We start from the raw sequence: 71,664 nt of genomic DNA, 5'->3' as shown, positions 1-71,664 counted from the left end.
TCTTCTTCTTCTTCTTCTGCTGCTGCTGCTGCTGCTGGTGCGGTTGATGCTGATGGATGGTGGTGGTGATGATGAAGATGGAAATAATAGCACCTGACAAATACCTAACACTATTCTTCACAGGCATTAACTATATATTATATACAGTATATTAACTCATATAAGCTCCACTATAATCCTATAATTTGGGGCTATTATCATGCCCATTTTATAGAGAAGTACACTGAGGCCCATATAAGTCCATGTTAGTGTCCATGTTCACCTGACACCCTACTCTGATGACCAGTCATCTATTGGGCACTCTCTGAGGTGGTCATCTATTGGGCACTCCCTGAGGTGTGGCCCTATTTTTCCCCATCCTACCTAGAAATATTACTTATATATTCTGTGACGATTAACTTCCCATTTATTTCTGCCTGTTCCCTCACTTTGGCTCTTTGTTTCCTGTCCACTCCTGCATCTGCCACTACACCATGTGGGTGTTTCCTCCACAAAGTGTTCAAAGAAATTAAGGAGAGCAATCAGGGCTTTGGGAGCTGAGGTTGACAATTGTTTGGATATACAGCTCCAGGAGCCCTTCCAGAATTCAGAAGATGAGTGATTTGGGGATGCATGAGGAGAAGGCAAGCACAGGGTAAAGAGAGTTTAGGTACTTCTGGGGTTGGAGTGGCATGATGACATCAGCTCTGAAACTTTACCACCAGAAAGAAGATCTCCCTCTTTCAGAAGTGGAGTCTCCTCCCACCCTGCTAACCTTCCTGGGTCCTTTCGGACACATAAATAGTATTTGTTTTTATACTGAGTCATGGCCCAGGGAAGTTATTGTGAAATACTTTAGTGTCTCATCCCCTGGGGACACCAGGACTTCAGAGAGAGACAGAGAAAAATCATTTATTTTCCCTTCCTAAATGCCATGGGCAGCTTTTTATGCCAAGGCGACAGGATGTGTCTAGTTAAGCATCACAATGCTGAGGGAATGAGGGATGCTGGGCCTGGAGAAGATGGGGGTGGTGGTGGGGGATGTTCTCCAGGGATGCTAGTCACAGCCTCACCATGATTGTAGGTAAAAATCACTTGAAACCAGAGGGACAGACAAAACACTCATTTTTTATTTATTCACATGCACTTAAGAGGCACTTATTACATATCAGACACTGTTCCCAGGACTTGGTGACATTAACTTGCTTACTATCCTATAATCCTATGTGGTAGACATGAATGCTACTTCCATATTTCAGAACAAGAAACTGGGCCCAGAAAAGCCACATAACTCCCTGAGCCCTTGATAGGGGCACAGCTGGGTTTGCCTCCAGCATCTGGGGAGTTAGCTCCAGAGTCTGGGTGCTACCCACTACTCTGGTTGCCTAACACACATTTCACTTATTTCTAATATGCTTCAAACTTATTCTTTTAACTCAAGGCATATAGGTAGGAGAAGACATTGAAATGCAATGAAAGGACCAGAGAAATGTACGGCTAATGTCAGGCCCCCAAAGATGGGGGGCCCACTGTTTTGTGGGAGCCATGGCTACACCATGAGGCAGGGGGAGTGGTGGGGCTTCCTTTTAGAGATGAAGACATGGGTCAGGGAGTTTGTTTAGGCAGGACAAGTGGGTAGGGCCAATGGGGTCTACTTTGGAGGACCCCTGCTCTTCATCTGATGAACTCAACACAGAAGATGGCCCTCCTTAATGTAGGTGGCATCACCCAGTCCACTGTGGGTCCAAAGGAAGGATAAAGTCACCCCTTCTTCCTGATTGTCTGATCTGGGATATCAATCTTCTCCTGCCCTTGGAGCTCCTGGTTTTCAGGGCTTTAGACACAGATTGGAGTCTATACCAACAGCTCTCCTGGTTCTTAGGCCTCTGGACTCAGACTATTTGATACCACCAGCCATCCTAGGTCTCAAGCTTGCAGACTGTAGAACCTGGACTACTCAGCCTTGCTGGTCACCTGAGCCAATCCCTATAATAAATCTCATCCCCACTCTCTCTTTCCATACATTTATATCCTGTTTCTATATATTTCATTTTTCTGGGGAACCCTAACATGGTGGGTGCAGTGGGTTGAACAGTGTACTCCCCCAAATTTATGTCTGCCTACAACTTTGGGCCTTCTCTGAAAGTAGGGTCTTTGCAGATATGATGAAGATAAGGGTTGAGATATTGGATTAGGGTGGTTTCCCAAAATCCACTGAGAGTGTCCTTGTAAGAGACAGAGGAGGACACAGAAGAGAATGTCATGTGAGATCTGCGTGACACATTTACAAGCCAAGGAACACCAAGGAATGTCGGCAGCCAGGCAGAGAGACCTGAGACAAACTCTTCCTCAGAACCCACAGCAGGAACCAACCCTGCCCACACCTTAGTTTCGGGCTTCTGGCTTCCTGGATTGTGAGAGAATACATTTCTATTATTTTAAGCCATCTGATGTCATAGCAGCCTCAGGAACTAACACAAGGTCACTGGTCATCTTTGAGAAAGGGTGGTTGGGGTTTAGAGGCAAGGTATTCAGTGAGAGCATGAGGAATACCTGAGGACCTGAGGAGAGGAAGTGAAGGCAGTAGGTGTCGATGAATATTTCAAGGACTTTGGTGGGTGCAGTGAGGGAGGAGCCAACAGAACCAGAAGGAAGGTATCAAGGGCCTGTCTTTGAAGAGTGGCCTCAGGGAGAAAGAGGAGAGACAAGCTTCCTGCTGGGCTTGCTGGCATGTGGGCTGTGTCTGGTGGGCTCTTGTGGCCCTGATGCTGGCACTGGGCCCCCACATACTGAAGGTGGCCTGTGGGGTAGGACAGTAGGAGGTCAAGAGGTGGAGACAGAGGTGAATGGGATGCACCTGTGTCCTACTCAGTTGTTACTGAGTCCTGCATACCATATGCACTGTGCTGAGCATCAGCATTGGAAATGTGTCCCACCTGGGGTCCACCACTTCCTAGCTGTGGGCCCTGAGACAAGAAAAAGTCTAATCAACCCTTCTTTACTTGGGTTCTTGTCTTTCCAATGGAGCTCAAAGGTTAAACAGAATTGTCACATAATATGCTCAGCATGCACTCAAGCTCATGCACTTTGCAAGAGCTCTTCATAGCTTGTGACTTAGGTGGTATCTCTCTGGTTTGACTTCTACTTGAGGCTCAAGTAGGGGACCTGGAAATACCCGGGAGGTTCCTCCCCTGCTCCCCAGTGCTGGCTGCTTCTCCTTGGGATGGCAAACATATTTCATGGGTTGGCTCTGCCTGAGGTCCCATTAGCTAAGTTTGGGGTCTAAGGACCACCTATGCCTCCAACACATGGCTGAGTGGCTGGTGGAAAGGTGCAGAGTACAGGATATGCACCCAGGAAATGATTTGGTACCTTTACTGAACAGGTGGCCTTGGGACCAATGGGATAAAAAACACCCCCACTTCTTGCCTTTCCAGGTTTGGAGTGAATTGAGGATTCTAATACAAGAGATCCACTCCAGAGGAGACTGCAGATGGAGATAAAACACCAGCTTCCACCCTGAGAGCTTGATGCCAAGGCAGAGCTTTAGTTTCAGGCTCAAAGGGTCTGCAGTTTCTCCCTCCAAAGGTTAGAACTGGGAGTGACCCACTTAGAGAAAATTTTGGACAGCAGAGCAGACCCTTTCCTGCTTGCAATGAGTGGGAAAGATGAAGAGAACGCCCAGTGCCAGAGCTTTTCAATAGATTAGCTCCAAGCACATGAGAATCTGAAGCCATGGCCGGCTGATCACTCCCTGGGCTGTGGTGAGTGAGCAGGGGGTTTAATGTCCATCTGGTATTCCTCAGGAGGTCTTCAGGGGAGAAGAAGAATGCAGGGCACCAGCTGGGGGTATCAGGAGGAGTTTGCAGGGGCAGGTGAAACCATTTTACCTGTAAGGGCCCCAGGAGACCCAGAGCAGTGTGCTTGAAAGGAGGAGCTTCTCTTCTGCTCAAAATACCTGGATGGGCCATAGGGCTGTGGGAGAACCACCTCTGAGACTACAGAGACAGCAGTGGGGGGTGAGCAGGACACCTCTTTCTCTTGCCCACCTCTCCCAAAGACCCCACATTTCCAACAGTGCCCTGTTTGTCCATCAGCTCTGTGCAGCTGTCAATCAGAGCAATCATCCCCATGACGTGGCTCTTAGGACATAAAATGTCAACTTAGGCTGAGGAGCAGCTTGTTTCTTCCCTTCTGGTTCTTCATGACTTCTTGAAATGGGCTGGAGTGCATCCACCAATCCCAAATTCACATGTTGGAGTCCTAGCCCTTGGGACCTTGGAATGTGACTATATTGGGAGATGGGGTCTTCACAGAGGAGATTAAGGAAACAGAGTCAGCCCTAATCCAATCTGGCTAATTCTTTATAAGAAGTGTTCAGGACACAGACTCCTACAGAGGGACAACTGTGTGATGACATAGGGCGAGGATGGCCATCTACACGCCAAAGAGAGAGGCCTCAGGAGGAACCCACCCTGCCCACACCTGGATCTCCAACTTCCAGCTTCCAGGACATAAATTTCTGTTTAGGTCCCCTGCCTTGGGGGTGGGGGTGGGGGCGACAGCCTCAGAGAACTAGTACATGTCCCCTTGAGGCAGTGAGGGGGGTGTAGAGGCCCCAGCTCCCACTCCCAGCTGAAATGAGCACGGGGATATTCTGGAAGTCCCTGGAACCAAGTCAGGACCCAGCACTTGGGGGAGGGAGGGCCGGGAAGCTTTGGGCAGTGCTGCCCACCATCCCCCTACCCCCATTCCGTCCACATTGGTTGGGCCAGTGGCTCTCAGACTCTGGACTACACCAGGATCATTTTGAGGGCTTGTTTAAGATGGAGACTCCTGGGCCCTGCCCTCAGAGATCCTGACACATAGAACTCAGATGGGAGATGCCCCCAGGGGATGACACAGACACATTTAGCTGTCCTTGCTGCCGTGTGACTGTAAGGTCCGCTGACACGGGTGTTCTTCCTTGGAATGGCCCATCTCGACATTGTTGCTGGCTTCCAGAATCTCGCTCTCAAATCTGTGAGGCCCTGTGACTTTAAAAGCTCCTCCTGCATGTTTTTCTGGATGGTGCTGTGTGAGAGCAGAGGATGTCTGCGTGGGGTGCTCTGGCCATCAGGGCGATCAGGTGGAGGGTGCAGGTCACAGAGTGACCATCTCTCCTTCTCAAAACTGAAAATGTGGAGAGGGGCAGAGAGGCCATGGTGGGGGCGCAAGCTTGGAGGGTCAGCAGGGAAGGCCGGCTGTAATCTAAGACCTCTGACAAAGGCATTTTTCTTTCTGGGAGCTCTCCAGTGCAGAGACCTGTATTTAATAACATACCCTCCCGTAGAAGAAAGGAAGATTTGGACAGCTCGTCTGTTGGGGAGCTGTCTAATCCTGATAAATGGAACAGAATCCTACCCACTGTGAAAAGTCCCAGTGTTAGATTAAACATATCAATCCTGTTTGTTACCTTCTCTTATCCTCCAGCTGGTCTCTGGGGATCTGTCTTCGATGGCCTTTCGTGGGAAATGACACGGTTCAGCACCAGACACCGTGGTAATTGCTGTGCGGTGCTCCCAGCCCGGGGAAGCAGCCACAGAGAGCTGGATATTGTGCTGAGACAAGGCTGGGCAGGCCCTGTGATTGGTTTGTGATCACAGTCCCCTGGGAATCCTGTAAGAAGCTGGTAGAAAATGCTTGTTTCTGTAGTAGATGCCCCATCAGGCTGGTACCCCAGCCCCAAGTTGTCCCCTGCTCTGGAGAATAGTTCTTGATGGATGGAGCCACCTTGCCTGGCAGGTCACACTCCCTGTCCCAGAGTTTATGCCCCATCCTGGGGGACTGCCCTCAGCCAAGGCAGGCATGGGGGAGGTACATGGATGGCCTCTCACCTGAAAGCAAAATCAGTACAGGTGCAATCCCCAATCCAATGCTCCTGTGGAGTCAGATGGAAGCTGTTTTAGCCCAGGCAACTTCTTGCTCATCTCTCTGCCCTCTTTGCTCTCCTTGCTCCGTTCCCTGAGAGCTGGTCCTTAGTCACAGACCCTGAGCCTCACCTTAGGCTCTGCTTCTGAGGAACCAAGAGGAGCCCCAGCCTCAGGACCCAACCTCAGGGGAAGAACTCCCAGGAACAGCCTCTCTAGGGCTGCATTCCTGGCTTGAGAGTTTCCTCTGCTAGAGGCAGGGACCCAGTGAGGAAGCAGATTGACCCCAAGATGGGTGGGAAGTATAGGGAAATGCAACTGATCAACTGGAAGCTTCGGGCTCCCTGAATCCTCTTGGCTTGTGGGAGTGGCATGTCCCTCCTTAGAAGATGAAGCCTCCTTCCCTGCCTGAAAACTATACTGAAGTTGTAGAGGAGCAGGTACATGCAGTGGGACGATGAGGCTGCTGGTGCAGGGATAGGGCTATAGTGCAGGGGGATGATGGAGAGGGTGGTGCAGGCTGGGGATGTGGTGTAGAGGGATGATGGAGAGCGTGGTGCAGGGATGGGGACATGATGCAGGGGGATGATGGAGAGGGTGGTGCAGGGCTGAGGAAGTGGTGCAGAAAGATGATGGAGAGGGTGCTGCAAGGCTGAGGAGATGGTGCAGGGGGATAAGGGATCCCAGAACAACAGAGTCCAGATGGCAGCACTCATCACTTAGGAGCAAGTTACCTAGTAGGCAACAAGCCCAGAATGGTGGTTGATCCACTGAAATCTAGGTCAGGGATGAATGGAACGTGGTACTCCAGGACATGGTGATGATGTGTGGCCAGCAAGAGAATATGGGAAGCCTTTGATCAAACAGGGTCAAGGATGGGAGGAGTTTGAGATCCGTTGCCCTATTTGCACATGACCTCCTGCTGTATTTCCAAAGCCAAGCTAGTTCTTGGACCCAGACCCATGGGGTGCAGGAGAAGCCCAGTTCCCTGAGGAAGGACATGGCAGTAGTGCTATATACAGTCTTCCCCAATGATACTCATGGGCATTTGTTTGGATGACTGTCCCTGGTGCAAAGGGAGCTGGCGGGGACAGAGTTCCTCCTGACTCTGGGGATCTCTGTGCTCACCGGCGGGAAGCAGAGTGTTTTCCATTCATGAGGAATGGGCAGCAGTTCCTATGCTTGGTCTTGCTCAGGGCTGCGTCTTTGCTCCCCAGCACTCTCTAGTTCAGGGGGCTGATGAGAAATCCCACCGAGTAGAGCATGGGCCCTCCTGTCATCAATACCACGTTAGTGGACTTTCTGAGCAAGAAATGGCAGGTATGTTGAAGGCCTTGATGACCATACACACTCCCAAGGTAGGAGCCAGACTCTAGTTGAGTCTAGAGTTGGGCATATCAGTGACTGGCTTAGGGGTCCAGCAAAGGCTTCTCATGGTCTGGAGTATACCAGGACACCTTCCCCAAATAAAGGATAGGTTATGGCTCCGTGAGCCTCTCATTGCTGGGAAAAATGCACAAACCTTGGATGGCCCCTTTGGATTTTGGAGGCAGCATATTCCATACTTGGAAAGATTGTTCTGAACTATTTATCAGGACAAGGATCTGATGATTTTGAGTAGAGCTCAGACCAGGGAAGGGTTCTATAGCAGCACCAGGGCCCGGTATCAATGTTGAAACTTTCCTGAACCCCATGATCCTGGTGAACAGTGACTATTAAAGAGACCCCCCCACCCTCCTGTGCTCCTAAACCTACCTTCTCGTTGGGTCCCCATGGTTACCTAGGGTGAAGCCGGGCATAGATCTCCAAATTCTCATCCTTTGCCTCATCAATGCTTAGCTCAACTGTTTTGTCCTTCCTGATCAATAGGAACAAAATGCTTGTTGGTAACACTCGGTTAAGATTCTCTCCTTGCCCCAGGCCCCTCGACCTCGGCCCCCTCAGCCTGAAGCAGCAGATGGCCCCTCTCGACTCCAGGGCTAGACATTCTCTGGTCTGTGGTCCCATCATGCTGCCCACACCCTTTATTTGAGGTCTACATGTCCTGCTCTGTCTAGTCTGTTTGCTCTTCTCCAAAGGAAAAGGCCCTTTCAGCCTGGCCTTTGTGATGTCTGTGACCTCATGATTGGAGGTACCCTGATTGCAACCTCTCCCCTCCTCCTGTTGCCATAGCCCCCTCCTCAACTGCAGCAGACCACCCCCTCATGGCATAGCCCCTCCCCCCATAGCAATAGGCACTTTTCCTCTCTTGCAATAATCCTTTAGAATCAGGTCTCTCCTTACCGGAGTTTAGAGTGTGTTTTTATTTGACACTGGATATGCACCAGAGAGAGCTCTGAGGGAGACCCTGGCCGCCCATGTACTTGGGGGATGGGGCATCTTTGGGAGCTCGGGGCACCTCTCCTTTAGCAAGTCCTGATCTACCTGTGGAGTTCCAGGTTAGAGGTTGGGTGATGGGACCGAGGGGGAGGCAGTGATTGGGATGAGGGGGAGGGGAAGGAGCCATAGGATTCTCTTCACTGAAGTCGTGGGAATCTGGAACCTCCCCTGATGTCTGTGATGTCAATCCCAAACATGAACACACTGGGTCTCCCCCACCCCCAAAAAACACACACCGACAGGTACCTTGTTCATCACAGAAACTCTGAGTCCTGACCAAACACACTCAGAACATTCTGCCTTCTTGAACTGGGCCCCTCTGTTCAGGGTCCTGGTAAAGGCCCATTTAGGGGAACTTCATTCTTAAAACCCCAGCATGCCTGTTTTCAGCAGCTCCCATCCCCCCGGATGAGTTCCCTGTGGTCTCTGACTCCCTGACTTCAGGCAGAAAATCCAGCCTACATGGGTTCGATTGTGGATCTTGGGAAGGTTTACTGCTCTGTCTCCCAGCCCCATGGGGAGCATCCCTGCAGGCTGACAGGGATGACCTCTGAAGACCCAGGGAAGCTGAGAGATGCTCACCTGAACCTGAGGTGCGTGTGGGAGGACACTGCAGAGGCTGCCTCACCTGTGACCAAATTGCCTGGTGTCTGTCACACCCAAACTCTGCATCCAGACTCCCGTGAGCCTTCACATCTTCCCAGGTGGAGACCATGAACTTGACGGCCAGATGGGGCCTGTTATCTGCTGGCAGCTGATGAAATTTCCAGATTGAGGCTGATGAAATTTCCAGATTGAGGATCCTCCCTTTTAGATAGAAGTCTTTGAAGGTGTCAGGGAAATGAGATGTGGTTCACTTTTCCTTGGTTTCATCCTCTGGAGGAACCAGGTAAAGTCCTTCCTTCCAGGAAGCCTCCTGGCCACTCAGCCCAACCTCAGGTTTCTTCTCCACATGCCTGTGGCAGAAAAAACCTGCACAAAAATAAGGGAATGTAAAAAAAAAAAAATAAGGGAACGTGTACTAGCTTGTCCTTAGGCTCTGGTCCTGCCATCTTATCTCTGAGGGCAGACACAGAAATGGGTTCCTTCGTGTGACAGCCCCTGCCTTGGTCCACAATATGGCACTGTCTGAATTTGTGATGAGTATTGATTGGTGACTTAGCAAAACCTGTTAATTGACATTGGTGGTCAATATTGTCAGGCATTTAGGGGAGGATTTGTTTGAAGGGGCTTAGAAAATGGGGCTCAGACCACAGCCCATCTTTAATAATCCAATCCCTGCCCCACTGCACCCATACACATCTTCCTTTCCGGAATCTTCACTCTGAGCATGCCCATGGCAGTCAGAGGGGAGCTCTCCTATTTTTTATTATCATCATTTTCTGCAGATGGACTAGACACTCCGTAAATGTTAACAATGACAAATCGCCGGCCCCGGCAACACCACAATCACATAATGATAGTCATTACACTATGGGTGTTTGACGGGCTGAGCGGCAGGAGCCAAGGACCCAGTTCAGCCAGAGACAGACGCCTGGGAAGCAGACGAGATGCAGCAGAGGGCCTGGGGGCCCCTTGACGCCAGCCTTGCCTGGGCTGTGGCCACACCTGAGGATGGCTTTCCCTCTGAGAGATCAGGGCCAGGTGTGCAGGTGGCAAAATGGCAACTCAAGGTCACTGTGCTGACATATTGGGGTTGCCATACCCAGTCACCACTAACTGGGAAGCTTCAAAGTAGAAACCGATCTTCTCATGGTTCTGGAGACCAGAAGTCCCAAAATGAGGAATGGCAGTGTTAGTTCCCTATGAGGGCTCCGAGGGGAAATCTGTTTCAGGCCTCTCCCAGCTCGAGCGCTACTTGGGGTCTTTAGTATTCTGTAGGTTGCAGACCTATCACCAGGACCTCTGCCTCTATTGTCACATGGCCACCTTCTCTGTCCCTCCACATGGTCCCCTGCTTATATGGATGCCAGTCATTGGGCCTAAGGCCCATCCTATCTAGTATGACCACATCTTAACTGCATCTGCAAAGACCCCATTTCCAAATAACCTACATTTGTAGGTTCTGAGTAGATGTGACTTTGGGGGGGGGTGGGTTACTGTTCAACCCAGTGTACTTGCTGAGCTAAGATTGATCTATGACCTGTAGACTGTGGGCCTCCTTGCCACTCATTCTGTCCGCATTGTGCCTGCATTGGCCAGATGAACATAGCACTCTGTCCCACATGCCCCCACCAGGTGGACCTGGCTGAGGAAAGGCTCTGTGGAGGTCCTGCTCTCTTGCTCTTCTATGAGATCCTCTGGCTTTGGAGGAGGGACAGATGGCACGATCTATTTCCTATCAAGACATTTTGTGGCACATCAAGCCACACAGGGCCACCTTAGAGCCATGTCTGCACACAACCAAGATGTCCAAACCACAGAATGATCCATCACCCCTATCTTGAGCAGCGTGAGTGGCCACGACTGCTTACCCATGACGACTTCTACTTCTCTCTGTCATTAGATATTCAATCATGGAATTTCCCACACTTGCTGTTCACACAAAACAGCATCTGATCCAAAGCAAAGCCCCAAATCCCTCTCCCAAATCACCTGATACAAGCCCAAACTAGAATAAGTGCTTCCTAACACTCTCTCCCTGAGACACTCTGGCTCCCCAAGTGTACGAGCTTCCTCATTGCAATGAGACAACAAGTGCGTTGTGTGCCTTCCTGGTGGTCTTTGGTGGCAGTACATTAGCCCCAGGGAAATAATCATAGTTAGCAGTGTGGGCATTACTTTGTGCCAAGCACTGAGCTAAGTAACTTTGTATTATCTCATGTAACACTCATGTCGAACCTTGGGGTAGTTGCTGTAAGGTAGGAGATTGAGGCATGGAGGAGACGTTTGTGGTTGTGCATGTCTGTACCCATGCGTGCATTTATATCTGCATGTGGTATTTGTGTTTTTGTATCTGCACCTACACCCAAGTCTCTATCTGTCCACGTCATCTGTATCTTTCTCTACCTGTGTCTCTGGTGCATATTTGTGTCTATGTGTGTGTCTATATCTGTGCATGTATTTTCAATTTTATCAGCACTTACAGATGAGGAAACCAACGTTCAAAAACATTCCATGACCCATGCAAGGTCCCCCAAGCAGTGAGCTGTGCATCTACACAGTCTGGCCCTGGAGCCTGTGCTCTGGGAGGGCTGCTCTGCAGCACAGATGATTCATTCATTCAGACCTATGTCCCCTGCCCAGAGTTGTGTCCACACTTGATAGGTGTTCAATAAATATCTGTTGAATGAATGAATTAAGTACACGAACGCGCGAGAGGATTTGCTGCCCTTGGGAGTATAAATTGTTACAACCCTTAGGACAGTGATTTGATAATATAAAGTAACACTGAAAATACTCATAATCTACAGCCCATGACATCCCTGCTAGGGATACCGCTGAGGGAACTTTCACACACATGCACGGAGACATGTAAGAAAATACTCAAAATATGTTTTGGGTATTGTTGTATCTGTCTTTGCTCCTGTGAAGTGGACTAGACCTGCACATCTGTGAATAAGGAGTGTGGATAAATACATGATGGCACTTCCTGCCGTAGGGTATCATGCCACCATAAAAATGCATAAATTACATCAATATTTATCAACATGGATAGATCTCAAAGTCATACTATTAAAAAATAGGCAAGTTGCAAAAAAGACTTGTATGATATTATGTTATTTATATAGACATGTAAAGTATTCCTAATAATATCATATAAACATATATATGTGTATATATGTATGTGTATGTATTTATATTTAGATATATTTATTTATATATATTGAGAGAGAAAAAGATGCAGAAAGAGGAGAGGAGTTAAGAAAAAGAAAGGGAAGGACAGAGAAAATACAAATGGACAGAAGCCAAAACTTCTGGTGGGATGGAGGGTTGGGGCACAGGGACCTTGGGGACCTCCGACTCCATTGGCAACAAATAATTTTTGAAAAGACCCAAAATACATATAGTAAAACGTGGACATGGCTTACACACAGGGGGCAGGTGCAGTAGTGTCTGTTAGACTGATTTGTTTTTCTTCCTGTTTTGAGACTTTTCCTAACAGAACACGCGAGAGGGGATGTCCTTGCAGGCACAGACTGCTCCTGCTTTGGTGGCCACACGGGCCGGTAGGGCAGCGGGAGAGGAGGGGGCAGGTGGCAGGGAGGCCACTCAGGCACCTGGAACCAGGGTTAAGAGTTTATACTTCTGTACTCAGTGAAATGGGAAGCCACTGAAAGTTTTTGAGCAGAGCAGTAAATGGGGAGATTGAAAGTTTGCTCCCCCTGCCAAGTGGTGCTCAGGTTGTAGACTGTATTCATTTCTCAGGGCTGCCATGACAAATTAACACAAACTGGGTGGCTTGAAGCAAGAGAATTGTACTCTCTCATGGTCTGGGGACCAGAAGTCCAAGATCAAGGTGTCTGCAGGGCCACCCTCCCTCAGGAGGCTCTTGGGAGGATCCTTCCTTTCTCTTCCAGCTTCTGGTGGTTCCTGGTGCCCCATGGCTGGCAGACATAGGGCTCCAGCCTCTGCTTTGTGGTCACATGGTTGTCTCCCTGTGTCTTCACGTGGCCCGAGGACAACGTCATTGGGTTTAGGGCCCACTCTAGTCCACTATGGCCTCTCCTCACCTTAACTTATTACATCTGGAATGATCTTGTTTCCATATAAGGTCACAATGTGAGGTCTCAGGTGGACATGAATTTGGGGAGGGCACTGTTCATCCTGGGACCCCGGGGCCAGAAGGGAAGTGGGAGGTCATTCATGAGGCCGCCATGGTCCAGGGGCTGATGGCAGCTCAGCTCAGTATGGTGGCGTGGTCGTGGGAGGTGGAGGTTCCAGAAGTCCTGGGTGGCTGTGTGGTTAGGCCTTGGATGTGAGGGAAGGGGGGCACCCAGGATGACTCAGAATTGCTGAGATTTGAGGGGGCTAGGTCACAGGCAGCACCTGCTCTTCTGGGATGGGTTCCATGTTCTGCAGGGAGTCAGGTAAGACCCACCTGGAAGGCCTGCTGCACGGGGGGGGGGGGGGGGGGGGGGGCCTCTGGACCGCTCCCTCTGACCTGCACCTCCCAGCAGCCAGCTCTCTGCTCAGTCTGAGGTCTGAGGGGGGGCTCCACTGCTTCTTTTTCTAAAACATTTTTGCGGCAAATATCATAGGGCGCAGTGAAGCTGGTTTCCCTTAGCTGGATTGGAAAATCGAGGTTTCTGTCAGCTGGCAGGGCTGGGAGTCACAATGAGCCCACACACCCACCCCGGGTAGCTGGAGAAGCGGTGGGTGGGGCCTGAACATGGCAGCAGGAGCCTGGAAGTCAAGACACAAGTGACACAAATGAGCAGCTTCTCCCAGGACGTGCAGGAGCAGCTGAGGCCACAGCGGAAGGCAAATCGTCCCTGGAGGCTTGGCTGTGTCAACCTTCAGCCCAGAAGACAGTGAAACAGCACTTACTGTGAACACAGGTGGGGATGCCAGGCATGCAGGTCACCCCGGCTGCCCGTCCCAAGGGGGATCATTCTCATGAATCCCAAGAGGTGGGCCAGGTGCTCTGGGCTGCTGTGCACGCTCACCTGGCTGAATGCTGAGCCAGAAAGGGGATGCGTCGAGTCATCTGTGCAGGCATCTAGACGTCCAGTGTGCCTGGTTGGATTTGGGATCCAACCAAGATGTCCTTGGGCCAGGATCCCCTCTCGATGGCTTCCTCTGCTGACCACCTCTCCTGGCAGCTGGCCAGTTTCAGGCTTGCCCACGTCCTGCATCTTAGCAGTCCTGCCGGCCACAGTTCTAGCAGCATGTGGAGCACATGGGTCACTGAAACAATATGCACATTAGCCAGGGCTGGGTCGGGTGGAGAAGGCTGAGCTGGGGCTGAGTGGGGCCAGGAGTCACTTCTCTGACCTAAAGAGAGTAGGGGTGGGCCAGGATCCAGAGGAAGCCTGGGTGAGAAAACTGGGCTGCTGGTGCTGGGTGGACACACGTGAGAGCTGTCTTCTCCAGCAAGCACATCTATGAGGCAGTGCAGACCCATCTTGAGGTGGGCGCCACCCGACGGTGCAGGGTCTGGGGTGTGGAACACTACACACTGGATCCAAGTCCCCTTGCAGCAGGATTGCTGGATGAGGACTGGTCACCGGTGAGGCTGAGTGGAGGGGCCTCTTTATCCCGAGCATGGATGTTCCCCGTGCTCAGAGTCCCCAGGAGAAGCGGAGGGAGAAGGATCGTGTCTGCAGGGCTGGGTGGGTGGGGAGGTGTGGGGCACAGAGTCTGCTCTGTCACGGCCACCTTCTGCTGCTCGTTTATGGAGGAGGAAACTGAAGCTCAGAGACAGATCCAAGGCTCCAGGGTGTCCGTGGGCTTCTGTGTGCAATGGTGGCACGAATGCCTATGCTCCACTGGCTGGAACATTCCATCCACCAAATCCAGCCCAGAGCTTGGAAGGGAAGGTCTGCAAAGCAGGTGTGTCCTCAGGACATGAGCGCAGCTGGGGTCAGGGAGGTACCCAGGGAGGTGGAGGCCCAAGCCCAGCTTTGCCTCTGCCCCTGCTGCCTCCCCATTTCTGGGGGCCTCACTTCCACACACAAAGATGGGCACCCCGAGATCTGGCACTGGGCATCATACAGACTAACCCTGCATCTCCTCAGCTGCCAGTGTCATTCCTTCTGGTTTCAGGCCCCAACCAGGCTGAGTGTCCTACCTGTCCCCCCCACTTCCTAGGGTGTGAGCTGGTGCTAGCTGGCTGCTGCCCCATAACCTCAGAATCCTCAGGGGGCTTAACCCGATCGGAATTTGTTTCTTACTAATATAAGTCCCTGTTCAAGGGAGCACAGTCATGCAGGGACCTAGGCTGGAGGAGCTGCTGCCATTTCCAGCACGTGGCTTCCCAGGGCAGTGCATTGGTGTCTGGGGTGGCTGTGACAAAGGACCCCAGCTGGGCGCCTTAGAACAACAGGGATTTGCCATCTCAGTTCTGGAGTAGGAGATAGAGATGTTGGCAGAGTTGGTTCTTTCGATGGCTGAGAGGGAGAATCTGTTCCAGATATTTCCTAACTTCTGCCTGTGTGTGTGTGTGTGTGTGTGTGCATGTACACATGGCTATGTGTGTGCACTGTGGTGGGTGTATGTGTGTGTGCATGTAGACATGACTGTGTGTGTGTACCTGTGGTGTGCACCTGTGGTGTGTATGTGTGCATTCATGTGCGTGTGTGCATGTAGGCATGGCTGTGTGGCTGTGTGTGCGCATCTGTGGTGTGCACCTATGGGGAGGTGTGTGTACCTGTGGTGTGCACTGGGGCATGTATGTGTGTGCATATGTGTGTGTGCATGTAGACATGGCTGTGTATGCACATCTGTGAAGTGCACCTGTGGGATGTGTGTGTGCACGCAGGTACACACGCTGTGTGTGTATGTGGACCTGTGGTGTGCATATGTGTACACACGTGTGTACACATGCCTACGTGTGCCTGTACAGACTTCTCCCCCAGTGCTGGGACTTCCATTTCTTACCACTGGCTGCACACAGTTGACAGCAAGCGCAGCCAGCTCTGCAATTAGCACAGACGTCAGTTTGAAGCTGGCACAGAGGGAGGAGTGGGCTCTGCTTCCATTCATTTATTCGCTTTGTGGAGAGGACATTATGCAACCAAGGTTTGCCACTGAATGTCCAGCAGGGCTGTGAGGGCTTGTAATGGTGTCACTGGGCCGGGGGCACTCTACAGGCCAGCTGGGCCATCCTGTTTTCCCTGAAATACCTTGGTGTTTGGAGCAAGACCGAGAGGAAAGCCAATGAGGCAATGACTTTGCAGACTCATGAAGTCATGGGTGTGCCGTAGACTGCACGCTGGGCTGGGGTCATCAGACCCATAGAGAAAGTGCCCCACACACATTCCTCGCATGTGGATTATATGAACGTTTGTTTTTGCATCTGCTGTAACGTAGTGGCATCTGTCATTTTGTTTGGGTTTGCTCCGGGCATTGGTGGAAGCCCCTCCGCCTCCTGCCACGTACTGGTGAGTCGGGATTGAAACCTATGTACCAGGTGAGGGCTCACGCCTGGACATCTCCGTGGGCAGAGCTCCCAGGGAGGCAGGTGGAGGAGGCACTCAAAGTCCACTACTTTTTGGGGAAGTGACACAGCTGTGGAAGGCAGCTGGCACCCCCTGCCCATCAGGCAGACCTGGGAGCCAGACCCTGAGCTGTGTGACTCTGGGCAATGATGTCTCATCTCTGTACTCAGTTTACTCCCTTTGAAATCAGATGCCTACCTCCGGGGGAAGGAACAGGATTCAAGAAGTTAGCAGATGTATCACACTCAGCGCAGTGTCCGATGCATAATGTACTCTATAAATGTTGGCTATTATTCCTAATAGTTGGTATTTATCAAGACTGTGTTATAAGCCAGCACTTAGTGAAGCATTGTATATTCGTTATATCACGTAATCCTCAGAGTGAATCTACGAGGTCCATGCCATTGTGTGTCCAGCCTGAGGGCACACATTTAGCGAGTGGACATGCTGGGACTTTGATTCCTCCTGTGATTTGCAACCCCAGGGCTTGCACTCATCACCTCCACATCACATCATTTGATAACAACATTAAGAGTGCTGCGGACGCTCTGTGACTGTGCACCACGATGACAGCATGTGGAAGGCTGCTGGGACACTCTCAATCCACCAGCATCTTCCGGATGGAGGGACCCGGGTTCAGCAAATGGCAGTGTTGCCCTCGGTTCCAAAGCCAGGAAGTGGCAGGACTGGGGTTTGAACAGTCCTTGGTCTTAACCATGCACAGCATCTTCAACCTGCCCCCACTGCCATGTGTCCCAGGCCGCAGCCACAAGCCGGGAGACTGGGCGGTGGGAAGGAGGCAGGGAAGCAGTTCTGAGACGCAGAGTCAGATTAGTATGCGCGGTGTGGCCCCTGCCAGTTCAGACAGATGAAGAACGCTAGTTTCTTCAATATCATTGCCATTTGAAGGTCTTGGCAAGGGGCATGTACATGCTGTGCTGTGTTAGATTTAGAAATAAAATCTGACCAGAAGGTGTGGAATCCTCCTAAAACGTCCTGAGCGGAATCACTCTGTGAAGCAGCTTGCTCAGTAGAGAGTAGTGTCCGGGGTTTCATGAGGACAGGAATCTGTGTTCGGAGAGAATGTGCCCACAGGCAATGCACAGAGTAAGCGTCTGTGCACAGACCATTAAGGGTCACATCCCTCCTCACGGCAGGCCAGAGAGGGACCAGGGCGAGGACTGGACTTTTAGGAGTTGACGGAGAAAGCAATCACATGGCCACAGGCTGAAATGAGAGGATGTGGATCCTGGTGTGGGCAGGTGCTCCCCAGGGATGAAACAGGAGCTTGCTGTGGGCAGGGGCTCCCCAGGGGTGAAGCTATAGCCAGACATGGGCAGGTGCTCCCCAGGTACGTACTAAGGTATGGACAAAGGTCTGGGGACCTTCTCTTACGCAGCAGAAACTCTCACTTCTGAGACCTGGGAGGACCCCTCAGCCCCCGCCCCGTGGGGTGCAGAGGGGCCCTCACTGCTTGCCTCTCTGGAGGGCGTGGGTCTGGCAGCCACCGTGGGGTACTGGACTATCTTGGGAGCATTTTCTCCCCAATGACGGCTGGTTCTTTCTCTCCTCTGAGTGTCCAGGCCTCTTGGGTTGTAGCTCAGGCTTTTCCATGTGAGTTAATATATGCTCTTGACCCAAATTAAATGTAATTTACCTTGTTTCAGAGCCCAAAGGAGCATGTGGGATACACCTGAAATGTAGCAAAGGCAGTTATCTGACTCAGACATTACAGGAGGATTAAGCGGGCCTGGGAACAGGGGGCTTCGGCGTCTCGGCCCCCTGAGGCCCGCTAGCGCGGCCTGTTCCTTGAAGTATGGCGCCTCTTTGGACAGGAGGCCTGGATTCCCTTCCCTCAGCTTCCCCTGGGCGGCCCAGCTCCGCCCCTCCTGAACCCCGAGGGCTCCCGCTCAGCTCCCCTCACTTGCTCCCTGACAGCCTGGGGGACCCCCCCCCACACACACACAGCCGGCTGCTCCAGGCCCACGTCACACCTCCCGCACGTCCATGGAAACGGCTCCTCCGTCGTGCACCGGGTCTCTAAGACGGGCGAGACTCTCACCAGGTCTTACATGGATGGGGCTCGGCACGGGTTAGTGTCAGAGGAGGAAAAGGGGAAGGTGTGCAGCTACGCCTCTGCCCCTGGGGGGTTTCCACTCGCGATGGGAAGTCAGCATCCGGGGGCAGTTCAGGGGTGTGGGTCTCCGGGTGTGACGGGGTCACACGGAGGTGAGCCCGGTCCGTCTAGGAGGAGTTTAAGATGTGAAGCCAGTGGGCAGGATGGAGAACCTGGCTGCAGCCACCACGGAGCCCTTAGTTTCCCCTGAAATCCCTGCTGCCCCTGTCTGCCCAGGGAGGCCACCCTGCTGCCCCCTCCCCACAGACGCTTTCCCATGACGGCTCCTGTGCACAGTGGCTTCTGCTCCTAGGACAGGACGACCTCTTGCGTGGGGGGCTCAGGGCATTCCAGGTGTGTCCGGCCCGTTCTCTGGGTCCTCCTCCTGATGACCCAGCTCTTGAGAAGGATGGGAGACAGGGAGAGAGAGAGGAGAGAGAGGAATGGAAGTGAGAAGAAACCCCGTGTTTTGTGAGGCTAGAGCCCCAGCCGTCTGAAGAGGAGGACAAGAATGTGAAGCTGCCACCCTGGAGGGCCAGAGCCTGCTCCAGCACTGGCCTGCCAGACTAGGCTCTGCACTGGCCTCTGCCCTGACCTCTGCCCTCGCTCTCCTCAGCCCTGACTGTGGGTCCCAGTACCCCCGCTGACTCTCACCTGGTCTATAAACATTTCCTTGTTGTGTGTTCCACTTACCTGGGGCTCACTTGCACTTGGTGAGGACGGGTCATTAGTGGACCAGTTGTTCATTCAAAACATGCTGGTCAACCTCCCACTAGGTTTCGGGGTCTCGTGTAAGCCATGGACGCAAAGGACCCAGTCCCCTCCCGCTGGAGCTCAGGGTCCAGCATAGGAGACATGTGTGGCTGTGGCAGACAGATGGCACATGTGACAGCAGAGAAGGCTCTGGGAACACCCAGCCTTGGCCAGGACTTGACAGAGAGCCAGTGCCTCAGTTCTCAAGAAATCCAGGAGGAAGATTTGTTCATTCATTTGCTGCTCTATGCCATGCACCTAAGACAGTGCCTGGGGGCACAGTTGCTACTCAAGAAATAGTAGCTGACCGAGTGAATGAGCACAGAAGGAAGGGGATGGAGGGCATGTCAGCTGGTGGGAAATGCTGACAAAAGACGCGGAAGCACGTGTGTTTGGTAGCGGTGCCCGGGGAAGTGGGGATCGCTGATGCTGGGGCCCAGGCAGAGGCTCCAGGGAGCCCTGGGAGGTTACTGAGCAGGAGAGTGGGGAAGATCAGAGCCATTTTGGGGGTGACACAAGAGGTCGGAGCACCTGCCTCTGGGCTGCTGTAATGGTCTGGTTAGAACTAGGGTGGCGGCGGCTGCAGCGATGGAAAAATCAGAACCTCTGCATCCTGCAGCACAGTGCCTACAGCATCTCCCACCTGTTATCTCTGGTTCACCTGACTCTCTACTGAACTCCCACGACAGTGGTGCCCAAGGGGGGTCCACCTGTGTGTCCTGTCAGCCTCGCAATGCAGGGTGGGTACCCACGCTGCTCAGGTGCACCTCTTGCCTTGGAACAAAGAATGGGGGCATCTTGCACTTTTGAAGGAGGGTCAGCTCTGAGACCAGGTGGGGTTGTATTTTCTTGAGAGCTCGTTGTGTTTTAAAACAGGACTTAACTGTTTAAGTGTTCATTGGGCATCAATTTACCCACAGCACTCCATTTAGATTTTGCTGAAGAGAGGTGGGGGAAAAAAATAAAATCTCTCCTCCGTTTCAGCAAGACCCAAATGGCCACCATTTATGTGGCTTTCAGCTTTAATCAGGTGCTTTCTGACACCGGGCACCAGTGGTAAAATACTCCCCAATAATCTCGCCAAGATGAGTTGCTGATATTCATACGTGCACTTACAGTATTATTGCTGCCGGGGAGCGAGGCATCCTACGTCGTTTGTTAGAAGTGCCCCGTAAACCATTTTCCTCCTTGGGCTCCACAGTGACGGAGGCGTCCTATTCCACTCCTCAGAATTTTACTCATTTGGAAAACTTGGTGGCTCTCAAAATTATAGGGTAAAATCCCGTTATAGCACTGCATGCTCAAGCACCCGCCACTCAGATCACATGCCTGGGTTATTTTGGGCTTTCAAACTACACAAGCAGCCACGGTGGCATTTTCTTCAGCGTCTGCCAAGTGTAATTAGGCGTAATTAGGTGGGGCTCTGGTTACTGCTTTTATGGGTAAATCATATTGCATCACCACATGAGAGGCAGTGAGGAGCCTGGGGTGTGTGTGTCCGCGATCGCCGAGGTATGGAAATAATGGTAATAACAATGAATCTAATCTACGTGAAATCCCTAAGCATGCACATGGCAGCCACGATCTCTTTAATCTGTGAAAACAAGGGGGGAGCTCAGGCTGGGCGGGGGGGATCAATGGAGAAGCAGGCGGGCATGAGGAAAAGCCCCTTTGCTTTGTCTTCTCTTTAGTGAATCTATTTTATTTATTTATTTTTAAAGATTTTATTTATTTATTCGTGAGAGACACACACAGAGAGAGGCAGAGACACAGGCGGAGGGACAAGCAGGCTCCATGCAGGGTGCCTGATGTGGGACTTGATCCCAGGACCCCAGGATCACGCCTTGAGTCAAAGGCAGATGCTCAACCCCTGAGCCACCCAGGTGTCCCTCTTTAGTGAATTTAAATCACGATACAGGGTCTCCAGGAATGATGCTCTTACCACAGCATCATGGTGACGAGAACCAGAACTCCCAGGCCCCCTCTCAAGCAGGACTTGGAGCCACTGGCCAGCATCTCCTGGGACAACGCAGCCATTCCGAGGTCTGAGCTCACGGTTTGTGTCCTGTCGTGGCACGGAGAGACCGATCGGCTCCCCTAGACTGCAGTGCCATTCCAGTAAGGGAATATTTAGCATTTTGTATAATAAAAAAAAATGACAAAATCAACTTGCATTATGTAACTACTTTAAAAATAATGATGGTCCATGCCTGCAGAGCTCGCACCAAGTACCAGGCACGTTTCAGAATGCTATTTTACAGAAAAATGACTGTAGTCCAAGGAATAGCGTACCCTGAAAAGATTCATGTCCACTCAAGCCTCGGAATATGACCCTATTTGGAAATTTGCCCTTTGCAGGCATAATTAGCTAAGATGAGGCTGGCCTGGTTTAGTGTGGCCCTCATCCAGCCGTGAGACGGGCTGTGAGAAGACAGGCAGAGACCGGGGCGGGGCAGCTTGGAGCCAAGGCTTGCTGGCACCACCAGAAGCCACAGGAGGCAGGAAGGTCCCACCCCGAGTCTCGGAGGGAACATGGTCATGATGCCCTGATTTCGGATTGCCAGCCTCCAGACCTGAGGGAGACCACACGTCTGAGCCCCCGTCTGTGGCTCTGTGTCACGGCAGCCACAGAAGACCCCTGGGCTAACACAGATCTGCACAACCGCTCTGGGAGGGAGAGCCTGTTACTTCCCCGGGTGTGCTTCCTGTCCTTTATCCACTTGGACGTTTGCAGGTTCTGTGAGTGTGGTCCAGAGCGTCTTTACTACTTCACCTGGAAATGGGCCTGAGCGGGCTCAGAGAGGCTCAGTGCTCAGCTCAGGGTTACACAGCTTGGCCCCAACACGGGGCTGCTGTGACGGAGCTGTTGGGGTCTTCCCGCCATCTGTGTAGACCACTGTTGAGGGCACGTGCGCCGCCCCATTGTCAGAAGACGCAGGCAGGGCGGGACCTGCAGAATGTGTTGGGCTTGGGCCTGGCTTTAAATAGAATCACTCAGGTAGATCAGATCTCACGGTAGCAAATAACAGTTCATATTACGTGGATGTTGGTACAATTTACCCCAGGTGGGTGGGGAGGAATGGGGGTGGGGGGTTGAAGAGTGAGGGGGTTGGAGAGGGGATGGGGGTTAGAGGGGGTTGGGGGGGTTGAGGGGTGAGGGGTAGGAAGGAGGTAGAGGGGTAGGAGGAGGGCTGAGGGGGTAGGAGGGAAGTTGAAGGGTTGGAGGGAGGTAGGGGGTAGGAAGGAGGGGTGGGGGCAGCTGCTTCCCCTCCCCCTTCCCCAAGCATTTAAACAGCACCCACCTCTGCTGGAGTGTGAGCTTTGCTGGGTCCCAGAAAGCCTGTAATTATCATTAAAATAGTATTGTGTATTTGGTAATGAGACCAGGCCCTTGTTCTAATGGGAGCTCTGCAAAGAAAACAATGCAGTTTGCGTAGATTAAGCACGGAGAGGGAAGCGGTTGCTTGAATAATCCTTGAGGCTTCTCCCTCTCTGGAGAAGATGTGTCTGTCCAGAGGTGAACTGAAGCAGGAAGGCTAAGAGGGGAGTACAAAACTTCTCATTCTCAGGGTCAGCAGGAAACCTGCCTGGACATCTTGTCACACAGGGCAGAGGACGACGAAGGCAGAGCTGGGGGGTCTAGCCCGAGGTCCTGGCTCTAAGGGACGCGTTGAGACAAGGCTGGAAGGCTGGGCGGGCTAGCAGACTTCTCTCCGCCTGCAGACCCAACAAGGATTCTCCCGAGCCGTCCTGCCGAGCCAGCCCAGCGGAGACCCACTGCAAGGGATCTCCCCTGGCCCTGCCTGCTCCCTTGGCCCCCGCACGTGTGGCCTAGGGCTTCCACCATTTCCCACATCACCAAATCCTTCGGGGTGACCTCCCATGTAACTGCAAAGCTCTCCTGCCTTCTCCACCTGGAGCACCTGCCTTTCCTCCTCTTGCGGCTCTTACAACAAACCCAAACTCCTCACCACCACCATCTGCAAGCTCTTTGACTATGGTCTTCAGGACAAGGAGCATCAGCTCCCCCAGGGCTTGGAGAAATGCAGTTTCTTAGGCCCCTCCAGAAGTCTGAGCTAGAACCTGAGCTTCCTTGTGGCCCAGGGTGATCCCAGTGGGTGTCTGGGGAGATTGTATGCTCCCCAGGGTGGCTCCTCCAGCCCTGGCCACCCATGCTTTCCTCTGTCAAGCCCCTGACCTTCTGGGAAGCATACCAGCCTTTCTCCTATCTCTGGCTTTTTTATTTGCAGCTCACCCTTCCACCCAGAAGACCCATGTTCCCTCTCCCCGTGCTCCTGCCTCAAGACTCTCTTTCACTCAACAATGTTAGTGGAATGTCTGCCATGGGTGAAGATCAGGTCCAGGCACTGGGGACACAGTAGGATAGATGGACAGAGGGGCTTATGTCTTATTCCTCCTTTACCCCAGTTTCTAGCATAAGAAATGCTTGGTAAATGTTGAGAAGATGATACACTAGTGGGATTCTCCACATCTGTTCTTGGACACACTCTGAAAGCCAAGCACATGGAAGCCCAATCCTCACACTACCATGAGATTGCCAGGGCTGGACACAACTTCCAAGACCTGGGACGAAGCTGCCAGGGCCGTGGCCCTGTCCTTGAGTGACTGTGTGGGCCAGTTTGGTTGGCACCAGGCCACTGGCAGGTTGGGGCAGGCTGGCAGCTGGGCCCCACCTGGAGCACTTTGATCTGCAGGCAGAAGCTTCCTTTCTCTCAGGTCCTAGTTTGGGTTCATTTGATCATTTCACTTAATTGGATTAATCCCGCGGCTTAGGCAGGTCTCTTCAGACTTGCCTTTGTCAGAGCATAGCGTCAATTCTAAGTAATTATATTTCCCTAACTTCATTTCCCATGGAAATTTCAATAGGATTTCCTCATCGGATGCTGGCATCTGTGTGAGGCATCCCCCACAGGGGCTCTACTGGGCCCCACTCTGCTCTGCAAAGGCCCTCCATGGGGTCTCTTCAGGAAGCCTCATGACAGGACACTCCAGGATGAGGCTGGGCCTCTATCTCTCAGAGCTTGCTTTCTCCATCCCTAAATGGGGGTCCCCCAGTTCCTGCCTGCTTTCTCACTCTCCTTCTAGGAAGTAGACCCTGCTCTGAGCCTCTGACTCCTGTCTTGGGACTGGGGCCCCAGCCTGTCCTACACCCCTCAGGTTCTACTCTTAGCTCCATTTGCTGAGCTGTTTTAATTCAGAGACACCATCCTGATGGGGTGCTGCTCCTCGCTATGTAAGGACTAAGTTGTGTCTGCCAAACTCATATGTTGAAGCCTCAACTCCCAACATGACTATTTTAGGAGATAGGGTCTATGGGAAGGTAAAATTAGGTCAGAAATGTGGGCCCTGATCCTATTGGCTCGTGTCCTAATGACAGAGGGCTCTTTCTTCCTACCATGTTAGGACACAGAGAGAAGGTGGTCATTCTCAAGCCAGGAAGAGCGCTCTCACTAGAAACCACACCGGCTGGGAGCTTGCTGTGGGACTTCCAGCCTCCAGATGGTCAGAAATGAATGTCTGTTGGTTAAACCCCTGGTGTATGGTGCCTTGTCAGGCACCACCCCAGGAATTAGAAGCTCTGCCCTGCAGCCAGCCTGGGAAACCCAGAGGAGGGATGCTGTGTAACACCAGCCTTTCTCGCTGTCAGTGGTCTACAGGAGGACTTCTGTTCCAAAGTGAATCTCATGGTACAGGTGAAGGATGTGACACTATCCATCCAAAGCTGCCATTGGCACAGAAGTGGTGCTCGATAACCCTGGATGCCCTGTCCCCCATTCTGGGGGCCTCCTGTGGTTACCTGCAGAGCATCTGTGCTGCTGGCCAGAGTTGCAGACCTGCCTGGGACATTCTGGTTAAATTACCTCTCTTTTCTGTGCCCATGAGGCATCACCTCGAATGCCTACAGACAGAAAGCACATCTTTCTTTCCTTCCGGCATATGGTATTTTGTAAGGCGACAGGTCTGCCAAGACATCACAAATCCCTCCATGAGCGAGGCAGCTTTCCCCGAGACTGGGGATGCCGCTTGCCACTGAGGCCTGTTAACAGATGGCCCAGGGAGAGGCGGACGCTGTGAACCAAGCTCCGGTGCTTGAAGCATAGCCGAGGCCTCATGTTTCTTTTCAAGTTGATACTGATTTGCACAGGACAGGGAGAGCTGCTCAGGCTGTGGTTGCTGCAGTCCAAGTTCTGGAATAATCCTCTATCTAAGGAGAAAGGGCCGTAAGGAGAACTGTGTGGGTGCTGGAGGGGAGGTGTGAATGGTCTCGTGTCTCCATGGGCAGGCGTCTGAAGAGCTCTGCGGGGGAGATTTGACTTTGCAAACATCTCCAGAGCAGGGTTTCTGTGGCTCATTCCAGTTCGAAGCTGAGTGGCAGTTCTTGGCCACATGGCACCAGAGAAGATCAGAAGACTTTCACACCAGGCCAGGGAACACTCTGGTCTGTGGCAGTGCACTGCAGGAAAGGCTCCTGCTCAGGGAGTGGTATCTCCAGGCTCCAATGGCTCTGGTTCTGCCGTGTTGAGATGTAATTTAAGAAGATGAAGCCAGAGACCCTCTGGGCTAAAATCCAGGTGGGAGGTGATGCAAGTCTGAGCTGGGAGAAGATGGATACAGGGAATGAGAGGATTATTTATGAAGCTAACTCGGCAAGTGGTAAGGATGGACATGGGGTGATGAGCAGCGGAGTGACAAGGGCGGTTCCTGGTTTCTGGCGGAGGTCCCTGACGGTGGGATGGGGCCAAGGGATTTGACAGACAGGACAGGGGAAGCTAGCAGGATTGGTCCTGTCTGCCTATGCAGCCCAGACCAGACTTTCTGGTGTCAAAATCCTCCTTCAAGCTGAGGTCAGCTGAGATTGGCTGTCTCCCTCAGGGACCTGTCAGGGGATCTGGGGAGGGCTATGTGTCATCAGGAGAGGACCAAGGTGTCAAAGAATGTATACCTGTCCTTCTAGGGGTTACTCAGGGCTGTTTCAAAGGAGCAAAGAGATGTTATCAGGTGGAAACAGATGTGCCTCTTGGAACACAGGGAAAGCCCCGTGAAAGAATGGGAGTAGATAAAAAGATATACATGGAGGGAGTTCAGGGAAGTCTTCCTGGAGGAAGTGACCCCTCTCCCCCCAGCTCAGTGTTGCTGGGTATGTAAGGATTGGAAGAGAAGGAAGAGAACTTCTTGCAGATGGAAAGTTGTGCGTAGACAGTACGGTGTGTTTGTGGGGGTGGGGAGGCAAAAAGGAGCCACATCTGTTCTGCCCTGTATGCAGCTCTCCGGGCCCTTGTGGAAAGGCTTTCTGAGCATGCCTGAGAGGTCAGCCCCTAGTGGGTTGTGCTTCCCCACCCTAGGTCAAGTACAGATAGCTGAGACCTTCCTTTGGGGGCTGAGACACACCCCATTGTTGGAGACAATCCTCTTTCTCTTTCTTAGCTACTGAAGGCCCCTAACAATATCTGCTTCCATCCCTGTAATCAGAAATGAGCTTTAGGCAACTTTCAGAGTAATTTCTCCAGACTTGGAGACAAGCTAATTTATGGTGGAGCAAATGTCATGGATATACCATGGCCTTTCAGTCTCTACACTTAGAAGGCTGGGCTCAGAGACCCGGAGTTTAAGAGCAGGTGTGTGAATGATAGCAGGTTAATGGGAAGGGATGATTAGGATGGCATTTGGGAGGACAGGGGACAGAGGAGGACTCCTGCCTCATTTTTCCTCTAAAATGATGACAGCAGGTCAGAAAGGAGAGCAGAGAGATTTCTAAAACGTCAAAGTTGTAAAAACAATAGAGCCTAATTCAGGGCTTTTGGTGTTTCTAGAACATTTATAGTAATCAAGAAGGGATGTTACCTGCCACTCTGGAATCCTTTAGAACAAAGAAGCTGGCAGTCACTTTTGGTGCCCACTTGTTCCTTTGTTCAATCATTTTTCCAGCAGGAGGCAGCCTTGTGTGGTGGTGTGAGTTATGGGCTGGCCACTAATCATATGGCTCAGAGAAAAGTACTTAATTCCTTAAAGCTCAAGGTTCCTTAGTTTTTCAAGTGACCTGATGGACTAGTTAGCACCTTTTGGGCACTCACTGCTCACCAAGAACTATGCTAATTTCTTCCCATGGACCATCTCTTGGAATCCTTATAAACAACTGTGAAGTGAACACTATTGTTTACTCCATTTTGCAGGTGAAGTAACTGAGAAACAGTGAGGTTAACTAACTTAACCTTAATGATACAAAGGGGTAATTGGCAGAGCTGAGCAGCCTGATTCTGGATTTTAAGCAGCTAATCTTTCAGCTAATGAGACATTCTAAGATGAGGGCAATAATCAGAGAGATGTGGGTGGATTATAGAAAACAATGTGTGCTAAGTACCCAGAACAGGGCCTTGAATAAAGTTAAAACTCAGTGAATGATGGTGATAATGGTGAAGGTGATGAGGATGATGATGGTGATGGTGATGGTGGTGGTGATGAGGATGATGATGATGTGATGATGATAGTGATGATGGTGGTGAAGATGGTGATAATGACATAGGGATAATGGTGATGGTAATGGTAATGACAATGATAATATACATGAGTAAGTGTCAAATCCTCTGATAGTTGTCAGGGATGCAGAAAAGGAAAATACAACTCCTGATTGTAGGAGTTAAGGCCTAGCAAAAAAGAAAGAAGATCCTGTGTCCAAATGGCCTGGTATAATAACCAGATGAGAGAGTGGCAGTCTGAACCAGGTTGGTGGCTATGGATACGGAGAGAAGTTGTGAGATTGGAGTCTAGATCAGAAGCAAAGCAAATGATGTATGTTAATGGACTAGGTATCTCAAACTTGGCACTATAACATTTTGGGCTGGTCCTTCTTTGTTGGGTGCGAGGGCTATCCTGTGTACTGTAGAGTTTTAGCAGCAACCCTGACCTCTATATATCAGATGCTAGTAGCAGCTCTTTCCAGTATGACAACCAAGTTGTCTCCAGACCTTGCCTAATGTCCCCTGGGGGGAGAAATCACACAGTTAAAAGTCACTGGTGTAGAGAAAGAAATGATGATTGTTTCTAGGCCTTTGGCTTGAGGAACTGGGTACATGGTGCTGCCATTTTCTAGAAGGAACTATTGTCTTTTATTAAGTGTAATGTTTTTAGCACCTAGAACAGTGCCCGCTCATAATGGGCGCTCAGTAGATATTTACCGAACAAATGAATGTTTAAATGGGAATGGTTGGAGAAATCATAGTTTTTGTGTGGTTTTGGTTTTCTTTGTTATTTTTTAAAGGTTATTTGTTTATTTATTCATGAGAGACACACACAGAGAGAGGCACAGACACAGGCAGAGGGAGAAACAGGCTCCATGCAGGGAGCCTGACGTGGGACTTGATCCCAGGTCTCCAGGATCACACCCTGAGCCGAAGGCGGCGCCAAACTGCTGAGCCACCCAGGCTGCCCTCTTTTTTCTTTTTTTTTTTTTTTTTTAATATTTTGTTTATTTATTCATGAGAAACACACAGAGAGAGGCAGAGACATAGGCAGAGGGAGAAGCAGGCTCCCCTCAGAAAGCCTGATGTGAGACTGGATCCCAGGACCCCGGGATCACCACCTGAGCCAAAGACAGATGCTCAACCACTGAGCCACTCGTGTCCCAGCTTTGGTTTTCTTTGTATGTATTTGGGGTTGGGGTAGAAATGAATGGTTTTGTTTTAGGCAAAGAAGTTTGAGATCTATCAGACATCCTAATGCAAATAAGGAGTTGTCAGTTAAATGTACAGGTCTTAAACTTCTGGGATAAGTCAGGAGATAAATGCTGGGAGTCATTAGCACTTCTATGGTATTTAAAGCCATTGGGCTGTCTGAGGTCTCCAAGGGCAAGAGGAAAAACAGAGAAAAGAAGAGACTGTACTAGCTCTGGGTAGTCAAACACTTAGAATTCAGGGGGATAATGAGGGACATGCTTGGGAAACTAAGGAGGATAGAAGAAGAACACAGATAGGGGGTTGTTTCAGGAGTTGAGAATATGTAATGTTGAAAGGCATGAGTGCAACACCATATTGGCCCTTGGAGTTGGTGACATGGAGTCCGTGGTGACTCAGGCAGAAGCCAGCTTAGCAGGACAGGGAAGACAGTTGCAATGTGTTCAAGAGACACCAGGGAGAAGTGCTAGAGAGGGCTTGTGGATTTTGCTATGAAGTTTGTGAAAAGATAGGGTAGTAAATGGAAGAAAATGGTAGGGAGTGGGGAAGAAATTACCCTGACTTTTGTTAAAATGGGAAGGAAGATTTTATTTGAGATGATTGTACCAGGGGAGAGAGATTAGGTTCAACTCTGAATATAACAGGGGTGAGTAGGGTCTTCAGCCAAAGAGCAGCATGAGGGGCCATGAACAGAAAACTGTGAAGAGAGGCTATCAAGGGTGGTTTCTCACTAAACTGGTCCGCATGGATTCTTCTAACAGCAGACCACAGACTTAGATGTCAAGGGTGGAGGGATTCTAACTAAACTGACTTAGCAGGATTCTTGCTACAGGCAAGCCAAGGTCAAGGCCTAGTCTAGAAGAGTGATCAGAGGAGCCTAACTGAAGTTCGGTCAAGGAGGGAGTCTCTGCCAGGTGTCACAGCCAGGTTTCTCAGGGAGACACTGCAGCATGTTGGTATACCATTTGACTCTGGAGAGAGAGCTCTGCCACTGTTGGTACCTGTCCCCAGTGGGCAAGGTGTCCAAGCAGCCCAGAACATGGCTTCAGGCTTTGGACTACTGCTGTGTCCTGTTTTCAAGGTCACAGAGCTCTTGCCTCTGCCACAAGGGAGGCCACAGATGGGCTCTGCTCCCTTTTAATCCCCTAATCATAAATTTGGCTTTTGGGAAAAGCTGCACTAATTACCATATCGCTCTGCCTTGGCTCCCCATGAGCCCAAGGCAGGGCTGTTGAGGGGTTTGCTAATCAGGCACAATAAATTGACCATGAACACCATGGCATAGGCCCAAATAAGAAGACAGGAGTTCCTGTCCCTTGTTAACGTCCTTGCACTCGCCTCTGTCCAACATGGTGGGTTGTATCTGATTTCTCCTCTGGGGTGGTGAGTGGCCCCCAGCTGAGAGACATCTCTTAATTTACCTTCGAGTAAGGAGAGAAGGGCCTTAGGTGACCTTTCTCACAGTCAGATCCTGACACCCGCAGGATCAATAGTCACAAGATTGAATTGACCCAAAGGTTGAGTCATCTCTTTGCCAAAGTTTCTAATAAAAATGTGCATTTGGGAGGCTGCTTCTAATCTGGTGTCTGGGGTGAGATTGAAGCCCTTAGTGAGGTGTCTGGCATGTGACCAGTGCTCAATACACATCTGCTGCTGTTGCTAGTCTTGTTTTTGTTGTTTCTGTGAGTCCATCAGCTGACTCCAATGGTATGAGATGGGTCATTTGTTAGCATGTTTTCCTAATATTTGGCAGCCAATAGCTTCAGTCGTAATGTATCTTTTCCTAGAATTCTAGAAGCCATGGTTAGGACAGTGGTAGGTGAAATGGGGACAGGGCATTGTTGGAAAGGGACCAAATAAGAAGAGGTATTTAAAGGAGGCTAGTGTAATGGTGGAGTTTGGGATGGGTTTACACATGAAGGGAATGAAGCAGGAGACTCATCATCCTTCTGTTCCTGTCTGACCATTTCAGAGAATGACTTGGCTGAGACCTCTGTGTATTTGAGGAGTCCCACTCAAGAGGGCTATATCAAGATGGATGTGCAAAGAGGACATTGCCATGTCCTCTGTGGCACATGCACTTAGATTCACTTCAGTTTCATCACTCCCATCTATTCCTCCATCCACCCACCTATTCGTATATCTACCCCTCCATCTACCATCCCATCCATTTATCTACCCATCCACCCACCCTCTTATCCATCCACCCATCCATCTACCCCTATCTATCCATCCACCTCATATCCACCCATCCACCCATTCCCTTTTATCCACCCACCCTGTATCTATCCACCCACCCCTCCATCTATCCACTTCTCCACCCATTGGTGGATTAGAGTATCCATCCATCCACCCACCCTCCTATCATCCATCCATCCATCCATCCATCCATCCATTCACTTACCCACCCATCTACCCTTCCACTGCCCTTATCTATCTGCCTTCCCACCCATCCATCACTCACTCACCTATCCATCCACCCATTTGGCAATAATTATTGAGTCCATTCTGTGTGCTTATTAGAAACAGAAATGATAAGACATTTCCCTGCTCAGGAAAGGCTGTTTGAAAGGTCTACCAAAAGATCATAGCAATGTACAAAGCACCAAACCAGAAGTATGCCCAATGCATTATACAATGCACAGTGCAGCCCAGAGTGGTGAATGATTCAATGTGAGAAAGTCAATAAAGTCGTCTTGGAGGATACTTAACCCCGAAAGAGTAGCAATTAGCTGGGCAGACATGGTGGTGGGGGAGGAGTGCATGAGCAAAGGGAGGGACATTCATATGTGTACCATGGAGAGAGAGCCCAGCTCATGGGACAGTGGTTGCAGGCGTTTGGCTGGATGGCTAGACTACAGGACTTGTGTGAATTTGTTGGGGGCAATGAGCTGGAAAAACACACACATAAGATCACAGAGGACCATGCTACTGTGTCTGGACTTCATTCTGAAGATTGTGGGGGCCACTGTTGGACTTAATGAAGGGGGTGTCATGATCATTCTTGTGTCATAGAAACAACACCTGGGTGAGTTCTCTGCCATCATCAGGACTAGAGCTGGGAGCCGACAGAAGGAGGATAGGCGATAATCCAGGTAGAAATGGGGATGGGTGGGGACCATTTGAGATCTCAGCCCTTGAGCACTGGTTTCATTCCTGACACCTTCTCAGAGGGAAGCATGTTTATGGCCATGAGCTTTAATTAGTCTTGACTGGAAGATGGACTGAATTCTGAATGGAAGCTGATGGAAAGGGGGCCCCACATTCTTGGCTCATCTGTAGTAGGAATCTGACAGCACATTGATCTGTTTGTGGTTTGTCAGTTTCTTGCCCATTCCTCTGGTCTTTAAGACAAAAAGTCCCTGATGGGGCATATTAGCCCTTATCAAACCAACAGGTTTCTTAGTGGGATGGTTGCCTAGTGTCCCCATCTCTGAGGCTTGTTGGTGCCACACAGGGAGTGTGGGAACCTGCAGCTGCCCCTGGGGGCAGGGTGGAATGTGCCATTACTCCAGAAAACCACTGGGCAGGTTTTGTGAATTCCATGTTCTTCTTGTCTATGATCCAGCTACCCTACTACTAGGCATTTACCCAGGAGAATGAAAACATGCATCCATCCAAAGGTGCGTGTGAATGTTCATAGCAACTGTATTCACAGTTGCTTCAAATGGGGACAACCCAAATGCCCATCAAGCAGGCGAGGGGACAAGCAGATGGTGCACACATGCACGCATGGGATATTCCTCAGCCATAAAAGAACAGCCGACAACTCACACAACGGGAACGAATCGCAAAAGCATGGTGAGCTGAAGAGGCCAGTATAGAAGATTGAATAGCGTGTGATCCCATTTACAGGAAATTCTAGAAGGGAGAAAACTGATTTGTGGTGTCAGAAAGCAGAGCAGTGGTTGTCCACAGCGGGGATGATGAGGTGGTACTGGGTGAAAGGAAAATGTGGGAATTTTCTAGGGTGCTGGCAATGTTCAGTATCTTGATGGGGATGATATTTACATGGTGTGTGTATTTGTCAAGATTTATAAACACTGGTTTTAGATGATTTGCATTTTGAGTTCACTCTATGTAAACTATACTTTGAAGAACAAAACATAAAGGACAAAGGAAACAAAGAGATGAAAAGAAAAGGAAGGGGAAGAGGGAGGGAGGAGCGGGAGGAAATAGACCCAAGTCCACTCTGAATCTCAGGACAGCGCTGGGCCTGTCCTTGGGTCGGTGTGAGATCTGCCTGCCCTCAGCTGAGCCAGGAGTTCCTGGCCATTTCTCCAGGCCTACCTCGGAATCACACTCAGGGGAGGGCCGTTCCTAGTGTCCACAGCTGCTTGGAATAGACAGCCCGGAGGGAGAAGTGGTCTGTCAGAGGGAGACTCCTGTGATCTGATGGTGCGGCCAGGGTGTGGGCTGCAGCCAGTTCTCTGGAGGCCTGTTGTGCTGTAGAGATGTCCTGGGCTGTGTTTATACCCTAAAAAAGCAAGCAGGCACTGCTGCTCTACATTAAGCCCCCTCCCCACTGGACTGTACCTTCTTCATTGCATACATGAGCCAGGTAAGGAGTGAGCCCTCAGTGGGTTGATTCCTTTGCCATCAGGAAGTTAGTGCCCTGGGTGGTCATGTGGAGGGGACAACTGTAGTTTGTGTCTGCTAAGAGCTGCTCTGTGGCATAATTTTGAATGCTTTGTGTGTATTATCTCTTTTGTACCTGAAGGAAAGTCTACGGATCTTTATCCTCTGAGAAGGATGCTGTGGATTCATAAGGTCAGGTGACAACTCAGGGTCACAGAAAGGTCGGGATGTAGATCCAGAGCTCTGGACACCAGGGTCATGGTCTGTAAGACCACTGTGACTCTGGTCCAAGATGTGGGTGGCAGCCATGTGGGTGGTGACAATGCGGAGATCTTGGTGGCTTGGAGTATCCTCCTTACACCCAGAGGTGGCCTCCTTTCCTTTCAGTGATAAGTGGTTGTCCTGCAGGGAACCTGCTCCTCTGAAAGCTCTGATGGAGAGCACAGTAGGGGTCTGGCCAAGCAGAGCCTCCTGATGTCCCACAGCAACTTGGAGCTTTCTGAGCAGGGTCAGGGCTGTTTGTTCAGAAGCACAAACACTGAGTGTTGCCATCCAAGGCCATGGGAGAGTGAGAACTGATTCCCACCATGCACACAGCCAAGGGATAAAGAGAGAAGAGGAAAATAAGGAAGGCATCCACCAAACTAGTTGCTGTGCTGATAATCAAGGTGTTGATTCAGTTACCAACAGAGCCTGGAAACACCTGGGTTCTTCCAGTTTGACTCAGAAACCAAGTACCTTTGCATTCGGAGAACAAACATAAATCTTTCTTTTGATAAAGGAGGAAATTAGCAAGTGCAAAAAGAAAATGTTTTCTCTTATCTTGGATCACCCTTGGAGAGACTCTGAGGAGATAGGAATGAAGCGGCTCCCACATCCAGAGCTATGTCCAGGCAGGAGCTGATGGGGCCCCAAGACAGAAGGCACAGTGGGGACTCTTGAGAAGTAGACCCCAGAGGCAGATCCCTTCTTATGACCTTACGAGGTCATGTTGCCTGTGTTGGAGGCATCGTGATGACATTACTAAGTCTGGCTGTTTATATCATTCCCAGATATAAATGATTATTTCAGAAGCTATTGTGAAATTTTCTCAGCAAAACTGGTTTCACTTTGCTCTAATTTCAGAAATGAGGGCCCTGTGTTTTAGTGGGGCAGGCCTGCCTTGGGTTGCTTGCAGCAAATCCACATGCCTTCCTGCTAAATGGTAAGTGACCCGGGAGCGTGAATCAGGAGCCCAACAGTGTCCACCACGCAGCTACTCCCACTCTGGGGGAAGCTCTACTTTGGAACAATCAGGCACAAAGTTTCAAGCATAAATACGCTAATGGCATTGTTACTTAAAATAAGGAACAAGTGGAGGAACCTCATTCCTATAAATAGAGGAGCATTCATTGTGGCTCATTCACAGGATGGATTGTTGTGGAGCTGCAGAAATGATGTTTGGAGGAATTATTTTTATCACGAGAGAGACATTCTCAGAACATGATTTTTAGTGACAAGACCATACACGGATTGTCTATACTGAGCATCACACCCAAATAGGCTGGCTGTCTTCAGGTGGGTTAATGAGAAATCTTACCTCCATGCCTGCTCTTCACGTTCTTTCCAGGTTCTCTGAGGTCATTGTCTGTTACTTTTATGATCAGAAACACAATGTAGTGAAGACAGATTGGGTCCACCGCATGAGTTCCCCTCTTACTTTGGCCCCTCCTGTCTCCCCCTCAATCCCCTGCTTTGTTGGGGTTGAAAGCCATAGTCACAAATGGCATTTTGGAATTGATGTTGCAAGCCTTCTATACCTGGTGCTCCAAACTATTGATGGGCAGTTTCTCTTCTCGTTCCCACTTGTCCCTTCCTCTGGATGGTCATTCAATCTGGGACATGGTGACTCCATCGCGGGCCTCCCTCTGGGACCTGGCTTCATGGGCTGCCCACGTTCACCTCCAATCATCAGGTATTAGTGAAAATGCAAACACCAGGACTGATTTAGGGGCCCTGACTCGTGATTCCCAATTTCCTAGACCAAGAGGAAGCAAAGCCAGACCACACTGGACAGGGCTTGAGGGCATACAGGTGGAGGTGGTGACTCTGCATTGGATTCCTCTTGCATTCACCTCTCCTGTGTGGTCTCTGTCAGAACTTTTGAGCTCATAGCCTTCTACCTCTGTGGGATGTTTGCCTTGTGTATAGTTTCCCTTCGGATAGTCTTCTGTATACCCATGACACCCACGTGCTAGAGCTGCCATAGCAAGTCCTCCAACTGGGAGCTTAACCAATAGATGTTTGTTTTCCCACTCACAGTTCTGGAGGCTGGAGGTCTGAGATCAAGTTGTTGGCAGGTTGATTTATTCTGAGACCCCTCTCCTTGGCTTGAAAAAAAGCATTTAACTACCATTTGAGACTGACCCCCATTTCACACACATTCATCCGTATATCTATTTAACAGTTTTCAGAACCTGCCCAAATCAGGGACACCAGCAACCAGGCATCCATGCCAACTGTGATAAGGCATGGCCCAACCCCTGAGATTTCAGATTTTCAAATTATTTGTATGTTTCTGTCACTCAGTCTAGACTCACTGAACAGTCTATTAATAAATATTATAGCGTATTTTATTTTGAATCATGTGACTCTATCCATAGAACCTATCCTTGCCCAAATTGCAGGAGGGAATTCTCTGATGGATAAATTTGGGAGCAGGCTCAGCTTTTGTCTTTGCTTCTGCATTTGCCTGCCCACAAAGGGGGTTTGTTGAGATATAATCCATGGAGTGTGAGTTTCCTGAGGCATTTAAGAGGGGTGAATTCAGTCTGGGGAGCTCATTATGGTTGTTGATCGACATTACACATTCTCAATTTCATTAGCAAGCAAAGGCTACTGTTTTGGTCTTTATTCTTCTGACACATATATAATGTTCTTCTCAAACATTCATTCTGAACTAAGGAGGTATTATTAATTGATTAGAGTTCCCTAAAAAATATGTCAGAACCCTATCCACCTCCATACCCCTGAATGTGATCTTATTTGGAAATAGAGTCTGTAGAGGTAGTTAAGTTGAGATGTGGTCATTAATATGGGTACTAACCCAACATGACTAGTACCCTTATAAAGAAGGGAAATTTGGACACAGACATACACACAGGAAGAATGCTATGTGAAGATAAAGCAGAGATTGGGATGGTGCATCTACAAGCCAAGAATGCCTAAAAATGCTGCCAAATCATCAGAAGATAAGAAAGAAGCACGGAATGGATTCTCTCTCAGAGCACCCAGAAGGAAGACATCAAGTCTGCCTCAGCTTGATCTTGGACTTCTGGCCTCCAGAAGTATAAGCAAATATGTTTCTGCTGTTTTATGCCATCCAGTTTGTGGTACTTTGTTACAACATCCCCAGGAAACTACATAGAAGAAAAGAAAAGTGTATGTATCAGCTTCCTAAAGCCTTATCACTAGTCTCATTAGATGAATTCAGGTCTCTTTTGGATAAAGAGTTCTTGTTTCCAAGTTTCTGCCACTTGTTGCTCCTGTCCAAGATGGTGCTTGAAGTGAGAGTGTGGTAGTGGCTCCTTTCATCAGCCTGCTTCTCCCCTTCCACGTCCCCTAGAGTAAAAGTATCATTCAATGCACCACATGACCTGTGCATAACAGACAGCAAGCACATCCCCACGGCTTGGAAGAAGCTCACTGTGAATTTCAGGCTTGTAAGCTAGGTCCTGAGGTGTTCAACAAAGAGATAACATGAAGTATAAATCCTCTTCCTTTGGCAACATCTCGATTTCCCTGCCCTCATTTTGCTAAAGGATTCTCATCGACTTAGTTCCTAGATGCAGTGCTGGCTGATGGGCCCTTTATTCAAGAGTCCTGGTCCCCTGGAACAAGACACCTTCTGAATTGGTCTTGGAGGATCTCAGAGCAGATGCCAATGCATCAGTTTGGTGTCTACAATGTCTTGTCCCCTCACATCAGCCTTCCTTGTGTACATGCATTCTGAGCACCCTCTCTGAACCCATGTAAGGCCCGGCCTACAGACAGCAGCTCACTCATCAGCATTGCTCTGGATGATACACAATCATCGCTCTGTGTATTTTTGCTTTGGGAAGTATGAAACATAGGATGGTTTTGACTGCAAGTAATAGGAGATCTGACCAAGAGAGCGTACACTGTAAGTTGTTGGTTATCCCATAAAACAAGAAGTCACAGGGGTGGGGTGGCTCCAGAGTCTGCTAATGCAGCATCATGGTGACATTGTGCAAGCCCAGAAGCTTTTCATCTTTTACTCTGCCATTAGCAGCATAGCAGGCACGTTGCCCTCCAGGAATGGAGAATGGCCAGAGTGATTCTGAGCCTCACAGGCAGACATGGGACCCCTTGGGGGAAAAATAGAATACGATTCTATTTGTTCTTAAATGCTTATTCCCTCAACCCTACCAGCCATACCTCAGCACCTAAAGCAGTCCTTGACAAGGGAAAGGACCAGGTCAGACCAATTACATTTCAATTCCAGGGTAGAAAAAGCCTCCCTACCTTCCAAACATGTGGCTATAGAGAGCTTTGCTGTAGGAGGAAGTGGCCGTGACCACTGGGAAGGAAACTGCCAGTGTCACCCAAGGAGAAACCCCAGTGTGGTGCCCTGGCCTGTAAACAACATAGAAACAGGTGAACAGGGGGAGCAAAGGCCTTCAGAGTTGAGTTTTTCCTTTAGGATTTGGCTCTGAGATCATGACCTGGGCTTTCATAGGTCTGACACTGGCCGAAGGCTCACCTGTTCCAGAAAGCACATGTAGTAATCAGGTTTGTGTCATCTGCAACCTGATTCCAAAAGGATATCTGCATAGATGTCATTGAGTCCAAGGAGGAGTTTTGGGCTTGTCTCTGGGGGAGTGGGGATTAGAAACAGGGTTGATACCTTTTTGCTTCCTGCTTGCATTCTTCTTGACTTCATTTTCTCCTGTGTGAGATGAGTTTTGTTATGGTCCAAGGAATGAAAGAGTCTGTGGTCCACGAGGCATTCTTCCAGTACCTTCCCCAGATGTAGGAAGTTCTCACTGTTGCTCTGCAGGAGTGTCCTGGAGCTGCTGCGATGACCTCGGAGGAAACTGCGCAACTCAGAGCAACATCATCCCTTCTCCTGCACTCTGGAGGCTGAAGGTTTTGTACCTTCTGAGAACAGTGAGGGAGAAGCCCTCCCAGGCCTCTCTCTCAACCTATGGAGGTTTGCCAGGAGTCTTAGGAATCCATTTGCCTATGGACATATCTCCTGGGTCTTACTTCACCTTCACACAGGACTCTCCCTGTGCATGTCTCTGTCCCGAATTTCCCCTTTTGTTAGGACACCCAGTAGATGGGATTAAGGGTTCACCCTATTCTGATATGACCTCATTGAACTTATTACAACTACAATGACCCCATTTCCAAATAAGGCCACGTTCTGAGGTGTTGCGGGTTAGGACTCCAAAACAGGATTTTGGGGGACAGAGTTTGGCCCATAACACACTCCAATAAGAAAATCTCCCCAAAGAACTCTTACTGGCATTGTGTGCTCACTCTTGTCATCAATGTCTTTAATCAGGGATTGGGGGCAATGTTCAGGGAAAAATAAAATGCCAGATATTGGTGGGAACCTGGAGGCTATGCTCCCATAGAGAGAAACTTTTCCAACCACCTCTGTGAGGGCAGCCAGAATTTCATGTAGACCATTACCCTCGACCTTTACATGGCTGACATACAGAGGGTCACCTCTCTGTCACTCTTGGCAACACCAGGGCTCTGGGCTGGGGTCTCAGCTAGGGTTGGAGATGGAGTCTACAAGCCCACCACATCATTTAACTGGTGACTTCTTAGTATGAGGATGTAAACCCAGGCCGGATGACAGTCTGATCATCCAGCCTCAGGGAAGAGTGGCTCAGCAGGTGATAAGCCAGGAGTGGCTCAGGGTCCCCTCTGAGTAAGATCTATGAGGCTGCTTCACCTGAATTCCTTTTTAAAAAGTACAGATGTTTGGACCTATCTGCAAAGATTTGCACTCAGTACTCGAGGCCCAGGCAATGGTAGTTTTTGAAATCCTCCCAGATGATGCTGGAGCTTGGTCAGGTTAGAGACCTGCTGACATATCAGAACACGCACGGGCTTTGGGGTCAGGAGGTCCAGGGGACATGCACTCTGCCTCTTCCGAGATTTCAGACTTTAGGGAAGTTGCAGCAGCAGGCCAGCAGGATGCCATCTGTGGCTCCTACCATGTGCTGATTCCCTCAAATGCCTTAAGCACTTTACTTCTTCCCAACGATGCAACAGAGAAGGTGTTGTTGACAGGCCGAACCACACAGTGATTGAAAATGTGGTCTGGACTTGCATGCTGGCTTAGTGTGTGACCTTGGGCAAGTTCTCTTAACCCCTGTGCATAGTTTTTCTCGTTTGTAAAATGGGAATCATAATAGTATTTGAAACATTGGGTTATTTTGAAGATTAAATACATATGTATTTCCTTTGGGATAGGGCCTCAGTTAATTTCTGCTATTCCATGTTTACTTACTCTGTGTGTGTGCACATGTGTGTACTCTGTACTCTCCACCTGCCAAGCTCTGTTCCTGGTACAAAAGATAGTCATGAACAAGAAACAAAAATCCCTGCTTTATGGAGTTTATGTTATTTTAAGGGGAGACAGAAGATAAGCACCCTAAAGGAAAAACATACAGTGTTGTAAATGTTATGCACGCTACAGGAAAATCATGTGTGGAGGAGCATGGGGTCTGCGGCACAGGTGGGGTGGGCACAGAGCTGCAAATGCATGGGGTGGGCAGGGGTCAGGTTGTATCTATCAGTCAGGGCAGGGGCAGGGCAGAGTACATTATGCTAAATAACAAGACTCAACACCACAAAGATTTATTTCTTATTTACTTTTATGTGTCCATCCATGTGGGTTCTATTCTGTGTCATTGTCCCCCAAGAGTCAGCATCATGTTGTCTTTCTCTGGAACATTTCTGGAATCATGGCAATGTGAAAAGGAAAGAGCACGCGGCATGCTGGTTTTAAAGCTCCTTCCCAGAAAGGAAAGGAGTTGTAACAGGAATGTTGCTAACCTGGCATTAGAGAGGGCAGGGAAGCCCCCTCGTTGCTCAGGGAGGGGCGGCTTGTCCTCTGGACCATGACATGGTCCACCAGGGATGTTTGAAGAGAGTTCTAAAGGAGGTGGAGGCCTGAGCTATCTTACAATTGTAGAAACTGAGGCATGCTGAGATTGAGGGACTTGGGTCACTTGGCTATGAGTGTTGGTAATCGAACCTCAGTTAGAACCTGTGTCTTCTGCCTCCAGAGCTGAGATGTTAGCTTTCATGGACAACTTCCAAGCCTAGGTGTCCTTATGCATAAGATGGGCTAGCCACGATGACCGTGTAGGGCCGTGGTGAAGCTGGAAGGCATGCTCACACAGGGCCCTGCTTGGGAATTTCCTCTTACTTTTCTAAAGTGTCCCCTTCAACTTGGATCTTGTCTCTGAGAATGTCAGGATTTGATGTGGTTGGCCTAGTTGTCTCCACCTCCTGCCCAGCCACCACATAAGCTACATGGAAGCTTCTCACTCCTCCACACCAGCTGGTCCTTCCTCTGCACCCGGGCTGAGCTGGGTTCTCAGCACAGCCTGCACACGGCATTGATTGACAAGGCCGGCCAGCGGACTGGCTTCCTGGAAGGGGCCACATGGTGCCGACTGTTTGCGTGCCTGCAGAAGTCTGGTGGGCGCCAGGATCCAGGCATGGGGCAGGCAAAATGGAGGAGGTGGAAGTGTCCTCCCCTCCACTCATATTCCCAACATAGCTGCAGCTGTCAAGTGTCCAGGGCAGCTATCCCAGAGCCTGGCTCACTGATGGGTCTCCTGTTCTCACCTTTACACCCTCACACACCCTCCACAATTAAAATTTTCCCGGGAAGCGGTCCATCCTAACTCTCCTTTTCCAGCCTTTTCTGTGGGGCATCAACAAGAACCAAGGATTCCCTGGAGTTAATTGAGAGGGAATCTGCTGTGTGTCTCCTCCTTCTCTTCCCAAAGTGCGTATTTGCAGGGGCATGTACCTGCTCTAGAGAAATGATAGAAGGTGGGGTGCTCAGCTATTTATGAAGTGTCTCATTGAATGCCCCCCTTCAGAAAGGAAGAAATAATCCCGGAAAGTATTGTCACTTGCCAAGGGATGGGAGTGAAGTGTCCCCGATTTGACCCCAGGCTACATGACTCCTGACTTTGTTTCTGGCCACTCTTGCTATGATTCTCAAAGAAAGCTTTTCTGGGGTGCCTCAAGCCATGTTGGCAATTTGATGGGACTCCATGGCCTTTTTTCCCATCCCAATAAAAATCTCATTTTACTGTTCCTAATGATTGGTTTTGCTGTCACATCTTCCTCCATCCCCCACATTTGCTTAATCCCTGAGAATACATATTATGTACAAGCCCAGGGGCTGCAGAGATGGTAGTGAGTGCATTCAGTGGCCTGCCCTGGTAACTTGGTCGACATGTCCATCTTATTACCACATCTCAGCTAGTAGCCTCTGTACCCTGGCTGACCTTCTAAATGAGACTGAAGGTGCTGGTGACTGAGAACAGACAGTGCTCCCTCTTGCTCTTTGCCTGGTATGCTAAACTCTGGCATTCACTCCCTTCCTCCGTTTCTGCATCCACCTCAGAAGTATCAAAAGTTCTTCTGGGGCTGAGCTGCCTGGGCGCACAATAGGAGCTACCTGCCTCTTTCAGCCTTCTGAGAGCCCATCAGTTTTGTCTCCTCTCTGCCTTGCTTAGCACTTCCATGAGCAAAAACCGAGTCTCTTTCCCCTAAAACCATAGGGTCCAAGTTGTATACTTTCTAATTAACCAAAGCACGTCAGATGACTGATCCATCATGCCTCCCTGCACACCCTCTGTGCAGGCTGATGCCTGGTAAGCCACATGTCCCCCTGCACACTCCCCTCTGTGTAGGCCTGGTGCCTGGTAAGTCATACTGTGCCTCCAACAATGCCTATAGGGCCATACTTGCCAGGCGTCCACCTCCACCTCATTGGTGCCTCATGCACAGTTGTCTGTAGAATGTACAGATTCTAGAATTGCTCCAAGATCAGGAACAAGGCAGGAATGTCCTCCCATCACTCCTTTCAACCTTGTACTAGAAGTTCTAGCTAATGTAACAAGACAAGAAAAGGAAATGCAAAGTATATAGATTGAGAAAGAAGAAATAAAACTGTCTTTGTTGGTAGATGACATAATCTTCTATGTAGAAAATGTAAAAGAATGAACAAAAAAACCCTCCTGGAACCAGTAAGTGATCATACTGAGGTTGCACAGCACAAGATTAACACACAAATGCCAATCATTTTCCTATATGCCAATAATGAAATTAAAAACACATGACTATTTCCATTAGCACTCCAAAAATGAGATAGTTAGATATTAATCTATCAAAATTTGTGAAAGATCCACATGAATGAAATCAAAGAATTATGTAAATAAATGGAGAGATTCTCCATGTTCACATATAAAGAGATTCAATATTGTCGAGATGTCAGTTCTTCTCAACGTGATTTATAGATCCAATGTAATCCCAATCTAAATCCCAGCAAATTATTTTGTGGATAGCGACAAAGTGATTCTAAAGTTTACACAGAGAGGCAAAAGACCCAGAATAGCCAAGTCAATACTGAATGACAAGAACAAAGTGAGAGGAACAACACTATCCAACTCCAAGACTTACTATAAAGCTACGGTAATCAAGATAATGTGATATTGTTGAAATGGACAAATAAATCAGTGAAACAGGATAGAAAGCCCAGATATAGACCCATATAAGTATAACAAACTCCATCTTTGACAAAGGAGCAAAGGCAATACAATGGAGCAAAGACAGTCTTTCCAACAAACGGTGTTGGAACAATTAGACATCCACAGGCAAAAGAAAGAAAGAAAGAGAAAAATCTAGACCTATATCTTCACAAAAATCCAGTAAAAATGGGTCCAGATGTAAATGTAAAATGCAAAACTATAAAACCCCTGGAAGATAACACAGGAGAAAACCTAGCTGGCCTTGGGCATAGCGTTACTGCACCAAAGGCAGGATCCTGAAAGAAATAACTGATAAGGTGGATTTAATAAAAATTAAAAATCTCTGTCCTGTGAAAGGCTGTCAAGATAATGGGAGAAACGCACATCGCATAAAGGGTTTCTGTTCAAAGTACACAGAGAACTCTTCACACCCAACTACAAAAAAGCAAACAACCTGATTAAATGGGCCAAAGACTTTAACAGACCCAAGAAGAGATACAGATGGCAAATGAGCACATTAAAAGATGCTCCATATATCTGTCTTCAGGGAAATTAAAGCAGGATACCACTACATACCTATTAGAATGGCCCAAATCCAGAACACAACAATACCAAATGCTGGGAAGATGTGGAGCAACAGAGACTTTCACTCATTGCTGGTGGGAATGCAAAATGGGGCAGCCACTTTGGAAGACAGGTTGGTGGTTTCTTACTGGACTAAACGTGCTCTTACCATATGATCCTGCAATCATGTTTCTTGGTATTCAGAGTGGCCACAGAGAAACCAGCACATTGTTGTTTAGCTTTATTCATAATTGCTAAAACTTGGAAGTAACTGAAATCCTTCAGTAGTTAAGTGGATAAACTGTGGTCCATCTAGACAAGGGATTATTTGGCAGTAAAACGAAGCCATCCATCAAGTCATGAAAGACATGGAGGAGCCTGAAATGCATATCACCAAGTGAAAGAAGCCAGTCTGAAAAGGCTGTGTACTGTATGATTCCAAGTATATGACATTCTGGAAAAGGTAAAACTATGGAGACAGTAAGATCAGTGGTTGCCAGAGCTTTGGGAGGAGAGTGGAATGAATCAGCAGAGCACAAAGGATTTTTAAGGCAGTGAAACTATTCTGTAAGATAGTACCATAGTGTAGACATGTCATTACACATTTGTTGGTACCAACAGAATATACAAGACCAAGAACGAGTCCTAATATAAACTGTGGGCTTTGGTAATGATGTGTCAGTGTAGGTTAGCTGATTGGAATAAGTGTATCAGTAGGGGATGGCAATGGTGGGAGAGGATGCATGTGTGCCGGGGGCAGAGCACTATGGGAGATCTTTGTACTTGCTGCTGAATTAAGATGTTAACTTAAACTGCTCTTTTAAAAAATTTTTCAGGGAAGCCCCGGTGGCCCAGTAAGGTTTGGCACCGCCTTTGGCCCAGGGTGTGATCCTGGGGACCCGGGATCGAGTTCCACATCAGGCTCCCTGCATGGAGCCTGCTTATCCCTTTTAAAATAAAAAGGTTTTCTTTTTTTAAAAAAATATTTTTTTTATTTATTCATGACACACACACACACACACAGAGAGAGAGAGAGAGAGAGAGAGAGGCAGAGACACAGGCAGAAGGAGGGTTCAACCACTGAACCACGAAGTCATGCCTTAAAAAGTTTTTCAATTAAAAAAATGTAGTTAGGACTTTTTTGGAGTGGTGGAAATGTTCTACATCTTGATTGTGATGGCCTAAGCATTAGTCAAAGCTCATTGAAATGATGGACTTTGTTTAATATAAGTTAAATCTCAATAAGGTTGATTTAAAAAAATAGAATTGTCCCTCAAGTCTGCTTCCCTGCCAAGAGCCAGTATTTTATGAGCAATATGTCCTATGGCTTTGGCTACAGCCGGCTTGTTTTGGGAAAAGATGGGTTTGACACCACTTTTGTCATAGCTCCAGACTTGGAGGCTGTTTATATTTTAGCACACAACCCATCAGAATCGGAAGGCTCCCAGGTGCCAACTGGAGTTCATCACACAGGCAATGTGTGTTGCATCCTCCCAGAAACTGCATCTAGAGGACAGAGAGAGTGGAAAGTGGGCACCAATCTCAAGGTCAAGGAGCAGAGGGGCCAGGTGGAGGTCACTCCGACTTAGCTGTTTGGCCAGGCTTGCTGAGCCTGGCTATGCAGTTCCTGAGTCCAGAGACTGTGAGGGAAGTGGCAGGTAGTGGGGTGGTGGTGGTGGTAGGGGTGAGCACAGCTTCCTGAAGGCACAGACAAATCCCAGGAGCAACAGTTTGTAGTTGGGATGTGAAGCGTATGCTTTAGAAATCTCTAACTGGGCATATTTGGGACGGTTTTACGGCAATGGTAGGGGCTTGGCATGGGGCAGGTTTTAGCAGGTGGCAACACCCTAGGAGGTGGGAGATGGCAGTGTGGATGGTGCAGGCAGCAAGACCTCTGCATGTGTGCAGCTGCCCCTCCAGCTGTAAGGAACAGGTGTGGCCAGGACTCACTGAGCACTTTCTAAGGGCAGCTGGCAGGGGCTTTACATTTGTCAGTTTACTCCAAAGAGCTGACATGTGAGCCTACAGAGCCCACCCACAAGTGTAACTATGAGAGTCCCAGAGCTTTGCCTTAGGAATTCCTGACTAGCGGGCTGGGGTGCGGTGCTGTGGCTGGGGCCCGGGGAAGGGGGCGCTCCTGCACCTGCACAGCCCACAGGTTAGGGAAACAAATCAACCCTGAGAACAGATGAAGGGGACAGACCCACAGGCCACTTCAGAGGCAGACCAAGACCTGTTCTTGAGCACAGGCCAGATGTGAAATGTAAAGGGGAGCAGAGAAGGAACTCTCCAGAGCTCTCAGCCCCGGTGACTCAGTAGAGTAATTCACAATGATAACCATACAGGTGTATTACCGAGTGCCTATGTGAGCCAGAGATGCTGTAGATAAGGAGTGCTTAGATAAAGAATTCTAATTATAGTCGTCACGAATCCCCCCGGTGGGGGTGATGCAGAAGCCAAGTCTCCCTGAGGACACATGGCCTGCCCAAGGTGTTCAGGCAGGACTGGAGCCAGGAGCCGCCCCCTCGTGTGGGTGGGCTCCTGATTCGGCAGGTGGGAGGCGGCCAGGTGTGTGGCGAGGCAGATGCACCTACATGCAGAGAGCTGCCTGACTATCCCGAGGAGGCCCCAGCCCAGAGCCCAGCCCAGAGCTTGGGGATGGGACATGGGGCTCAGGGGGTGGTAGATGCTGGAGCAAGAGGACTGGGGTCATCTGTGTGCAGGCAGGTGGGCCCTGGATGGATGCACCGCGGAGCAGAGGGAGTGGTGGGGAGGCATAGGGGAGGCTTGCAAGGGGGATTGTAAGGAGATACACAAACCCTGGGACACCTGGTGGCACCTGGACCTGGCCTTCGGCTCAGGTCATGATCCCAGAGTCCTGGGATGGAGACCCACATCGCTCTGGCTACTTGTGCTCTCTCTCTCTCTCTCTCTCTCTCTCTCTGTTAAATAAATGTAAAAAAATGAAATCTTTTTTAAAAAGGAGATATAGAGATAAAGAGCTTCCAAGACAGGCAGCAACTAAAAGAATATGTGACCTCCAAACCAGCTCTGCAAGAAATTTTAAGGGGGCCTCTTAAAGAGATAAAAAGGAGATATATAAACACATGTTAATTCCTAGACCCCAGGAACCCTCTGTTACCTCCCGTCTCCCGGTCTCACCACTCTGTCCTCTCTTTTCTGTTCCTCTCAAACTGTCAACCTTCTTAATTTCCTTAAATAAGCTATAGTTTGTTTGTTTGTTTATTTATTTATTTATTTATTTATTTATTTTTAAAGATTTTATTTATTTATTTTTCGAGTTTATTTATTTATTAGAGAGAGAGAGAGAGACATGGGCAGAGAGAGAAACAGGCCCCATGCAGGGAGCCTGACGTGGGACTCTATCCCGGGTCTCCAGGATCACGCCCAGGACTGAAGGCGGCGCTAAACCGCTGAGCCACCACAGCTGCCCAATAAACTATAGTTTAGATAGAAACTGTCCATGAAGGCTGAGCACAAAAACCACACCTGGATTTTTTACTTTTAAAAACAACCCAGAGGGGCCTGGGTGGCTCAGATGGTGAAGCATCTGCCTTCAGCTCAGGTCATGATCCCAGGGTCCTGGGATAGAGCCCAAGTGGGGCTTCCTGCTCAGTGGGGAACCTACTTCTCCCTCTCCTCCCTCTCCCCCTGCTCTATTTCTCTCTCTCTCTCTCAAATAAATAAATAAAATCTTCTAAAAACAACAACAACAAAACAACCCAAACCCAAGCAAAGTTGGGGCTCTGATTTTTAAGCTCACTGTTCCTGGCACTCTGGAAAGCTACCATTTGGGGTGAGTGTACTGGGTGAATGTGGACCATGCTCCCTGGAGCCTATGTGGCCAAAGCTCACCCCACAGCTCACCCCCTGTGTTCAGGGACCATAAGAAGCATGGTCAGAGAAGACAAGCAGGAGGTCTGAGTCTTCATTTCCTTTCTCAGCAAGGAGCCAGAGCTGGTAAGTGCAGGGCCTAATGTGGCAGGAGGGGGCCAGGGGACCAGGAAGGAGTTAGAAGTTGGGGAAATAGTTCTTATCAATTTTGTGGTTCATCGGTTCCTTCCCCCATGCTAGGACCCCCTCAATACTCTTTGGAGTCTTCAACTTTCTTGGCTAGTTAACACAGGAAATCTGTACGTGCTGAAATTTGGATGGGATGGACACTTTAAGATGTAAATAGAAGTTGGACGAAGTTCACAAGGTAAGAAGCACAAGACGAGAAGCAGTTTTGCTGTAGCCCAGCAATCACCCAAACCCCCATGTCTCCATGGGACGTGGTCTCTCCAGTGCCTGCCCCAGGGGACTCAGAAGCAGTTATGGGAAAACTGCTGGATCTGTTGGTCCACTTCCAACAAAATCTCAGGTTCTATCCTCTGAAAACCTGGAGCTGGGCTGGAGCAGGAGGAAGCTGGCGGAGTGTCTCGGCCAGCTCAGCAGCTTGGGCTCCCCAGTTCTTGATTCGATTTCTGTGCAGAGACTGATTACACTTGACTGGTTGCCAAACATCCTATTTTGGTGACTGTGCTCATATGACTGAGTTGTGATAACAAAGATGCCTTCTTTTCACACCAACTGAGTCATGAATACGGATCTGATACAGATATTTTTGGTGTGGGTCAGAATTTTGCTCTGTTTCTAAATGTTCCCTTTTCTTCCTTTTAAAACCAGAGGACATGAATGACAGGTACTGAAAGCTCCCGCCGAAAGAGAGTTGTGGACAGCTTTGATTTTGGGATCTGTGGTTCCCCCCCTACCCCCAAGGGGGGGGGGTCCAGAAAAGCCTTGTCTCCCCTCCTGTCCCCTTGTCCAAACACAAACTTTCCACAGGACTCTTCCTGTGCCAAATGTTCCCCAGGGCTGCAAGTCCCAGTTCTGTGACATTGATTGAAAAACATGAAATCAATCACAACATTTATTAAGTATGTAAAATGTTGTACAACTCCAGGCTTTCAGCTTACACGCTGAGGAGTAAGCAGCATTAAATTAATAACTTCTGAGACCGTGGGACCCCAAAATAGCCAGCAGATAAGCCCCAGGGAAGAGCAAATGAGTCCATGTGATCTGTTATTTGTCATTCACAATTTAAACAAACTACTTGATAATGCGAACATCTCAGTTAAGATGGGATGAGCCTCTCAATTACAGGTGGAGTTATTAGTCAGGACCAGACCTGACCTATGAATTCTTCGGCAATTATAGGTGACACTCAGTTCTGGGAAAGGGGAGCACGGTCCTCTGGCTGGGTGCCCTCCTGAGCCCAGGGCTGGAGCAGCGGCCCCGAAGCACTGAAGCCCTCCAACGTCTGCCTTGGCGGAGGTGGGTGCTCAACGAACGCATTCTCGGGGTGGAGGGGGGATTACTGAGCAGCTCAGACTGTTCTGGGCAAGCATTTTGGAATGTCTTATGTGCCTTTTTTAAGTCTTATTTTTACAGAAGCAGGTTGTTATTGGCAACCATTGAAAAGATGACTAAATAAATCAATGATGCAGGCGTTGTGCTGCCCGGACTGGAACGAGGACCCGGTGTGTTTCCATTTCTGTAGTTGGCAGTCACCCTCCACGCCCTCAGTGTGCAGGAACGCTGGGGACCGTCCCCCGCCCCACCAGCCTCTGGGACTGAGAAAGGAGGACCGTTCCCACGGACAGTCATCCTGAGGGCTCCGGCGTGGAAATGTTAGCCAAATGTGCCTTTTCTCGTCCTCACGCCTCCTTAGTTAAGGACATCAAATGTCAACTCCTCACACATGACCTTAAGTTCAGCTTGGTTGCAGTATGTGCTCTGGGCAGGATCGTGTGCAGAGGGCCCTCCAAAGCTTCATAAGCCGTCTCCTCTTTCCTCGGCTTCCAGAGCTCTCTCCTAGTAGAGGGGAGAACAGGCAAGCACTCGTCCTGCAGAAGGAGGGCCGGTGCTCCTGTTCCTGGGCCGCCTTTCTCCAGGAGGGCCTCTGGGACCTAAAGATACTCTGTGCCCTCTGCTCCAGGTGTGGCAGGAAAGAGCATCATTCGTGCAGGACTCCTGAAGCAGCCACTCGGGGCCCTCGGGGCCTTTGTCAGGCATCTGATATCTTCACCAGGAGGCAAGACTTTCAAAGCCTGATTTGCTCTTCTGGGCAAGAGAACACAGCACTAAAGGCCAGAATTTGGCTTAGCAACTGGGGATGAACAGGTAGGTGTCTGCAGCTGAGGGAAGAAGCCCCTTCCTGCCTACCTGCAATCACACTCTATGAAAGCCTGATCTATGGGTTCCTTGGTCTTCTTTGGGTGGTGAATGCCTTTGAGGAGTCGGCAAAAGCCCCAGCCTGCCTCTGGAGTGCTGCCCCTGGGCAGACTTATGAGATTCCGCTGCTAAGTCCACAGCACCCTCTGAGCACACCCTTGGTGTTCCAGGACAGCACTGTGGGATGGAACTTGCTCTGCTGCCCAACATGGTAGCCACCAGCCACACGTGGCTACAAGCATTGGGAAGGTGGCCACTGCAGCTGAGAATTTCACTTTCTAATCCTATTTAGTGTTAATTAATTTATACTATTTGATCAGCGGCAGGTGCCTGATGGCTACTGCCCTGGAGAACAGTCCACTAGAGCACTCTGGGATTCAATTCAGAGATCTTTGGCAAGTCAAAAATTCCAGTGTATCTCTTTGGCTTGCATTTATTTGCACATTGACTTTTACCACTTTCCACTTAGGGTCTGGGAGCAGGCGGGTCCAGCTAAGGAGTCTGGAGAGTGTCAAGGATGGTGTAACCATGTTTGTGCCCTGTGTGCCAGCCAGCCCTCGGGTGGAGGGCTAGCATATCCGGGCCCTTACAACCTGTTGATGGAATTGTAGAACTAGCTCATGTACATTTGTCATATACATGACAAAAGTCAGACATTCTAGGAAGCTTCAAGTTTCCCCTGATAACAGTGACACTTAATCAAATAGGGTAAAATCTTTTGAGAGCGATGCTAACTTTTTTATTCTACCTTTTTGGGGGGCTTCATGGAGGAAGGAGGGGCTTCTCTTGTGAGTTTGCTTAGGAACTACAAATATCTTTGAAGGAAAAAAACATTTAAGGGAAACACTTCCTGCCCATGTTCTGTTCTAGCAGCTTGCTAACCAGCCACCATGAGATGGAAAGCATAGAGGATGGCGCACAGGCACGCCTGGTGGGTCAGCCATTGATGATACATGCCAGACAGTGCATCTATATCGGGGTAGACAGAGCTTTCAACCCCCATATGCCCTCAGACATTTCAGGGCACTCTTTTCCCCATCATAACCCTTCCTCTGATCCAGGGAGTTCAATGTCTCTGCTCTTGAGCCTAATGCAAAAGGACATCAGGCTGTGACCTTCTTTGGGGCCATTCCTCCTGCTGAGCCCCACCAGCCTTCCCATCACCACATTCATTCTGAATTCTAATATCTTAGACCGTGGGTTCCCCATGACCTAGCTGGACCTAGAATTGACAGCACCGGGGGGGCTAGAGCCTTGCACTACAGTCAGAATACTTCCACCTTCGTCATGGACAAGTCTATCTAGGGAAAGAGCAGATGTCATCTGGTAGCCACCCTCAGAGCACATCTCTGTGATGCTAGCACCAGGCAGCCCCTTCTGCTGTGCCCTGGGCTTATTCAGGTTCCTCTGTACAAGTGACAACTTGTTCTGTCTTCTCTATATGAAGAAGAGTGGGATCCTGGTGGATATGGTGAGATGGGCCTTACATAGGAGAAGAGGTTTGAAAAACATTAGCCGGAGGGCCTTGGAAGAACCTGCGTCTGGTAGCCCCTTCACAGTTGTGGGAAGGGTTGAGCAACTGACTTATGAAAATGTTCAGCCCAGCTGGGCCTGGATAAGATACTCATCGGACGCAGGTCACCATGTTTATCCCTTCTTTCTTCTTCATTCCCCTTACCCTCTGAATCTTCATTGAAGCTCAATCCCTTATAGACTCTTCACAACAGACTCCTGCCCAACACTGGTAGTGAGCTTTTCTCTTGTGCTTATTTGTCGCCTCATCCTGGCAAGGATCCTTAGGTCCTCTTGCTTCTTGCTGTAGGAGCCCATTGGGCTCCTCTTTGGGAGAAGGGAGCCCTGCTTGAGGAGAAGGTGGACTAGAAGATGGTAGAAGTTGGTGTGACCTAAAATCAAAATGTAATCACTGAATTTTCTGGTATAATAAGCTAGATCTTCCATAGTTCAAGTGACTGACCATTGGCCAAGCGTGTGTGGACTTTGTCACCTATTGCTGATACTCTATTGGGGCATCTCAGAGATGTAAGGTTGCAAACGGTACAGTTGGCAGTGGCAGGATAAGCTCTCTCTTCCTTTCCTTTCTGTTGAGGATTATATAGCTTGGCTAGGGAGCCAAGATTTTAGTGCAAGAGGTAAATATAAAGTAGGATGCCAACAGTGTGGTAGGGTGGAATCTTCTTTCCCACCCCATGGTGGGCATCCTGTCCTTGAAGCATCCATGCATGGCTGGAGCATGGCATCAGGAATGACCACCTTACAGGGACATTGTACCCAGTGATGGAGATCAGCTCTGGTCCCAGCACCAGGGACCCATCCGATGGTTCTGGTTCTTGGGGGTGTTGTATACTGTCTAAGATTCTGGGTCTTAGATTGACCTTTCTTTCACTTTGAAATTTTGTCCAGAGTTTAGTGTTTGCATAGTGTTAATGGGAAATGAAAATCTCCTGCAATGCAAGACTCTAATAATGAGAAAAAGGAGAATTAAAAATCCCTCCTCAAAAAGGGGGAGCATAACTTCCCACTCTTTTTTTTTTAATTTTTTATTCATTTATGATAGTCACACAGAGAGAGAGAGAGAGAGAGAGAGAGGCAGAGAGAGAAGCAGGCTCCATGCACCGGGAGCCTGATGTGGGATTTGATCCCGGATCTCCAGGATCGCGCCCTGGGCCAAAGGCAGGCGCCAAACCGCTGCGCCACCCAGGGATCCCAACTTCCCACTCTTGAAGTGTGACTGCACATAGTGACTTTCTTCCAAAGAAGACAGCGTGGAGACAGGGACAAAAGAGGAACTTTACAGTAGAGAAGGCTGATGAACATGCCTAAGCCAGGTTTTGAGGTTGACATCATCAGGTATAAATCATGTTGCTTGTAGGTTGATGTGATGAGAAAGGCACTTTGCCTCTGGGGTCTTCCTTCCAAAACCATAACCCCAAACTAATCATGAGAAAAACATCAGACAAATCCCGGTAGAGGAATGCTCCACAAAATACCATGCAGGACTCCTAAAAACTGTCAAGATCGTCAAAAACAAGTGAAGTCTGAGCAACCGTCACAGCCAAGAGAAGCCTAAGGAGATGTGATGCCTAAAAGTCATGTGGGGTCCTGGATGGGATCCTGAGACAGAGAATGGATGTTTGGCAAGGAAATTCAAATAAAGTATATACTTTAGTTGACAAAAATGTATCAATGTGGGTTCATTACTTGCACACTAAAGTACGATACTAACAATAACTGGAGAAACCAGCTGTGGGGTATATGGGAACTCTCTGAATCATTTTTACATTTTTTCTGTAAATCTAAAGCTGTTCTAAAATAACATGTTTATTAAAAACACTTCCGTTCTTCTATCTAGAGTAGTCAAAATCATAGAGATGAAAGTAGATGGTGGGCATGGAGGGCCAATACAGGTGGGGATTGGAGTTTAATAGGGACAGAAGTTCAATTTGGGAGGATGGAAAAGTTCTGGAGATGGATGGTGTTGATGGGTGGGTGCACAACAGTGTGAATGGATTTACATGAACCATTTACTTAAAAATGATTAAGATGACATATTATAGGTTACATGCATTTTACTACAATTAGAAAAAAAAGTTAAATTCCCTTCTTCATAATCTTTCCACAGTGTGTATTGTGGTCTGGCCTGGAAACCTGCTTATACCTGCCCTCCAGACTCTGGGCTCCTTGTGGGTGGTCTAACTTAGAGAACAAGACTACACACACCGCCTCATACGACAAAAGCCTGGGTCAACCAGACATCTCTGCTCTAGCCTATCTGTGTCCTCACCACCCTCATGAGCAGAGCTGCTGTCTGGTCAGTTTCAAAGACCCCCAGTTTCCTGAGTGCATCCAGTGGGTAGAGAATGGGAGTCTTCAGTTGGTCTGGAGCTCTCCTTTGAACACAGTCGGGGAGGACTGATCAGGGAGGCCTTTGTGAACATCTAAGAGTCCTCCATGGGTGTTTGCTAACTGGAGAGACATGTTAGGTTGATGTGTGCTGGGCTCTGCCACCCTGGATTGGGGAATGCCCAGATATCCTCATATGCTTGCCCTTCCCTATTTTCTCCCAGTGACTTATTTCCACCATGTCCCCCGAATTTCCAGCAGTGTCCCCCCTGCTGCCTTTCCCTTGGGTGACAGCTATCCACTATGTTCTGTGGCAGATTTCCCCTATGCATGATAAATAGTCCTTATTTTCTTTTCAAGAGTCCCACAGCCAATAAAAAGCAATAAAAAGCGAAATGACACACAAATTATATCCCCAAAGAGCCATAAAGGTCTAAGATATTGCCACATGTGATGATCAGATGAGATTCTTTGCCTTTAAACAAATAACCCTCGTTAACAAAGACAATTCAAATGAAGAAGGGGTGGGGTCTTTTGGAAATGTGGAGAGGGTGGGCTGGTTCGGGCTCACCCCAGACACTGGCGTCTCTGAATGCTTTTAGAGTGAGCCAGAAGGCTTCCTTTAGCATGATGGGATGTGGATCAGTGACTGTTTTGTGCTGTAGCAAGTGGCAATGTCACTGGTCTGGATGTCAGTTTAGTTGGGATGATGTTTCCGCAGCTTTCGGAAGCCTAGAGAATCACTCACCCCTGCTTTGTGAATCCCATGATTGTAGGGAGTGGCCACCCTCAGAATCAATCACGGAATGTTAATAAGAACCAATATCTAGACCCCAGGCCCAGAGATTCTGATTCCATTGGTGTGGGGAGGGAATCCCAGCATCTGTGCTTTGAAAGCAGGTGCCTCCAATGTACAGCCAGAGATGTAAACCTCAGGAATTCCAAAGCCTGAACCTCACACAGAAGTAGAACTTTGTAATGTGCGAAATTCTCTGTTCTGTAAGATGCTGGCCTGTTGTCTCTGCTCGTCATTGTCCTCCAGCACAGAAGCGCATGGTCTTTTCTCCTTCACCAGAGGGGAGGCGAGCAATAGGAGAAAGCAGCAAATTCTGCCCAGTGAGAACTACCTATATCAATTTTTTTTTTTTACCTATATCAATTTAATTCCTTTCTACTTGCCAGGATATCCAGCACCTTCTCAACGCCCCCCTGCACCTGCCCTGTGTGCTATTATTCTTATCCCCTGGGCATAGAGGGGAATCAAGTGGCAGCGTGAGCCCAGGTCTCTCCCACACCTCGCAGACCATAACCGGTTTGCACTGGGATCCACAAAGCAGGCATGGGTGGGTCCCAGAGGGAGAGGCAAGAAATGTCTGCGGAGCTGGGTATTCACAGGGTGAGCCACGGAGGAGGCTTCAGATGAGAGGCTGGTTTGGAGGGTCTGAAGGCTGTCTGTGCATCCAGAGAAGGGCTGGGCGGTGGAGCAGCAGGGTAGTGTGGTCCTCCAGAGAACAGGGGGTGTATAGGGATTGGGACATACTGAGTGAGGTCACCAAAGTTCATTTGGAATGTGAGCAATATTTTGCATCTGACTTCCCAAAATGCTTTTCTAGAATGATTTTGTGTGTTGATACTGCAGGAGTCACCTTCAATCTCTTGGTGGGAAAGCAGGCAGCAGCAGCTATGACACAATGTCAGCCCCAAATGATCCCCCAAAGCACAGATGCTATTGCTGCCTCTGGTGCACAGTCCCCTCCCCAGATCTCATTTCCCATGTGCTGCAAGCAGCGTCCATCATCCCTGAGAGTGGTGACCATCACATTTGTGCCATCGAGGTGACCTTGTCCCAAGCCCATCACTCATGCCCGCACTGGCATTTACGGCTGGCTGTGTCTCATTCATCAGGGCTGTGGTCTGGGCTGACAAGTTCAACTTCCCAAGGAGCTGCCGAATGAGCTCTTACTTCTGCCCAGCAGGGCACACAAGGAGCAGGGCCGCAGGAGGGAACCCAGTGGGCATCGTTGGGAGGAAACGCAGATCCTAAACCAAGCCCCAAAGAGAAACATCAGAGGCTACTCATAAGGGAATCAGGGCTATGGTTCTGTAATACCTGCACCTCTGCCTCCCTGCCCGTGTAGGTATGTGGTCAACTGTGGAGCGAGCCTCACATCCAGATGATCTTTCCATCCAGGCACATTCATATAACCTCTTAGGTCAAGAAGGGGACCTGGGCCATTTTAAAATTCCAACCAGGGGCGCCTGGGTGGCTCAGCAGTTGAGCATCTGCCTTCGGCTCAGGTCGTGATCCAGGGGTTCTGGGATGAGCCTGCCTCTCCCTCTGCCTATGGCTCTGCCTCTCTCTGTGTCTCTCATGAATAAATAAAGTCTTAAAAAAAAATAACATAAAATTCCAACCAGGGCTGAAACAAAAAGACATTCTGGCATTTCCACCACTAGACACCCACTTTGCCAGGGCCCCCCATACCCGGGCACTCTTGTTGAAATGCCTAGAGAGGAGCCAGGAATAACTGAGCAAGATGTTACTGGTGTGTTAGAAATGTGGTGATCTCCAATATTTCTGCCTTAGCTGCAAAAGCTGGAATTTTAGACATGTGTCAGGCCACCTAGAGGATTCCAGCCCGGAATGTCAAGGCAAATGTGAGGAGCATGAGCACAGAAAGGGGTTGAACGTGACAACAGCTGACAGGGGCAAGTGCTATCGTCACTTACCGGCGTGGCTGTGGGGCGTGGGGCTCCAGGGTGCGTGGGGTGGGCCCACCGGGAGCAGGGGCGCAGCTGGAGGTGGGAGTGCGGGTCCCGGTGCTGGCGGGATGTCAGACCAGCTGGTTCTCTCAGACTGCTAGTTTGTGATACAGGCTCTGCTACTTTCCCTTTCTTCATTCATTCGTTTCTATTCATTCATTCATTCATTCATTCAACAAATGTGTGCATATCTTGGTAATGTTTCATATTAGATTTAAATTACCAGGTACTATTGTATCACTGGTGGGTGTGCGAGGAGATGAAAACAGGCTGTGTCCGTTTATAGCAGCAGGCAGAATGAAAGGACGCTGCCGGTCCACAAAGGGGCAGAAGTCAACCATTTTTTGAGGGATTACTGAGTGCCCTGCCCCCTCACAGGTATATGGCATTTGGTTTGGGGTGTTAGCCTCCACTCTGTGAGGGGGGTGGTGTTACTTCCTCCCGTTGACAGGTGAGGGACGGGAAGATGGGAGAAGCTGAATGCCAGGCCCACTGTCAGGACTTGAACCCTGGACTGTCTGACTTTGGTCCTCAGGCTCCCATTACCAAGAGGCTGCCTCTGTGCTGCACATACGACATGAAGCAAGCTGTGCTCCAGCATGTGGGCAGGGCCTAAAGAGATCACCTGGAGCTGGAAATAAGCTTCGTGGAGCCTTCCTGACTCACACAGGGTCCGAGCCGGAGCTGAGAGAATGGGTAGGATTTCAACAGGAGGAGGTCAAGTGGGAAGGGAATTGCTGGTGGATAGATGGCATGAACCGAACAGCAGGGGTGGGGGAAGCGTTGGCCATCGTCCTGGAATAGCAAGAGGCCTGGAGCCCACCCCCATGTGAGGGAAGGACAGAGAATAGTGGGAAGGGCCAGCAGGGGTTCAGATGCCCTCTGGGGAGCTGGCAGTGGCTCAGCACACTGCACCCTTGCATCCGTGCTATGAATGTCTACAGGATCCGGGTGTGTCTCGGGGCTGCAGAGTCAGAGAGGCCACGCTGGAGCTCCTGCACGGGGCAGAGGCCTGGGGTCCCAGTTCCCGCTGCTCTGCCCTCTGCTCACAAGGAGGCTCACGCACAGAGCTTTCCGAGACCCCAGAGTCTCCTGACCGAGGGCTGTGCACCAGCTGTCCCCCTGCCTGATGATCATCCCTGACTCTTACACGGCCAGCTCTCTCCACCTTTCAGGTCCCAACCAAGGACTTCCCTGCCCACCCTGACCTAAGGTCCGGCCTTCCTGTTCTCCAGCACAGCAGGCTTTCTGCTTTACCTGGGTGGGATCTGGTGGGTACCTCGTTACTGTTTTAACTCCTGTCCCCTGATACCTAGTGAAGCTGAGATTTTGGGCACATGTTCATCAGCTCCCTGGGCACCCCCAGTGGGGCTTGTCTGTGGAAGGCCTTGGATCATTTTGCTACTTGGTGACTTTCTCATGATTTGCAGGAGCTTCTCACGTATGATGAAAACCACCAGTTCGACTTACAATCACTAGTGTCGCCTCCTAAAAGGCATTCCTTTATTCTGATGTCTTTTGTCTGTGGTCACCTGTTGCACAGAAGTTATAATTTGATAGATTCCATGTATTAACTTTTCCTTGAGTGACTTCTGCTCCGGTGCTGTTTAAGGCACACTCTCCTGCACTGCTGTGCTAAAGGGAGTCTAATTTCTTCAACTTGCCTTCAAATTTTATTTTCCATATTAGTTTTCAGTTCCATTTGGAGTTCATTTCTGTCCATGATGGGAGCACCTAATTGTGTTTTCCTTTCTTACGGGTAGACAGTTGTCCCTGCACAATTGATTGAGTGTCCCCACTGGGTTTTAATGCCTCCTCTCTCAGCTAAGGTGAAGATCTTCTGTAAGAAATGCAACACCCCAAGCAAAGTGACTGAAACAAATGGAGGTGTATAAGTTCTGAGCCAGCCTTTCCCAGGCTGGTCTAGAGGTCTGATTCCAAGAACCCAGCTCCTCCATCTCTAGGCATGATCCTTGCCCTCATGGTCTTAGATGAAGCCTCCACCATCCCTTTAGGTTCCAAGCAGCATGATGGAAGAAAAGTGGGGAAAGAGGGTAGAGGGCATGAGTCCTGTACTCTAAGCCACTATCTGGAGTTTTGGTTTCATCCATCGGCCAGACTTCAGGAGTTGGAAATTCCAAGTAGTCATGTTCCCAGACAAAACCTGGGTCTTCTGAGATGGAGTAATGGATGGTAGAGCAGCCACCTTTTGTAACTTATGCCAGAATTGCATATGCATATACATACTGCTGGGCTTTTTATTCCTTTTTTTTAAAGAGATTTTATTTATTTATTCATGAGAGACACAGAAAGAGGCAGAGACATAGGCAGAGGGAAAGGCAGGCTCTCAGAGGGGAGCCCAATGTGGGACTCAATCCCAGGACCCTGGGATCACAACCTGAGCGGAAGGTAGACGCTCAACCACGGAGCCACCCAGGTGCCCCTGGGCTTTTTATTCTATTCTCTAGATCTTATTGTTTGTCCAAACATGAGAGCCTCTCAATTACCATGGGTAAGTCTTGATACCTGGTAGGGCCAGGCAGGCACTGTCTCATTTATTTTCCTGCAAGATTGTCATGGTTATTCTTTGAGTTTTGTTCTTCCACACAAATGTTAGTAAGAATCTATGTATCACGCATGACAAAACTTCGGCTTGTGAATTTTACTGGGTTTCATTAAAATTATAAATTGGAGGAAGTGCTGACTTCTTTATGATCTGCTCTTTCTACCTATGGCCATAGTGACCTGCTTCATCTACTCAGGTCTTCTCTCAGACCCTTCAGGAACATCCCATCAACATCTTTCCCAGTTCATCTTTTCTTATATTTTATGCATTCCTAGGTAACTTGAAGTATCTGTGGTTTTGGTCATTTTTTTTTCTACTACATTTTTTGATGGGCTTTTTCTAACACAGAACTACTTTGGGTTTTTGCACATTGATTTTGAATCCAGAAAACATCCTAAATCCCTTTATTAGTTCTACCTAATATGTTGGCAGGAGATCTCTTGGAATTTCTCCATAGACAGTCTATTCATCTGCAAACAATGGCAGTTTTGCCACTTCCTTTCTGATCCTACCTCTGTTCTGTTTTTCAAATACATTGCATTGGCCAGCAGCCCCAGGAAGGCACCAGGAACAGCTAGGGGGAGATAGCATTAGGGTGTACAGAGGTTCCACCAGGAAACTCAAGGTTAGAATTTTCTTTCCCTCTTCCCTCCTCCTCCTCCTCCTCCCCCTCTTCCCCTTTCTCTCCTTCTTCTCTTTTCCTCCCTCTCACTCTCTCCTCCCTCTCCTCTTCCTTCTCCTCCTCTTCCCCATCCTCCCTCTTTCTCCTTTTTTATATTTATTTATTTATTTATTTATTTATTTATTTATTTATTTAATCAAGTAGAGAATGTTTCTTCTATTCTGGATTTGCTAGGAGGTTTCTAGTTTGTTGTTGTTTTCTTTTGCCTTGTTTTTATACTTGCCCTGGATGCTGAATTCTGCAGGGTGGGGTGGAGGTGAGAGGCACCACCTGACCCAGGCCACCTGTTTCCCTGCTGAGTCAGACCCTCCCCTTCCCCCTCATCCCCCAGTAACAGCCCTGGGCTCTTACCTGAGCTGCCTCTTATTTCCCTGAGTAATCAGCCCACTTGACTGCAAGGTACCATTTGTTACTACCTTGTGAGATTTAATTTTGAAATATTTTATGTAAGACTTTCGCAGCTATGTTCTCTGTGAGGCTGGCCTGTAATTCTCTTCTATCATAATGCCCTTGCCCAGCATTTCCATAGACTTACATTCATGTCCAAAATTGAGTCTTGTATTTTATTTGCTTCATGTATTTGCTGGAACAATTTGTGTAATAAACACATTTGCTCGCCCTGGAAGTTTTTGTAAAACTCTCCTTTAAAAGCTACCAGATCAGGGCAGCCTGGGTGGCTCAGCGGTTATGTGTCTGCTTTCAGCCCAGGGCATGATCCTGGAGACCCAGGATCGAGTCCCACATCGCGCTCCCTGAATGGAGCCTGCTTCTCCCTCTGCCTGTGTCTCTGCCTCTCTCTCTCTGTGTGTGTCTCTCATGAATAAATAAATAAAATAAATAAAATAAAAGCTACCAGATCCTACGCATGAGTAATTTTTTTTCAATTTTTATATAGTGAACCACCCACCTCTCCTAAATGTTCAGGTATATTGGCAAAAGGTCGCTCACAGTAGTATTATGATTTTAATGCTGTTTATCCATAGTTACTAATTTTTTAAACTCTTTTTTTCAATTAATCAATTTATTTATTTGAGAGAGAGGCGAACAGGGGGAAGGGCAGAAGGAGAGAATCTCTAGCAGACTCCTTGCTGAGTGTGGACCCCGACATAGGGCTCGATCTCGTGACCCTGAGATCATGACCTGAGTGGAAACCAAGAGTTGATGCTCAACTGATGGAGGCCCCCAGGCACCCCAAACTGTAAGTTTTAAGTTCTATTTATTTGTGCCTCCTGTTTTCACTTTGACCTTCTGCTTGGCTGACTATTAAATAGTTTCTTTCAAAGACCTGATTTTGGCTTTATAGATCATCTATATTTTGTCTGTCTTCTGCGTTTTGTCATTTCCTGTCTATTCAATGCTCTCTGTTACATCTTTCTTCCCCTTTGTTGACACTCCTTTTATTTTATTGGGTTCTTGAATGATCAGCTCATTTATTTTATAAATTTTTTAATATTAGTAAAAACTATATATTTACTTTTAAGTACTGCTCTGTCTCATGTGTTCTGATATCAAGTGGCATTTCTGTCGATGAGATCTAAATATTTTGTTATTTCTACTGTGATTTGTTCTTTAAACTATGGGTAATGTTTTTTGTATATCTTAGTACGTATTTTTCCATTTGTTCATTTTAACCATTCCTCTGTTATTTAGCTTTTGGTCTGCTTCTTTTAAATACCATGTAACTGGGGTTTTTTTATTATCCAGTGAGATGTCTTTGACATTTTTGTGGGTAGTTTTGATTGTCACATTTATTGTGAGTATTGATCAATTGCTTTCTATTTTCTCTCTTTACCCAAGTTTTGTTGTGTCAATGAGGCTTTTCTTATATTCTTCCCCTCCTCTAGTTTGGAAGGTACTATCTCTTTTTACATATATCTTAGCTAATACCTTTAGGTTGATAACTGCTTATCTTCCAACAAAGCCAATTTTTTTGTGTTTTTCTCTTTCTCTGGTGGCCCCCACCATACATTATTGTCTGGAAGCTTAATGCAATATTCTCAAATTTAAAAACTCTCATTAGAGGTTAAATAGAGTCACCTAAAAGTTTTTTAAAGATTTTATTTACTCATGAGAGACACACAGAGAGAGGCAGAGACATAGACAGCAGGAGAAGTAGGCTCCCTGAGGGGAGCCCGATGCAAGACTCAATCCCAGGACCTCAAGATCACACCCTGAGCTGAAGGCAGATGCTCAACCACTGAGCCACCCAGGCACCCCTCACTGAAATATATATATATATATATATTTTTTTTAAATCAGTTTCTTTGTTCAGCGCTTTCTTCAGCAGGCCATCCTCCTTTGTTCCACTTTTCTTCTTGCTGAAGTATCTCCTTAGTGGTTTTCTCTGGATGATCTGGTGGTAAAGCTTGTTCTCACTTCACATTTTGATAGTATCTTGGCTTTGCCCTTACTCTGGAACAGCGGCCTCGGAGAGCACACAGAATAAGATGTACCCTTAGCCGTTGGAGGCTGTTTATTCAGTATCTTCTGGTATCTGTTGTTGTTGAGGAGACATTTGCTGTCTGTCTAGTTACCATTCTTTTGTGATCACGTGTGTTTTTTTGGTAGCTTTCAATACTTTCCTTCCCCTTATGTTCCATGACAGTGTCATTATGAGTTACTTATATTTACTCTGCTTAGCTCTCAGTGTGGCTCATTCACTGAAAGCTCATACCTTTTCATCACATAGTGAACATTTCTAGCTATGCGTTCTTCAAATATTGTTTCTTTGCCACCATGTTCTCTCCTTCATGCATGTTGCAATCTCAGTGTCTCTTCTATAATCCTTAGCATGTCTTCCACCTGCCTTAATCTCCCTTTCAGAATGAGCTTCACCTCATTCAGAATGAGCTTCACCATGCATACTCTTTCTCTGCCCAGGTTTGTATCCAAATGTGATTTAAAGAATACCAATGACTATATTTTTCACTTCTAGCACCTTTGATTAGAGTTTTTTTAAAAAAAGGTCTGTTATTAATTCCTATTTATCTGATTCCAAATATCTTGTAGCCCTTTTGTATATTGTTGCTTTCTTTCTCTCTTTGGGGCTCTTAAAGGTATTCTAGGGTCATGTTTTGAGGTTTTTCTAATGTTTGCCTTCCATCAGTGGTGAATGTCTTCACTGACTCTGTAGTATTTTGGCTGTCACAGTTAGTGTGACATCAAATGCTCTCCAGAACCTTGTACTGAGAGGATGGGGGTCTCACTTCCACCTTCCGCCTGATACTGTGTAGTGGTTTTGCAGTTGTTTTTCCTCTACTCCTGAGAGTCCTTGTCTGGACCAGCTGCATTGGAGGCTCCCAGGTCCCAGCCTGTGGTAATGCTGAGGGCACAGAGAAGGCCATAGGTCAATGACACATCAGCCAAGTGGCTGCTCTGCTCCCCCGCTCTCTCTAGCCTCCATGAATTTGCTCTTGGTTTCATTTGTAAACCTGGCTTTTCATTTGTAAACCCACCATGTGGGGCCTCAGGAATCAAACTCTCCCACTTCTGATGGACTCTTGGTTCCAGAGCCAGGCATGCCCCCGGCTTTGGTTCCTTCCATCCAACATTTCTGTTTCAGGTCCACAGAGAGCTTTATTTTCTATTTGAGCATTGACAAATACTTAAAACATATACTTAATTAGCCTTTGCTGTGCTGGAGCAAGGAGACCATTGAAGTTTGAACTGAGATGCAAAATTGCTTGGAAGTCCAGCCCTACATCCCCCACAGACCTGGTTCAGTGGAGGAGCTCATCCAGTGAATGAATGATGCAGTCTGTTTCTCCAATTTCAGGTGTTTTAGAGGCTATGAGTCTCCTCCTTTGAGGATACAGAAAGGGAGCCTTCTAGTTCTGGAAGGAACCAGGGTGCAGTCCATTTCTTCACCAAAAGCCTCCAGGGGCACAGTCTCCAAATCTGGGGGGTTTGGAGAGGATGCTGCAGGAGAAGGAGGGCACGGAGCCAGCAGAGCAGCCTAATGCAAACTGGGTCCTTAGCACAGCCAGTGTGTGTGGCACATGCTGTAGAGGGAGATAATGAGGCTGTCCCTGGATGGGCTGGTGGTGCCATCTTTCCTAATGGGATGTTAAATGAAGTTATGTCAGACATAGGCTTACTTATTTGGGAAAAGACAATCAACGTATTCTCATCTCCAGTTCCACTTAGTAGCTGCTGCCTGACATGACAAACAATTGAAAAATTTGGAGCTTATGTTAGTGGTGGTGGTCTTATCAAGACCTGGATTTGTCCAAGTTCATCTCTTTGGGCACATGTCCATGTGTGTTCACATACAGACATGTGTGCATGTGCATGACAAGGCAATAGAGAGGAGTGAGCGTATGCATTTCCTAGGCTGACCCACAACAGAATGCATCCTATTTGGTATTTCTGGCTCTGACTCTGCTGAGTCTGTGTGCATCTCCTTCATGAGGTCCTGGAGCTCGTAAGGTCAGTGACCGTGCATTTGGAATCGTACCGACTTTTCACAACTAACAGCCAACATGTTGCCAAGAAGGGATTTGATTGTTGAAGGTACCATATCTTGCAGGGAAAGAGAGATGAAATCTCAAAAACCCAGGATATTGCAAGTAATTATTAAATCCAGTAGTTTATAGATCAATTGCCCCATCTACTCAAGTGCAAATAGTCTGGGATCTCAACCACATGGAAATCTCTGAAAATATTTGTGTTAAAGCCCCTTGGTAAATACTCCCTGCAGTGCTCTTGGCACAAGGCAATAAAGGATGTTTTGTTTCAGTGCACTCTTCCCATGATTTAAAAAGGAAATGGGAGAAGTGTACAGCAGCCCCACCATCATGCATCCTCAGAAGCTGCTCAGCCACAACGGAACATCTATTCTGTGCGCTAAGGGGGATTGCGAGGACCATAACATACAAAACAATTTGTGTTGAAGCAGTGAGTGGTAAACTTTTCTCCTTCTACAAATTCCGTTGGTTAATCTCATTTTTAACGTAGCATAAACCCTGCCCCCATAAAAAATGGCATGAGAAATGGAATGATGTGAGACCACACAGAGGTGACAGTGCTGATTGACAAGGAAACACGGATGCTGCCATCAGCCAAAGCTGGACCAAACAGCCACAGCAGCCAATGATCATTGATACCTTAATGCTTTTAAAATTTCTCATTCCTGTTTATGTATGGTCTCTACTGGATTGAAAAGACCTCTCATTTAGGATACGTCTCATAATTCACACTTGTTTATTCAGTGGATAACTGTGAATGTGGACAATGTGTTGGAACTTTGTTGGAAGTAGGGTCTCAGTAAAGGACATAGGGAAAGCAGCACCTGCCTCAGTGAAGATGTGTTCTAGTGGGGGTGTGGTGACATTTGAGAAATACCTTAAGAAAGGAGACCATGGAGATAACCCCTGGGAAAGAAATACATGAGGGCAATGACGTGACAGGCTATGTGTGGGGTCCCAGGGCAGGTCACCTGCTGTTTTGTCTCCTCCTGGTGCCCACTTTCTTCTCATTCATGATGCTTGTGACACTTCTGTGATTCCTTGTGCTCTATGCATGCAGAAATCTTTTCCATCTTATTTACTAGGTCATCTTTGGGCTCATGTTTGATCAATCAATCATCAATCAATCGATCAGTGGAAACCTTTACTGACTGGCCTCAGATAACTTGGGAGTTTTGCTAATTCTCTTGTTTTTCTTTATTCCCGCCATGCTGCTGTGTGCACTGTGTGTTACAATTACACACTGGTGGATACATCGTTAATTGTCTCTACTCATTTCATGGGTCGCTAGGAACCTTTTCCCCCAACTAAATTATTTCTTAAGGGCAGAGATATGTCTTCACTTTCTTCATTACTACTCACAATCAATGCATCTGAACGCCTAATGTCTGGGTTGAGTCCTGTGCAAGATCCATACCTGCCAGAGTGTTAGAATTTGTATTCTTCTGTCCTCAGTTAATGACAGCATGGTTGTGTCGCTGGAAGGGATGGGAAGCGTGCGTAATTGGAAATTCCCCATCTCAGACATCACTAAGGTTAGGCGAGGGCAACTCAGTTTGACTTTCATTTCTTGGGTTTTATACCCTGCTGCTCCTTATGAATATGCTTTCAGAAAACCTGAAAAAAAGAAGATTTGGGGCCACAAAGAAAACAGGGAAGTGAAGATTCTCAAAGGCTTTTCTTTAGAAGTTGACTAGTCATTCTAATCAGTCAGGAAAAGCCAACAGCCGAGCCCATGGACCATTAAGAATCTGTTCTGTCCTCAATTTCTTTTCTTCCCTGCTCTTCTTCCCTCCTTCCTTCTCCTCTTGGACATAGTCAGCGGTGAGCAGAGTAAACCAGGGAAATTATGTTCAGATTGGTTCCACAAACACTGATGTGGCTCTACCGCATGACTGGGGGTTTGGAGAGGATGACTGTTGCTGTATGAAGTTGGGAATTCAGGATAGACAGGAGAGTGGACAGCACTTGGGGTGGAAGTATCTGAATGGAGTGCTGGGAAATCACCCAGAAATGGCAGGTTGGGGTCAGAGTGTAGGGTGCCTTTGAGTTCTAGAGCACAGAAACCCCTTTGCTTGTATTGCTCACTCCTATAGCTGGCCTGCCTGGACCTTTTCCTGATTCCTGTATGCAACCGGTCTCACCGTCAGCCTTTTTAGTCTATATCACATGGCCAAAGATCGGCTATTTTATCCCCTCTTCATTCAGAGTGAGACTGTGTTGTGGAACAGGATGTGCTTGCAATGCGGATCAAGAAGACAAGGCCCCAGTATTTATTGGCCATTAGATCTTGACTCAGTTAATCCATTTATTTGAGCTTGCATTTCTTTTTGTCAAAGATAGAACCAGTAATAAACACCAGCAGGGTGGGGATGAAGGCCCAGTGGGATAAGGTTTCACAAAACCACTTTGCAGATTTGAAAGTGCTCTCTGCATGTTATCTAGATATGATTACTGTTTGGTTGCTATCACCAAGGAGTCTAAAATTTAATTATAGAGGTGCAGCTCCAGTTCATGCTTCCTTTCTATTCTGGTGACTCTGCTATAGCAGTGTGGAACAGGTGGTCATTTCTCAAGAGATGGGTGTAGGTTATGAATCTATCCCACAACATTTATTAATCAAACACCTACTATATATACCCTCTGCTTGACCCTGTGGACAGCAAGAAAAATGAACAAAGCACCACCTCAATAAGGTCTCCTTTTTTCTTCTAAAAGTTCTAGACTTTTTAGTCTACCTACCACATTTGTGAATAGGGACCCTCCCAAAGGTGCCTATGTTTTAATCTTGGTATCTGTGAATATGTGAAGGTTGCAGATGAGCGGGCCTTGAGATTGAGAGGTCGTCCTGGATGGCCCAAGGAGGCCTGATATCATTACAAGCATCCCTGGAAGTGGACAAGGGAATCAGAGGATGTTGGATAGTGTGGGACAGCCTGGCTTCACTATTGCTGGCCTTGGAGATAGAGGGAGATGGCGTGAGCCAGGAAGTGTGAGCGACCTGTGGAAGGTGGAGAAGACAGGGACTCGGATTCTCCTCTAGAGCTTCCAGAAAGGAGTGCAACCCTGCCCGCACCTTGACTTTAGTCCAGCAAGACTTCTGACTTCCAGCACTGTCAAGGATAAATCTGTGTTGTTTCGCACCACTGTTTTGTGGCAATCTATCTCAGTAGTGATAGAAGACTAACCGCATATTAATTATTACTCCCTTCTCCTTAAACATTAACCTTAATCAACACATATTTATTCTGTTCCTATTATGTGCCAGTCTCTGAATAGGTGCCAACTGTAGAATGATGGTGGGGAGAGCCAGACATGCTTGGTCCCTGCCTTCATGGAGCTTAGTCAGTCGGGGAGAGAATGCCAACGAAGCATGTTTGGAATGACAGCTGCAACGAGGGCCCAGCATGGCAGGTACGTACTATGTGCCTCCTGTGGTCCCAGCAATCTAGCAATCTGTCAGAAACTCACCCTGAAACTGCCCTGGTGGCCCCCACCCAGGTGCATCCTCCTCCAAGGAGCAAAGGAAGGCTAGCCCAGAGCCGGGGGTGTGGGCCACCATGTCACAAGGTGCTGAGCAGCTGAGCTAGGGAGCTGCTCCTTCAGAGCAAAGCACTCGACCAACGAACCTCAGCATTCCACTTCAGGTGGCTCCTGGGCAGGCCAGGTCAAGGGGGATGCCTCCTGCTGTCTTTCTTTTACACTGTCAATCAGTGGAAAAGACATCAGAGACATTTACGGAGCACAGCTAATCAGTTAAGCATTCAATTAATTAGGCAATCATTTCTTTGCACTTGATTTTCATTACAGTGAGTTTATTTTAGTTTCTTGTGTAGGAAAAACAGGTGCTCACATTTAGCTTCATCAGCTTCCTGTTGCTGTTTGATTCACATATTATTTTTAAAATAGGTTTATTTTGGGGGGAAATGTGACCTGAAAAAACCCACTCATATTTACTCACCCGTGTTGCTATTTTTGTTGTGGTGGTGGTGGTTTCTCCCCCAACATTGGGACGGTTTAGGAACGTAAATGAAGCTACATGACATCACATACCACTGTTCCTTCTTGCGCAGGAAAGGAGCCCAAATGTAAACACACTAGGAATCTGTACAACAGGCAAGGACCCCATGTAGACTGAGGCTAACGTCACTTCCTCAAAGGTGATTCTTTGTCCACAGTTGGATGGCTTCCAGGCTCCTCCAGGTGTACTCAGGATGCTGAACGTCAGGCCCTGGGACGTCAGGTCAGTGATGCCCCAGAGTGCACACCCACGATAACAGCACACTTGCTCACATCTCACGCTGCTTCCAGGGTCAGACACCCCAGGCTGGGGGCTTGCAGGTGCCACCCTGGAACGCCACTCCGACGACAGGCGTCCACAGTCACAGTACAAATGTGAACAGGCAGATTGAGTGATATTCACATTAATTACCTTTTCCCAGTCTCTGCTTCTAGAGGGCGGACATACACAGTTTGCTTTCTGCCTTCAGATAAATGTCAGCGTGCTTCTTTTCCAAGCACACAGGCTCTTCTGTGGTTTTGAAATGAAACACAAGGATCCTTAAACTGCCCCCTCCCTACTTCACCCTCCCATCTACGTTTCCTTTGTGTGTGATATAAAGGGTTAATATAAAAATAGAAGTTCTCAAGGCATTATAGCGTTCTTCTTAGGTTCCCATGGAAACTAAGCCGTGCAAATACGTGAAGGATTTTTTTAAGTTGGCCAAAAATTTCATCCTCCAAAGATTTGGGGTCATTCTGCCTTATGCTCTGGGAAAACTTTTTAAAAAAGATTTTCAAGAAATTAATAACATCTTTTCATCTCTTAGTGATCCTCCGTCCCCACCCTCCTACTTGCACCCAAGCCACAGACTTTTTTTTTTTTTACAGTATCCAACAGAGAGGGTCTTTTTATGCCATTTCCAATACAACTCCCGGAGGGTTTGAAAAAAAATCCTTTTGAAACAAAGTTCTTTCTATCTAATATCAGCAAGGGAATAAAGAGTATTTATTTCTTTCAGTTTAAAGTAATTTGGAACAAGTCTGGTGGCCGACCTTAAGTTGATGGTGACAATGTCCCTCGGGGACATTCCGAGCAAACATTTTGAGAGAGCAGAGCCCTGACCCAAGGCTGTCTTTTGCTGTTCTTTCCACTGTCAGGGAGACTGCACTTGATCCATAGAAACCTCTTCAGGACATCGCTGCTGCAGCTGAAGGGTAGACAAGACATAAAATTAGGGTTTTTGTCCCCGTTGCCTGATTTCATTAGAGAGTGTTAGTTCTCAAGCAGGTTGCAAAGGATCCCCTGCAGCTCCCAGCTGGTAACGAAGCTGGTGCAGGCAGGAGTCCCAGAACATCACTTCTCCTGCTGCACCCCTACTCTGCAGTTCCTGCTGGATCCCCCTTACCAGGCCAGGGACTAGCCCCCAGGCTGCATTATGGCTCTGGGGGTCTCTCAACCGCCCCCTCCGCAGGAGAACTGCCCTCCGCTGTAGGAGAAGCCACATGACAGAGAGGTTACACTGTCTCCAACACTGTTGGGTGCATGGACAAAGGTGGACCTTGAACCAGGCCAGGGCCGCATTCTATCTTCCTGCTCCCATCCACCCAACCTGAGTCACCTCCTTCACTCCCTTTCAGGTTTCTCCTGACCACACTCCTGCCCAAGGCCAATGCTTGTCTCAGGCTTTGTTTCTAGGGAGCCTGACCTGCTGATAACCTCCCTAGATGGATTGTTTTAAAGGTAAGGAGTGAGGGGGCACCTGGGTGGTTCTATCACTTGAGCAACTGCCTTCAGCTCAGGTCATGATCTCAGGGCCCTGGGATGAGTCCTGCATCAGGCTCCTGCTGAGCAGGGAGCCTGCTTCTCCCTCTCCCCCACTCATGCTCTTATCCTCTCTCTCAAATAAATAAAACATTTTCTTAAAAATGTAAGGAATGCAGAATGCCTTCTGTTATGGGTTAACTGTGTGTCCCCTAAAGACGCTAGGGCTTATCTCCAGGTACCTGTTAATTTGACCTAATTTGGAATTAGAGTCTTTGCAGGTGTCACCCATTTAACATGAGTTAACTGAGATGAGCCCTAATCCGGTGTGCCTAGTGTCCTCCGGGAGAGATTCTTTCCTCGACTGCATTTCAGCTAGGTCCCTCTGAACCCCCTGAACTAGGCCTCGACTCGGCCCCCATTCTGTCCTTGGCCCACCCAATCCAGCAAGAATCCTGCTAAATCAATTTCTCAAGAATCCCCAGTGCTGGGACACCTGGGTGGCTCAGTGGTTGAACTCTGCCTTTGACTCGGGGTGTGATTCCGGGGTCCAAGATTGAGTCCCATATCAGGCTCCTGCAGGGAGCCTACTTCTCCCTCTGCCTGTGTCTCTGCCTCTTTCTCTGTCTCTCATGAATAAATGAATAAAATCTTGTTTTTTGAAAAAAGAATCCCCGATGCCTTCATGACCCCTCCTGGTGGCCTTCCATCCACTGACACCGTCACTCCGCTTCGTGGCTACAGATCCCCAGCTGTCTTTGCTGTACTTGGTTAAGTACCCTGCTGCAATAGTCTTCAATAAATTCTTCCTTATTGATGTAACAAGTGTCAGAATAATTTTTTCTTTAATAAAACAATATATGTAATGGGGAAATTTGGATATAGATGTGCACACAAAGAGAACAGCATGTGAAAACGGAGTTAGGGATCAGGGGAAAGAATCTAGAAGCCCAGGGGCATTGAAGATGCCAGCAAACCACTGGAGAGAGGCAGGAGATAGGAGCCAATCTGCCAGCGGCTTGAGTTCAGACGTCCAGCCTCCGACACCAAGAGACAACAGCCTTCTGTTGGTGAAGCCGCCAGGCCTGTGGTGCTTCGTTCCGGCAATTACCAGAAGCCAACACACCCTCCCCGTGCATCTGTGGTATTGCACACAGCCTCTGGCCCCCCAAGCTTTGCTCAGTCTTCTGTGAATCCAACATGCTTCCAGGAAGCTGAGACACAGGGGGTCTGCAGGATGTGGACCTGGAGCTGAGCATGGATGCTCTGGGGGACTGAGGTTATACCCAGCAGGACTCCCGAGGGGGAGCAGGAGTTGCTGCCTAATCCACACAGAGCCACGCAGGGGGCCTGCCTGGGGCAGGATTCTCTGGACTGCACATTGCTGCTCCTCCACAGTGCACTGCCTCACATGTACACAAGACTCGTGCGCACCTGGGACATCGCAAGGCGCGCCTCC

General features: G+C 48.6%; 1 long non-coding RNA gene across 4 annotated transcripts; it reads left to right on the top strand.

Moving 5' to 3' along the window:
• The first annotated feature begins 24,705 nt into the window (after positions 1–24,705).
• Positions 24,706–71,015, top strand: LOC144310479 (uncharacterized). Of its 4 annotated transcripts, none has more exons than XR_013376202.1 (11): positions 24,706–25,913; positions 47,768–47,847; positions 47,962–49,203; positions 49,430–50,052; positions 56,954–57,105; positions 57,263–57,423; positions 61,010–61,173; positions 67,710–67,855; positions 68,620–68,684; positions 70,082–70,184; positions 70,875–71,015. It is a non-coding gene; the product is annotated as an uncharacterized LOC144310479 (long non-coding RNA). The 4 variants fall into 4 exon arrangements; XR_013376204.1 differs by having other exon boundaries at positions 24,708–25,913; positions 47,962–48,088; positions 49,087–50,052; positions 68,515–68,684; XR_013376201.1 differs by having other exon boundaries at positions 24,709–25,913; positions 47,962–48,088; positions 49,087–50,052.
• Positions 71,016–71,664: the final 649 nt, after the last annotated feature.

Source organism: Canis aureus, chromosome 3 (assembly GCF_053574225.1).
Source record: "Canis aureus isolate CA01 chromosome 3, VMU_Caureus_v.1.0, whole genome shotgun sequence".
NCBI lineage: Eukaryota > Metazoa > Chordata > Mammalia > Carnivora > Canidae > Canis > Canis aureus.
This window is presented reverse-complemented; position numbering and strand designations above follow the sequence as displayed.